This window comes from Monodelphis domestica, chromosome 1, assembly GCF_027887165.1.
Source record: "Monodelphis domestica isolate mMonDom1 chromosome 1, mMonDom1.pri, whole genome shotgun sequence".
Classification (NCBI taxonomy): Eukaryota; Metazoa; Chordata; class Mammalia; order Didelphimorphia; family Didelphidae; genus Monodelphis; species Monodelphis domestica.
Window position 1 is genome coordinate 723,091,952 of NC_077227.1, and position 72,089 is coordinate 723,164,040.

The following is a 72,089-nucleotide window of genomic DNA, read 5'->3' on the forward strand; positions in this document are numbered from 1 at the left end:
ACAAGACCTCTCAAAGCAGCTTGACACCCAGGATCTGAACACTGACTCTTCTGTGACAAGACCAGGGTTCAACAAACCTGAACCTCTCAGACACCAGGCTGTCAGGTCTGGGTCACTCAACTTTGGAGGGAGGGGAAGGAAAGATTTAGACTGACAGGGACCTCCTTCTCTTTCCTCCAGACCCTAACCCTTCAGATACCTTCTTGTTTTACCCCTGTCAATAATTCTTAGAATAAAGATTCTCATTTATCAAAAGACTTCATTGTGAGTGAAGGAAATAGTCAGAGTAGAAGAGGGAGACAGCTGATTTCTCTCTTTCCTCAAGGGAAGAAGTTCATCTACAAGACTAGTTAATAGAGGGCAGTAAAAGGCAGGTTTAGTGAAGAGACTCCATTCATTCTCCATTCCTCCATAACACCCAAACCAACCCTCTAATACAATCTGGCTTCAATAGTTCTCTCCTCCTCAGGCTCCTGTTCATATTTTTCTCGTTTGCTCCAGGATCAGATCTCTTATCCAACTGTCATGCTGGGAAGAAAATAGAGGATACCTTTACAAACATACCAGCCGATAAGAGTATCTCTATTATTTTCAAACCTTCCCTTGTCAATGAATTCTCACTGGAGATGGCTGGCTGATGGTGTAGATAGACCTAGAGCCTTGATGGCAAACCTATGACATCCATGGCAGCACTGACATGCATGGCCATTGTTGATGACACGTGGCTGCATGCAGCTGCATACAGAGAAGTCTGAGGCTGCATGCCTAGAAGGACTTTTCATCCTCGGCTCCTACACGGCCAGGTGCAGTAGCTAAAGATAAAACATTTGCTGTAGTGTAGTGTAGACACTGTGCTGGAGGTCTGTAGGCCAAAACAACAGAACTGGATGTTCTGGGCCTGCCAGTTGGGTGCTTAGGGGATCTTTGACCTCACTTCCAGACATTGGACAGGAGCAATGGAATGCCTCTCTGGGGGCTCTGTGATCACCATTACCAGCAACCACATAACCACAGCAAGCATGATCCAATCAACTCTTCTGAGGCATCGTGGATTACTAATTGACCATCATTTCTGAGATAAGTGAGGGGGTGGCTGGGAGAGGCGAGGACCTGTGTTCTGGGTGCTGTTTCCCACCATTAGAAATAGCAGCAGCCATCTTAATTTACATAAGGAACGCCATCTTGCAGCATAGTGCAGACTCCATTTCACAACCATTACTGTTGTGCATCCTCATTGACCCCTTTTTCTGCTCATTAACCCTGCCCTTTCCTAAAAGACAATTCCGTGTGCCATCTTGTGGCCAGTTAGGCTAGTAATCCACTAATTGCCACTGATCCATGACTGAGGTCAGAATAATTATGATGACAGCTTCCATGAGTGTAGTGCTCAATATGTCCCAGGCTGGCTGCTAACCACTTTATTCCTCAAATCTCCCCTTCATCCTCACAACTCCCCTAGGAGGAAGGTGTTGCTATTATGCAACTTTGTGAAAGGAGAGAACTGTTGTACAAGAATATTCATAGCTGCGTTCTTTGTGGTGGCCAAAACTTAGAGACCGAGGGGATGCCCATCAATTGGGGAATGGCTGGACAAACTGTGGTATATGTTGGTGATGGAATACTATTGTGCTAAAAGGAATAAAAGTAGAGGAATTCCATGGAGACTGGAACGACCTCCAGGAGGTGATGCAGAGCGAGAGGAGCAGAACCAGGAACACATTGTACACAGAGACTGATACATTGTGGTATCATCGAATGTAATGGAGTTCTCCATTAGGGTCAATGCAATGTCCCTGAACAATCTGCAGGGATCCAGGAAAAAAAACTACCCACAAGCAGAGGACAAACTGTGGGTGTAAAAACACCGAGGAAAAGCAACTGCTTGACTACAGTGGTTGAGGGGACACGTCTGAGGAGAGACTCTAAATGAAAACTATAATGCAAATACCAACAACATGGAAATGGGTTCAAATCAAGAACACATGCGATACCCAGTGGAATCACGCAGCACCATTGGGAGGGGGATGAGGAAAAGAAAATGATCTTTGTCTCCAATGAATAATGTTTGGAAATGACCAAATAAAATAATGTTTAAAAAAAAGAAAAAGAAAAAAGAAAGGAGAGAACTGAAATGAAGGCTAAGTGAATTGCCCAGCATTTCTGAGCCAGGAAGTGTCTGATGCTGGTTGGGAACTTATATCTACTTTTTTCCATGCCTGGCTCTAACCACTGCACCACCTATACGCCCAGATAGCTCTGCCCCCTGCCCGGCAGGTCTTCATGCAAAGGGTCTAGAACATTTGATGAGGATTTGGAAGAGGAGTCTAGGTCAGCTATGAGTGAGTCAAATCCACCTTTGGGGTGATGTCCAATGAGTGAGGAGACACCACTCCATGATTGTTGGTGGGGAAGAGAAGAAGCTCAGCACCCATCCCAGTCCCAGCAGCCTCCTGAGAGACTCAGAAACCTCCCTCTGAGGCAGTCCAGACAAGCTGCCCAGCTGTGGGAGAAGGAGGAGCCCCTGGGACAGTGGGGGCTCCCTCAGCAACTGCCTGGGCAGGTTTTTGTTCAGAGCTGAACCACTGTGAGAGGATAACTATAACTCTGCTGACAGTAATAGTCTGCGATGTCCTCTGGTTCCACAGCACTGATGGTAAGAGAGAAATCTGTCCCAGAGCCACTGCCACTGAACCGGGCAGGGACCCCAGGCTGCACGGTGGAAGCCAAGTAAATGAGGGGTCTGGGAGACTGGCCTGGGGGATGTTGGTACCAGTGTATGCTAGTACTAATGCTCTGACTGGCCCTGCAGGACAGGGTGACCGTCTCTCCTAGAGACACAGCCACAGAGGATGGAGACTGGGTCAGCCCAATGGCCCCTCTGGAACCTGCAAGCAGAAGGACAAAGAAAAAGTTACAAACATTCAAAATACCAGGATGAATCACTGATGTAATGTGGTGAGGTAGATCCTCATATGCCAACCCAGACTGCCTCCTGACCATGAGGGCACAGATGGCCCCTCCGTCCCTCACAATCACCCACAACCCAATTCTCCCCAGAGGGACAGGAGACAAGCAGGGCTCCACAGGACTCCTCTAACAACTTCCCAGGACAGTCTCTGATCTTCCTCCCTCACCTGGGATGCAGAGAAGCAGGAGGCAGAACAGCTGAGCCTGAGACCCCATCATCTCCTGTGCCTGAGCTCTGGCTCCCCAGCAGCTCCCTCCCAGCTGCCCCTTTATAGCTGCCCTCCTCAGCTGGCCTCATTTCCTCAGCAGGAGCCATGCAAAACAAGAGGGTGGGGAGGGGGGAGTTTGTAGCTGGGTGGCAGGAGTGGGACCAGAGGCAGGATTCTGCTCAATGAGCAGATTTCAGTTTCCTTACCCTCTTTGGAAATCTGATCGTTGATCTAAACTAGGGAAAGCAGCCTCTGTGGAACCCTGACATGGAATTTCCCAGGAGAGTCAGAACCTCCTGTTTTCTCCTGAAACTCACCTAATTCTACAATGGAACTAGTGAAAGGCATCAACCTGGTAGCCATTCATCCAATGGCTTCTTTGGCCCCTTCTAGAGAGTTCATCCAGCATTTGCCCCTGTGCAAATATACCATACAAGCTTGACTTTCCCCTCCATACTAAGTCCCATAGACAGTACTATGACAGTCCAATCACTGGAGAGGGATGCAGAGATATTAAATTCAGTGTAATAGAAAGGAAACTCAAGGGGGGAGATGTCTGTCTTTGAGTTTTGTCTCTGTTTCTCCTCTATCTCCTGTGAAAGTATAAGAAGCTGAGCTTTGGAGGCCTTTGGTGACTCCACTTACTCCTCTGAGTCTTGTGTACAAGACGTATTCCTGACTCTCCGAGGAGATCCTGATGCTCTGAAGAAATTTTCCCATTGATCCAGATTGTTTAATCTATCCAAGTGATGTAGGAATGCAGCATGTGAAGCCTCATTTCTGTTGATAATGAATCACAAGTTCCCCTTGCAAATATCCACGCTTACAAGAGTCACAAAAGACAGATCTGAGAAGTTACCAGAAACAGATTTCACACCTCAGACTCTGAAGGCAGCTGATGGGTCTGTGGAAACAGTTCTGGGTCTGGAATCAAAAGACCCTGAAATAAATTATGTGTGCATGGGGGAGGGGGAGTAGTCACTCATGCTCTATTTGCCTCAGTTTCTTAAAGTATAAAATGGGAAAAATAATAGCAGCCAATCTCAATTGTGAGGAACAAATGAAATGATATGTATTAAAAGCCCTTAAAGCACAGAGTAGGCACTGTGCAAGTGCTTATTGCTTTCCTTTCATCCTATACTCACCAAAGTTACTAATCCCAAAGCAGCTCTACTCTTGTTGGAGGGAGGGAAGAGAGGAGGGAGAGAAAATGAATAATGTAACCATGGGAAAACATTTTTAAAAATAAAATTTTATATATATATATATATGTATATATATATATATATATATATATATATAGTAATGGTAGTCTCTCATGATTGAGAATGACTATATATATATATATATATGTAGTCTTTCGGTAACCGAGGATGACGATTGTCTTTGTTCTCTTTCATCAATGGTTTATAGATGAGTGTGCACAAAGACACTTGTGCATGAAGGAGATTTAAGTGGAAAAGGCTATGCACAGAGACAGTCTCACTTTCTCGGTCTTGGAAGCCTGGGTCGAATGGCACAAAAAGTCGTTACACCTGGAGACTTCCTCAGCTACATTGGATGGCTGTGTTGTCCTTTGTGCTCCAACACGCCCTGAACACTCCACAGTGCCTTCCTGCGTCGCCCTCTCAGCTGCTGAACCTTCTTAGTGGTTTCTTCCGTCTGTTCCGCTGAAGCAGTCTTCACATGCTAGGTGAGCAAAGCCCTGGTTCACCAGGGGTCGATGACCCGATGGCTACCCTCACAAGGTTTAGCCAGCCTGTCGAAGCCGTTGCCCAGAGTGTGGCCAGTGCCGCATGCTAGCAGCTACTGGGAGCCACAAGTGAGTGCTGGGTGTCAGGTGGGGGTCAGAGGCTGGAGAGCTGCCCTAAGAGCGCACGACAAGCCCTCCGTACCAGAGATACTACCCCTCCCTGAGCACCCCATACACCCCATATATATATATATATATATATATGTATATGTATATATTAAAATCAGCTCTAACTCTTCTTCCAACCCCAGAAATACACAGTGTCAGAGACTTTGCCCCCCTGACTTGCCAGGCTTCAGCAGGATTTTTTGACCTAGAGGCAGTGTCATGCTCTGATGCCCCTCTATGGGGTCAGTGATGGATGGTTCTAGTTGTTCTCAGCAGTTGTCATCAATTACTGGGCCCCATCATGAATCCCTGACCCTGTCTTCCCTAGACCCAGCAGACTCACAGATCTCCTCTGCTCTCAGCAAAGGATGGTCATTTCTATCTACAAACACTTTATCCACCATCCCTGATCCCTGCCTTGCTGAAGTCCTCTGGTTGTTCTCAGCCTCCATCTGAAGATGCTTTTCTCCTTTCCCACACAGTCATGTATCTCACCACTGACCCATCAAGGAGGAAGACACACCAGCATCACCCCTCCTTTAGTGAGGCAAAATAGTGGCATGTCCCATTCCAGGGAAATTTTTCTCTCCTGGGCAGAACTGCCATGCAAGAGGCCTCTCAAGTGCTCTTGGAACCTTGCTCACTTGTCCTTTCAATCTTCTCTCAGTTCACTATGCTTCATCCAGGAATTCCCCCTTGTCTTCTTTCTCCCTGGAGTCTAGGAAGTGTCTTTGCTCCAATCAGTGTGAACTTTCAAAGAAAAGTAATACCTAAGTCCATCATATTGTGACTAATTTCAGCATTTTTATTGGTTTTACATCACAGTCACTTCCAAATATCTCTCATCTCCCTCCTCTTCCCAGTGAGATCGCCTTCATAACAAAGATTTAAAAAGAAAGTGGTGGGGGTGGAGGGAAGTCAACCAGCAAACCAACTGCTCCTGACAGCAAATGTCATGTGACAAAAAAAGGAGGACGAGGTCAGGTTTATTCAATTTCTCTCCTAGGTGAAGTTGGTCATGATGATTCTCTGGTGCACTTTTATTCTCATAGTTACTTTTGGGTTGACACGGTTATTGCACTGTATGGATTGTTTGGGGTATATGTGGTGCTCAGGGAGGGGTAGTATCTCTGGGATGGACGGCTTGTCGTGCCCTCCTAGGGCAGCTCTCCAGCCTCTGACCCTCACCTGACACCCAGCTCTCACTTGTGGCTACCAGTAGCTGCTAGCATGCGGTTTAAATCCTTAAACTACAATATATCAATAACACAACCCCTGCGAAACTGGCTCCTCACAGAGCTTCTTCTTTGTCTACCAAAGTAGACTCTACTCTTAACTATACTCTCTGACCAAAGATGAAATTCCATCTTTCTATCTTATCCTAAGCTAAGTTATAAAATCTGAAAATTGATATGAATTCTTTATCTTCAAACACTTCCTTAAAAATAATATATTAGATCATCTTTCAAATGTAACTGTCAGTTTCTCTGCATAGAGACTGACACAGCTCCTCTTTCTCTCTCCCCTCCAATGGTCCATCAGTTCACACAAAACAGCTCATTGGCTCCCCCTATGGCTCAGAGGGGAAAAGCTCTCAGTAAACACTCTGTTTAGTATATATCTCAACTCTCAAATAAAAAGTATTCAAAGTCACTAAAATCTTCTTTTCTGTCAGAGAATGACCTAGCCACCAACTGTCTCCAAAACAAGTCAGAGAGACTAGACCCAGAACACCCAATTGACTCTCTTTTATCCTGGGCTTTTTAAAGTGAGCACTCCAAATTCTGAGTGTATTCCCTCTTAAAGGGGACAACATACAAGTAGACAAACTCTTTCTCTTACCTGAAACCTGTTCTTAATTGTAAAGATTAAAATTAATATACCATGACTTCCAGTCAAGATGGTGGCTTAGAGAAAGCTAAAGTTCAGATCTCCTGAAACCCTTCCTTACCGATCTCAAACTGAATACTCCTATGGTACCAAAATTCAAAACAATCAACAGCATAGACCCCGTGAATCCTCCTCATGGACCTGGACATGGATCAAAAGGTATGCCCCCCACCCCAAAATCCAGAACCCTAGACCACTCGGATCTAAGGGGAAGGCAGAAGGAAGGTCCTAGGACCCATCCCCCCAACCCAGAGCACCGAGTCCGAGTCTTCTGAAGGTCGCTTCCTGAAAACAACCTGACCCAGTCGAGGGGGTACCCAGAGAGCAGGGAAACAGAGAGAGACAAGGGAACTTGTAACCCCCTAGGAGGAGCCCTCGGAGCTCCGGGAAGCCACGGCCCCTCCCCCTCAGAGAGCAGGGTCGTCTGAAACAACAGCAACCCTCAGGGCTGGCAAAAGGGCCTCGGGAGCCAGCTATTCTGAAGGCCACACACTGAAAACAACCTGACCCAGTCGAGGGGGCACCCAGACAGCAGGGAAACAGAGGGGGGGGACTTGTAACCCCCTGGCTGGATCCTTCCATCGGAGTCCCACGAAAAAAAGTCCCTGCCTCAAGGCATACCAAATTGAATCCAGGGAAAGCTAATCTCATTAGGAGCCCTCAGAGCTCCTGGAAGCCTCGGCCCCTCCCCCCGCAGAGTGCTAGCACTGGCTGGCTAAGGCACAGAAACAAGGCCCAAGCCAGGCTTAGAGCATGGAAGTTAGGCAACAGAGAAGCATCAGGAGGGTGCCGAGGAGAGGAGGGCAGTAACAGGGACACACCAGCAATTCCTGTCTTCCCAGGAAGACAGAACAACAATAGAACGGACAATCTGCCTAGGGCTAAAACCTCTGAACGCCAGACAGAGATAAGAAAAGCTAGTCCCCCTCCCACTCAAATACAGATGGCAAACTCCACAGAAGCACAAAAGTCCCAAAATTAAAAAAAAAAAAAAACAACAAGAAGGGGGTGACTTTGGACACATTTTATGGAGCAAAAATACAAAACACAGAGGAGATAGAAGAGGAAACACAAGCAAATGCCCCGAAACCTTCCAAAAAAAAAAAAAACTCTCCACAAACACAGGAAGAATTTGAATCTGAAATGATCAAAAAGATGGAAGCCTTCTGAGAGGAAAAGTGGGAAATAATGTAAAAAAAATTCATGCATCTACAAAACCAGTTTGACCAAACTGTAAAAGAAAACCAGGCTTTAAAACAAGAATTAATAAAGCAAAGCCAAAAGACCAAGAAATTAGAAGAGAACATAAAATATCTCACTGACAAAGTGACAGATTTGGAAAATAGAGGGAGAAGAGATAATTTAACAATACTTGGACTTCCAGAAAAGCCAGAAATAAACAGCAAACTCAACATCGTAACACAAGAGAAAATCAAAGAAAATTGTCCAGAGATTCTAGAACAAGGAGGCAATACAGCCACTGACAGAGCTCACAGAACACCCTCTACACTAAACCCCCAAAAGACAACTCCAAGGAATGTAATTGCCAAATTCCAAAACTCTCAAACAAAAGAAAAAATCCTACAAGAAGCCAGAAAAAGACAATTTAGATATAAAGGAATGCTAATCTGTGTCACACAAGACCTTGCAAGTTCTACTCTAAATGATCGTAAGGAATGGAACATGATCTTCAGAAAGGCAAGAGAGCTGGGTCTTCAACCAAGAATCAGCTACCCAGCAAAACTGACTATATACTTCCAAGGGAAAGTATGGGCATTCAACAAAATAGAAGACTTCCAACTTTTTGCAATAAGACCAGAGCTCTGTGGAAAAGTCGATATCGAAAAACAAAGAGCATGGAATACCTGAAAAGGTAAATATGAAGGAAAGGGAAAAGGAGAAAAATGTTATCTTCTTCTTTTACTCAAACTCTATTCTATAAGGACTACATTTATATCAATCTATGTATACTAACATGTGGGGAAAATGTAATGTGTAAAAAGGGGAAAAGAAAGACCAAATAGAATAATCTTTCTCATACAAAGATTCACATGGGAAGGGGAGGGGAAGAAAACTCCTATAAGAAGGAGAGGAAGAGAATTTTTACTTAAACCTTACTCTCAGGGAAATCAACTCTGAGAGGGAAAAACATCCAGATCCAATGGGATCTTGAATTCTATCTTACCCAACAAGGGTAGGGAGAAGAGAAAACCAAGGGAAGGAGGGGGAGAAGGAAAACAAAAGGGGAGGGAAAGAGAGGGGGAAAGGGGAGGGAACAAAAAGGGAGGGACTAAAAAGGAAACATATCAAGGGTGGGGACAAGAGGGACCAATTTAAAGTAAATCACTGGACTAAAAGTTAGAGCCGAAGAAGAAAAGGTTAGAACCAGGGAAGGATATCAAAATGCCAGGGAGTCCACAAATGACAGTCATAACTTTGAACGTGAATGGGATGAACTCACCCATAAAACGTAGATGAATAGAAGAATGGATTAGAATCCAAAACCCTACCATATGTTGTCTTCAAGAAACACACATGAGGCAGGTAGACACCCACAAGGTCAGAATTAAAGGATGGAGTAAGACCTTCTGGCCCTCAACTGACAGAAAGAAGGCAGGAGTGGTAATCATGATATCTGATAAAGCCAAAGCAAAAATAGACCTGATCAAAATGGATAAGGAAGGTAATATTTTGTTAAAAGGGACTTTAGATAATGAGGAAATATCACTAATCAACATATATGCACCAAATAATATAGCACCCAAATTTCTAGTGGAGAAACTAGGAGAATTGAAGGAAGACATAGACAGTAAAACCATATTAGTGGGAGACTTAAACCAACCATTATCTAATTTAGACAAATCAAACCAAAAAATAAATAAGAAAGAGGTAAAAGAAGTGAATGAAATCTTAGAAAAATTAGAGTTAATAGACATATGGAGAAAAATAAATAGGGATAAAAAGGAATACACCTTCTTCTCAGCACCACATGTCACATTCACAAAAATTGACCATACATTAGGTCACAGAAACATAGCACACAAATGCAGAAAAGCAGAAATAATAAATGCAGCCTTCTCAGATCACAAGGCAATAAAAATAATGATCAGTAAAGGTACATGTAAAACCAAATCAAAAACTAATTGGAAATTTAAAAATATGATACTCCAAAATTGTTTAGTTAGAGAAGAAAGCATAGAAACAATTAATAATTTTATAGAGGAAAATTACAATGGTGAGACATCCTTTCAAACCTTTTGGGATGCAGCCAAAGCAGTAATCAGAGGTAAATTCATATCCTTGAGTGCATATATCAACAAACTAGGGAGAGCAGAGACCAATTAATTGGAATTGCAAATAAAAAGCCTCGAAAGCGATCAAATTTAAAACCCCCAGCAGAAAACCAAACAAAAATCCTAAAAATTAAGGGAGAAATTAATAAAATCGAAAGTGATAGAACTATTGATTTAATAAATGAGACAAGAAGCTGGTACTTTGAATAAACAAATAAAATAGACAAAGTACTGGTCAATCTAATTTAAAAAAAGGAAGGAAGAAAAGCAAATTAACAGCATCAAAGATGAAAAGGGGAAGAGCACCTCCAATGAAGAGGAAATTAAGGCAATCAATAGAAATTACTTTCCCCAATTATATGGCAATAAATACACCAATTTAGGTGATATGGATGAATATATACAAAAATGCACACTGCCTAGACTAACAGAAGAGGAAATAGTATTCTTAAATAATCCCATATCAGAAAATGAAATCCAACAAGCCATCAAAGAACTTCCTAAGAAACAATCCCCAGGGCCTGATGGATTCACCTGTGAATTCTATCAAACATTCAGAGAACAGTTAATCCCAATACTATACAAATTATTTGACATAATAAGCAAAGAGGGAGTTCTACCAAACTCCTTTTATGACACAAACATGGTACTGATTCCAAAACCAGGCAGGTCAAAAACAGAGAAAGAAAACTATAGACCAATCTCCCTAATGAATATAGATGCAAAAATCATAAATAGGATACTAGCAAAAAGACTCCAGCAAGTGATCAGAAGGGTCATCCACCATGATCAAGTAGGATTTATACCAGGGATGCAGGGCTGGTTCAATATTAGGAAAACCATCTACATAATTGACCACATCAACAAACAAACCAACAAGAACCACATGATTATCTCAATAGATGCAGAAAAAGCCTTTGATAAAATACAACACCCATTCCTATTAAAAAACACTAGAAAGCATAGGAATAGAAGGGTCATTCCTAAAAATAATAAACAGTATATATCTAAAACCATCAGCTAATATCATCTGCAATGGGGATAAACTAGATGCATTCTCAATTAAGATCAGGAGTGAAACAAGGATGCCCATTATCACCTCTACTATTTGACATTGTACTAGAAACACTAGCAGTAGCAAGTAGAGAAGAAAAAGAAATTGAAGGCATCAAAATAGGCAAGGAGGAGACCAAGTTATCACTCTTTGCAGATGACATGATGGTCTACTTAAAGAATCCTAGAGATTCAACCAAAAAGCTAATTGAAATAATCAACAACTTTAGCAAAGTTGCAGGATACAAAATAAACCCACATAAGTCATCAGCTTTTCTATATATCTCCAACACAGCTCAGCAGCAAAAACTAGAAAGAGAAATCCCATTCAAAATCACCTTAGACAAAATAAAATACCTAGGAATCTATCTCCTGAGACAAACACAGGAACTATATGAACACAACTACAAAACACTCTCTACACAACTAAAACTACACTTGGGCAATTTGAAAAACATTAACTGCTCATGGATAGGACAAGCCAATATAATAGAAATGACCCTCCTACCCAAACTTATTTATTTATTTGGTGCCATACCCATTGAACTCCCCACATATGAAGGGGGGCTTGCAGTCTCAGACCTTAAACTATATTACAAAGCAGCAGTCATCAAAACAATTTGGTACTGGATAAGAAACAGAAAGGAAGATTAGTGGAATAGACTGGGGGAAAGCGACCTCAGCAAGACAGTATACGATAAACCCAAAGATCCCAGCTTTTGAGACAAAAGTCCACTATTCGATAAAAACTGTTGGGAAAATTGGAAGACAGTATGGGAGAGATTAGGAATAATTCAACACCTCACACCCTACACCAAGATAAATTCAAAATGGGTGAATGACTTAAACATAAAGAAGGAAACCATAAGTAAATTGGGTAAACACAGAATAGTATACATGTCAGACCATTGGGAGGGGAAAGACTTTAAAACCAAGCAACACATAGAAAGAATCACAAAATGTAAAATAAATAATTTTGACTACACCAAATTAAAAAGCTTTTGTACAAACAAAACCAACGTAACTAAAATCAGAAGGGAAACAACAAATTGGGAAAAAATCTTCATAGAAACCTCTGACAAAGGTTTAATTACTCAAATTTATAAAGAGCTAAATCAATTGTACAAAAAAACAAGCCATTCTCCAATTGATAAATGGGCAAGGGGCATGGATAGACAGTTCTCAGATAAAGAAATCAAAACTATTAACAAGCACATGAAGAGAGATGCAAATCAAAACAACTCTCAGGTATCACCTCACACCAAGCAGATTGGCTAGCATGATAGCAAAGGAAAGTAATGAATGCTGGAGGGGATGTGGCAAAGTGGGGACATTAATTCATTGCTGGTGGAGTTGTGAACTGATCCAACCATTCTGGAGGGCAATTTGGAAGTATGCCCAAAGGGCAACAAAAGAATGTCTACCCTTTGATCCAGCCATAGCACTGCTGGGTCTGTACCCCAAAGAGATAATGGACAAAAAGACTTATACAAAAATATTCATAGCTACGCTCAAGTTTTACAGGTATAGCAAATCTTTCAACCTTGGCAAAGATATTTTTAACAAAGTCTATTACTGTCATTATTTCAAAATTTGGCAGAAGATTCTCAAAAAGATACAAACCTCTGTACTGCTGATGAAAACTTATTTAGGGTCTAGAACATCACCAAGAAATCTAGATTATTCTGGTGGATGTAGATTAAACTAAAGAGTTAAAATATTATGCATGCAGAAGCTCTTTTTAGCTTCCTGCTTTATATAAAAAACTTTTGGCAGGAACTTCTATTTTGTTCTCTAAATTCTAATTCAACATTCTTTATAATATATATATATATATGTATACAAATATATATATATAAACCTATCATTCCAGAAGCTACTAGATATCTAAAATTATTTCCAAAGAACCATTAAAAATACAATTTAAATTCATAGCTCATTAAATTTCCAAAGTTGTATACAAGTTGTACCCAGTTTTGATGAAGTCCATTCATCATCATCTATGTGACAATTTAACAAAGGCAAAAAGGCAAAAAAGGCTATATATGACAACATATGACCTTGAGGGAGGGTTTGTGCAAGATGTTCATGGGTTTTTACAATGATATTCTTCAGTACAGTCATAGGGGAAAGGTACGGATACAAAAAATCAATATAACAGAATAGTATTGATTAGATTAATATATGAACTTAAAAAGAAAATTAAGTGTTAAACAGGAAATACATTAAGCAATGGCAGGGTACAGGCAGTGAATTCAAAAATTCTTTCCCCCAATTCCAATAGATTTCTTCACTATTAAGGAGGGGAAGCAAAACTCAAAAGGTTAACATCAATAAACTTCCAGATCTCTTTTAAAGTTCCTTCCCCTCCCCCAGTATTTATCATCCATTTGTAAGAGCTGTGATAGAGGTCTAATCCAGGGACTTGAATGACAGTCTGGAAAGCTACAGAGGCTGCTCATCCACAATGGGGAGGGGCTCAAGAGGATTAGAATCTGGAGAGAGGAGGAGATTCTGGGAGTGGAAACACTTCCTCTCTCTCTCACACACACTCTCTCTCTCCCTCCCTCTCTCTCTCTCTCTCTCTCTCTCTCCTTTCTCGACAGCAAAGGAGAAAGTCTTGTCTGAGACTGCATCCTGAGCACTATACTAAATCCCTTCTTTTTGTGGCAGAAACCTAAGAAGAAAAAGAAGCAACCCTAACAAGATCTCCCACAGCTCCTTGACACTCTGGGTCTAGACATTTTTCTGCTGTGACAAAGGCCAGGGTTCACCAAACCTGAACCTCTCAGAGGCCAGGCTGTTAAGACTGTGTTTCTAAACTTTGGAGGGAGGGAAAGGAAATATTTAGACAGACAGGGACTTCCTTTCCCCTCCTTCCTCCAGACCCTAACCCTTCAGACATCTTCCTGTTTTACACCTGACCATAATTGTTAGAATAGAGATTGTCATTTATCCTCAAATGACTTCATTGTGGGGGAAGGAAATAGTCATAGTGGAAGAGGGAGACAGCTGATTTCTCTCTTTTTCCCCAAGGGAAGAAGTTCATCTACAAGACCAGTTAATAGAGGCTAGTAAAAGGCAGGTTTAGTGAGGAGACATATTTGGAGAGGACTGAAGGGTATAACCTATCTCACCCTCCTTCTACCTTTGGGGGCATATATCATCAACTCCTTCTATCCCTTGTCCTAGATTTGAAGGTGGAGAAGACTCCATCCTTTCTCCCTTTCTCCATAACACCCAAACCAAACCCTCTAATACAGAGCTCTGAAGTTTCTGATAGAAACACTGGGCAGCATCTTCACTCTGCATGTTGAGAGTATTTAAGGCTTTCAAAACATTGTCAAAATATTTCAGTTTGGTTTCTAATTTAAGCAGCAAAGCTTTCTGCATAGTCTTGAGAAATAAACAAAATGTGCAATATGCAATGTATATACAAACTGCTAGTAAAAAATCAAGCAAAGCTAATATGTGCCTGTGAGCTCTATGAACTCCCAAATTTCAAGCATGCTGTGCAACAGCTTTTATCCTGACAAACAACTTAATGTAGTTTATTTACATAGTAAACAAAAAAGGAGGCAAAACCTTAAGGGAGAACAAAAGCATATTTGCATATGAGAGAGAGAATACTACTTGGTGTTTTGGGTAGGAGGGAAAAAAAATCTCAGATGCACTCATTTGGCCTAATGTGCCCTCAAAAAGTGGCTGATGGTTCCCCTTCCTGTGAAAAAATCCTGAGTTGCAAGCCAGGAGCCACAGTTCAGCTTAAGAAATTTGGCTTGAAAAACTAGAAGGCATGCTACTAAATAGGACAGTTTTACTTCTCTGTGCTGAAAATTGGTTAGGGCATGCTAGAAAACCCATGTGGGGTGGGGGAGGGTGGCCTAAGGGATTGAAGGTGGAAGGATTTTTGTTTTTATTTTTAATATGTCACTCTCTGTGGGAAAAGGTGGTTCAGAATGGCAGGTTCTTATGCTGGGTCTGGATGTTGCAGGTTGGGGGAGGCCCACCTACATAGTGTTTGGTCAAAACTGGAAGGCAGCAGGAAGAGTACTGCAACAGCAGTGGCAGTAGCAGCACAGGCAACAGTAGCAGCAGACAGTGGTGCTGGGAGAGTGCAGGGAGACCCAGTCACTGGGCCCTCATGATGAACAGAGACTGGGCAAACTTTCTATTGTTACTAAAAAAAGCTATCTGACTTAAAATTTGAGAATTCATTTTCCAAAGTTGTTGCCAAAATGTAGAGATTGAAATTAGTATATAATAACTATTATGTTTTTAAAAGTTTATTAATAATAACTAAAGTAAAAAAAAGCTAACTAGCCCAGCCCTAGTTGTGAGAGAAGAGAGTGATTGGAAGGAACTACAAAACTTATAAACAATTATGGGAAGATGTAAACATGCACAAAGAGAAAAGCATTCTAGGTAATATAGTTTTAGGGGTTCAAGATTTTCCCAACTATACATAATGAAAGCTAAATAAATTCTTATCACAACAGTATGTTATAGCTAATTGCTCGGACTGGCCCTGCACGACATAATAAATCTCTATCCTGGAGACATAGATGAGGTGGCTGGGGGTTGAATGATCCCTCTGACACCTGCAAATCATAAAAGCCAATCTTAATGTAACAAATTATTGGATGCATGGATAGACACATCACTGTTATAATATTGTGAATTAAATCCTCAGATAACAAGAAAGACTACATCAGGACAAATGGTGGAATAGATGGTCTTTCTGTCTCCCAGAATCACACTCATTCTCATTCCCCACAAAGGAAGAGAGACAACTGGTCATATAAAAACTTTTCAGAGGAAAAAACTCCCTTACCTAAACAGTGTCAAATTGATTGATTCATTTCTTCCTCAAATGGAACTACAGGGGAAAGCTAGATGACTCAGTGAATTGAGAGCCAAACCTAGAGATAGGAAGGGCTAGGTTCAAATATGATCATTTTTAGCTCTATGATCCTGGGCAAGTCATTTTGCCCCAATTGCCTAGTATTTACTGTTTTTTCTGGCTTGGAACCAATACTTAGTATTGATTCCAGGATGGAAGATAAGGGTTTAAAAAAAATAGGAAGGAGGAATTATAAGAAGCCAAGTTTCTCTATTCAGTAAGGAAAACTCAGTTTTCTTCCTTATTGACTCTACACAGATGATCTGGGAATTTCATGATCTGAATTTCCATCGAAACAGAGAAACCACACATTCCTTTCCAAAGCACCAACAATTCAGAAGGTGATATGTGTGAAAGAAAAGTTTCCCCACATTGGCCATAATGTTACCCTTCAGTCAACAGTGACCTCACTAGAGGCCCCTCCACAGGCTCAGTGGTTTGAGGTCCTGACCATGCCATAGCTCCACTTGCTCTATTAGAACTTCTCTTTATCAGTCATCCTTTCTCATGTCCAATGGGGCATGTCTGGCTATGGTGGAAGGGAATCTTTTATTCTCTTTGCCTAGTAGGAGTTAATACTTTGGTTAACAATAACTTAAGTACCCCTACTTAGTACCTCACTAGATTGTGAAGATAGGATTAAGTTTCCTTGTCTACCTTTTGATTGAATCAACAAAAGCTTGAACTAGATGAAGGAGCTTGCAAAGCACTTAGTGAATTCATACACTCAGAAACTCAATAAGCCAGGAAATGAGAATTCAACCTCAATCAGCCAGGAATCTGTGAACCTTTTTGATGAGTATTCAAGTCTCCAGAAGGTGAGGAGTGGTTCCCAAAAATATTGCCCCCTGGGCAGTGCTGGGCAATTTGGAAGCCATGATTGGCCCTTGTGAAAAAGGGAAGGAACAAGAAGTCACTATAAAAGGCCCTGAATTTATAGGGCTAGGGAAGTCAACTCCAAGAAGGAAGACAGCTTAAGAAAGAAGATAGGCTCAAGGAAGAAAGTTGGCCTCAGGAGCTACCTTTGGCTTCAGTCAACATCTTGACCTGCCTCTTGGATGGTGTTTTAAAAAAATTTTTTTAAAGAGAAGTTTGGTACCCCTTGGGAACTTGGATTTTTGGTATGAAGAGGGGGAAAGAGAGAAGACCCCCTCCCTCAAAGTGGGGTACAGAGGAGACAGTAGATGTAATGGGTTGGCTCACAGAGAGGAGAGGGGGTTTGAAGATTTTCCCCCTTCTGCCTTCCCTCCTTAGCTAAAACTGCTCAGTTTGTTCTTGTCCCTCTCCCTAAACTACTCAAGACCAAAGGTCTCCCCTAGATTCATTCACTCACACTCAGCTTGGGGAACAGATAACTTTTATGTTAACTCAATCAGGTAATACAAAAGGAATAGTGGGTAGGGAAGAATGGGGAAAAGTAAAGTGGGGAAAAGGGGTCCCTGTCTCTATCTAAACCCTTTTCTTCCCTCTTTGAGTTTGGGGGGAACTCAGGCCTTGGCAGCCTGAGCATCCCCTGAGAGAAAAGTCAGGTTGACTCACCCCTGGGCAACAGAAGCTGAGGGAAAGTCTTCTCAGGTTTCTCTTCAGAAAGTCCCTTCAATTTGGGAAGTGTTGTGGGGGAAGATTTCCAGTCACCAGCAGGAAAAATGTGTAACCCTCAGAAGAACATCTTTATCCACCTTCTCTCTTCAATGTCTCAAGACAGAGAGACCCTCACTGCTCTCCCAGCCAGAGTCTTCTCAGGAATTTCACTCCTGTGGCCCCTCCCCCGCTGAGGTGATCAATTTCATATACTCTTCAGTCTGGCACTTTTTCTCTAGTGCCAGCCTCTATGACAAGGAAACTTGTGTGAGTGAATACCTGGCTTTCCCTTCCTGTCTTCTGGAGAAAGTTTAATTCTGGTTGAAAGTCAACAAGTCCTGGATGAGTCAAACACCAGGGCAATATTTAGTTAGATAGGCTAATGTCTTCTCTATCCTTTCACTCTTTCCACCTCTTTTGTAAATAAAAGCTGTTAAAGGTCACTTCAACTTTGAGCAATAATACTTCAAATCATCAACCACCATCATTATCATTTTCATATATTTCAGTCAAACCATTAATTTCTAACCCTTACCCTGTGCTTAATAGCACTTCAGTAGTTGTCAGCCACTGCTATTCCCCGTAATTTCCTGTCTCTCTCCTCATCACACATCTCCAATAGCTGATCTCTGTGCCCAGCAAATAAGAATCAATTTTTCCCAGACAAACCCTGGCCCCTGTGTGATAGAGGTCTAATCCAAGTACTTGAATGATAGTCTGGAAAACTACAGAGGCTTCTCACCCACAATGGGGGGAGGGGCTCAAGAGGATTAAAATCTGGAGGGAGGAGGAGATTCAAAGAGTGGAAACCATTGAGCTCTCTCTCTCTCCTCTCTTTCTCCTTTCCATTTACTTCTTTTCCCCCTATCATTTAGGCAGTGTGTGTGTGTGTGTGTGTGTGTGTGTGTGTGTGTGTGTGTGTGTGTGTGTGTGGTATTAGAAGGGATCATTCTTTAAAAAGTAATGTATGACCACTTACAATTCCTATGAGATAATTTTTTTTGTTTTTTCTTTGCTTTTTTAATCTTTTAAATGTATTGTTTTCTGTTTCCATTAATTAACAAATATTTCTGAGTCTGAACTTCTCTTCAGTAAGAACACTCCTAAAGCAAAACTAAAACAAGAAAAGGGGGTTGGTGTGTTGATTTTTTCTTTTTTTTTTTTGACTAAAGGTAGAACAATCCGTGTATTCCATATTATGACTACTTGATGTTGATTTTAAAATTTAATATCTTTTATTTTCATATTAATTTCAAAATATTTTCCAGCCTGTTCTTCAACTTACAGAAGTATAACAAATAACTATAAAAAAAAGTGGGGGCATTGAGAATTCAATTAAACCTACGAATAAATCAGCACAATAGAATATAAGTCGTTAGAGGGGGGCAGAGGAAGAGTCCCATTTCTCAGTTCCTCTCCCAGGCCAAGTCTGAGTTTCACAGTGATGAAACACTCAGCTTTGTTTACAACATTTGTATCTTCATTTACAGCATAGAGATGTGATTTGCCTTGTTTTCCTGGTGGAGTTTAGAGAAGTCACTGGAGAGACACATGGCAGGGAAGAAGAAATGGAAGCAAAGAATTAGGAAGAAGCAATCCACTAAAGTGTATCATCCAGAGTGTCAGCTCCAAATATGTGGCAGATGGAAGAGAATGGGAGAGCTATTGGGTGGTCCATGTGCTCCACTGTGTCCTGGTGCTGTGCAGAAGAGTGGGGAAGGGCTCCATCACTCTGGGCGGAGCCTTTGCAGTGAGCTTAGATGAGGGCCTGACAAAAGGAGTATCCTGGGATGGGAAGGCAGGACTGAGTTATCATCTATAGCTCTGGAAGGACCAGACTCCAGTAAGGGTTTAACAAGGACTCAGAGCCTTACTTGCTCTTCTGCATTAGTAAAACCACAAATAAACCATCACATAGAATGAATCCTCAGAGGAGCCGTACCCCAAGATGCAGATCTCTGTACTTGGCTCAGTCACTTCTCTCTCAAGAGGTGGGAACACAGTTCATGATGGGTCCAAACGTGTTCTACACTTGCCCGGCTTACAGCACATCTGGAATACTTTTTCTAGATTCTTGGTTGTTAAATGGGCTTAACCAGAATGGAGTCCAGATGGAACAAGGCCGCCATGATAGAGAAAGGACCAGAGGCCAAGACAAAGGAAGGCTGAAGGAAACAAGGATGCTTAACTGGAAGAAGGACCAAGAGAGGAAAGTGGGATTAAGAACCCTCACACATTTAAAGGACTGTCACAAGGAACAGGGGCAGGACTTGTTCTTCCTGCTACCAAACTACAGGATGTGGCCAAGGAAAGGGAGGAACAGAGAGGCAAAGTTCACATTTAAAGCGAGAAGAGCTTCCTGACCATGAGAAGGGAATAAAGTGTAACCACTGATCCATGACTGGAGGTCAGAATCATTATGAGGACAGCTTCCATGTCTCTGGTGCTCAATAAGTGCTAAGCACTTTATAACTCGGATCTCCCTCTATTCTCCCAACTACCCTAGGAGGAAGGTGCTGCTATGATGCAACTTTGTGAGATGAGAGAACTGAAATAAAGTCTAGGTGGTTGCCCAGCATATCTGAGCCAGGAAGTCTCTGAGGCTGGTTGGAAACTCATGTCTACTTGTCTCCAGGCCTGCCTCTAACCACTGCACCACCTAACAGCATAGGTAGTTCTGACCCCTGCACTGCAAGTTTTCATGCAAAAGCTCTAATAACCCAGAGAAGTCTATTTCTGTCCTTTGTGTCTATCAATTCTCTCTGCCGGTAGGTGGGGAACACATAGCATGATGGGCCCAAAGTTGTTCTAGGCTTGTCCAGCTTAGAACATTTCTGGAATAATCCTCTCCTTTCTGGGTGCCCCATTTTAGAGTGATTTTAGAGGATCTGGTGTCCGGCCACATGGAGGGAGCCAGGATAGGGAAGGACCAGAAGTCAAGAGAAAGGAAGCCTGTTTGAAGTTAGTAGAGATGCTTGGCCTGGAGAAGGACTAATATAGGAAAACGTGAGGATGACCTTCAAGCACTCAAATGGCTGCCAAAAGGAGAAAGTGCGACTTAGCCATCCACAGAAATGTGGCCAATGAGGGGAACCCAGAGGGGGGCAAAGTTTATACTCGAACCAGGAACAGATTCCCTGCCAATGGGAATGGGGTGAAGAGCAACTGATAGCCTGTGGCTGGAGGTTAATGTTAAGAGCACTCATGAGGACAGCTGGCTTTTCTGTAGGGCTTCCCAGGGGCCAGGCTGGCTGCTAAGCCCTTTATAACTTTTATCTCTCTTTATCCTCCCAATAACCCCAGGGAGTGGGTGCTCTCATGACACCCACTTTTCAGATGAGAAAATTGTGAAGAGGGTTCTGTGATTGGCCCCCATGATCTAGGTATGAAGTGCCTCAAGCTGGATTTGAAGTCAGGTCTATTTGACTCCTTGTCTGGCTCTAACCACTGCACCTCCCAGATCGCTAAGTAGCTCTGCCCCCACCCAGCCCCCAATGCCCACTGCAGGTCTTCATGCTAAGGCTTTAAGAGTCCTTGTTGAGGATTTGGAAAGGGGAGTCTTGGTTAGCTGTGAGTAAGACAAACCCGCTTTGCGGTGACATCCAATGATTGAGGAGGCGCCACTCTATGAGTGTTGGTGGGGAATATAATAGAGAGGTTTTATGTGCGGGGAGAGAGGAGAGGGAGAGAATGGAGTCTTTCCTCCCTCAAGGTCCAAGGACCAAGGGAGGAGGAGTTGATGTTTGTCTTGAACCAAGAGGTAGAAGGAGGGTGAGTCTGCTCTTTTCACCCTTCTGATCCCCTTTAGTTATGGCTCCCCACTAAACCTGCCTGTTCCCTCCTTCTCAGGAGCAGCCTTCTTCATCTGGGGAGAGAGATCACTTCTCTCTCCCCCCCTTCAGTTGTAACTGCCCTTCCCTCAGTCTTGAGTCAGTTAAGTTTGTTAATAAGTTTACTCTAACAAGGGGGATGAAGGATAAGGTTGACTATCTGGCAAATTGGGGTCAGGAGGGAAGAGGGAACAGGGGCTTCCAGCTGCCCAAACTCTTCCCCCTACAGTTAGATAACCCAGGCTTGGTGGCCTGAGATCCTGAGAGGTTCACAGTGTTGAACCCTGGCTGTTGGCCCTGCCCATCAGGAGTCCCCAAGATATGGTTTGTAAAGGGAGATTTGGAGAAACCTTCTGGTGGACTCCTTTCCTCTCCAGCTCTCTGTCCTTCTCACTAGTATGGCAGGATGGTGATCAGGTTCAGGGAAAGAAGATTTCTGAGATCAGGATCCAGTCAGAGATTGACCTTCTCCTCAGGAGGACTCCAGTCAAGAGAGCACAGACCAACTGCCTCTTCCTCAGCTGTTGCTTTCCCAAGATTCCAGATGCTTCCTGCTGCTCATGGAATCTTTATATTTTCTCCAGGCTTTTCCATGTTCAAAAGTCTCTGGATTTGTCTCTCTCACAGGAAGAGACCAGGCTCAGCACCCATCCCAGTCCCAGCAGCCTCCTATGAGACCTACAAACTGCCCTCACAGGCAGCCCAGACAAGCTGCCCCAGCTGTAGGGGAAGGAGGATCCCCTGGGACAGTGGGGGCTCCCTCAGCAGCTGCCTGGGCAGGTTTTTGTTCAGAGCTGAATCACTGTGAGAGGTGAGCTACCCCACTGTAGACAGTAATAGTCTGCGAAGTCCTCTGGTTCCACAGCACTGATGGTAAGAGAGAAATCTGTCCCAGAGCCACTGCCACTGAACCGGGCAGGGACCCCAGGCTGCAGGCTGGAAGCATAGTAAATGAGGGGCCTGGGAACCTGGCCTGGGCGCTGTTGGTACCAGCTCATGTAATTACTAACACTCTGACTGGCCCTGCAGTACAGAGTGACCGTCTCTCCTGGAGACACAGCCAGGGAGGCTGGAGACTGGGTCACCCCAATGGCCCCTCTGGAACCTGCAAGCAGAAGGACAAAGAAAAAGTTACAAACACTCATGTCTCCAAAGTACCAGGATGAATCATTGATATCATATGATGAGCGAGATCCTCATATGCCAACCCAGACTGCCTCCTGACCCAGGAGGGCACAGATGGCCCCTCCCTCCCTCACAATCACCCACATCCTATTTCTCCCCAGAGGGACAGGAGACAAGCAGGGCTTCATAGGACTCCTCTAACAACTTCCCAGGGCAGTCTCTGATCTTCCTCACTCACCTGGGATGCAGAGAAGCAGGAGGCAGAACAGCTGAGCCTGAGACCCCATCATCTCCCTGTGCCTGAGCTCTGGCTCCTCAGCAGCTCCCTCCCAGCTGCCCCTTTATAGCTGCCCTCCTCAGCTGGCCTCATTTCCTCAGCAGGAGCCATGCAAAACAAGAGGGTGGGGAGGGGGGAGTTTGTAGCTGGGTGGCAGGAGTGGAAGCAGAGAGAGGTTCTTAGAGTGCAGGTTTCACTGATGCTGCCCTCTTTGGAGTCCAGAACTTTGATCTAAGTCAGGGACAGCAGCCTCGTTCTGGAACCCTGAGATGGAATTTCCCAGGACAGTCAGAACCTTCTCTTTTCTCCTGAACCTCACATCGTTCTACAATGGAACCAGTGAAAGACATCAACCTGGCAGCCAATCGCTTCACTGACTTTTCCAGCCCCTTCAGCATTTGCCCCTCTGCTGGCAGCTGCCTCCAGCCCTCTCTTTCCCCTCCACACTCAGTCACAGAGACATTGCTATGGCTGTTCAGTCATTGCACAGATGTACATGGACAACTGAACTAAGTGGCACAGAAAGGAACGTGTTGAGGGCGAGACGCCTTCAGTTTTCTCTCTGTCCTCTTTTCTCCTTTGAAATGAAAAGTATGTGAATTCCAGTTACTCCTCTAACTCAGGTGTAAGAGCTACAATGATGCCCCTAATAGTGCCTAAATCACAGGAAAATTTGTCATTGATCCAAGTGCAGTGAGGACCCAGCATGGGAAACATCATTTCTGTGGATAATCACAAGTTCCCCTTAGAAGCCTCAAGGCTAACCAGACTCTAAAGACACAGAATCAGAGAAATTAATGGAGACAGAATTTACCTGAGTTTCTGGAGGCAGCTGGTGGGACATTGGAAAAATGTTCTGTCTTTTGCAAAAAGCTGCACATTCAATTCTGGTCTCCAAAACTAGCTGTGTGACCCTGGGCAAGTCATTTAACCTCTATTTGCTTTCTTCATTTCATGTAAAATGAGGATAATAATAGCTCCCTACCACATTATGAAAACCAAATGAGAGGGCATGTGTTTAAAGTACTTAGAAAGTAATTCAAACTCCTCCTTCAATCCCAGAAATGTATGGTGTCCAAAATGTAGGCTCCAGCAGGAGTATTAGCCCTGGTGGCAGTGCCTTGCTCTGATGTTCCCCTATGAGGTCAGTGGTGGATGGTTCTAGCTCTTCTCAGCAGTTGTCACCAATTACTGAGCCCATCCTGGGTCCCTGTTTCTATCTTTCCCAGTCCCAGCACCCATATCTCCCAGCAAAGGAAGGTCATTTGTGTCTACAAACTTTTTATCTACCATACATGACCTCTGCCTTGCTTTAGTCCTCTGATGATGCTTTTCTCCTATTCCACACAGCCACATCTCTCACCACTGACCCATCTGGGATGAAGACACACCAGCATCTCTCCTCTTTAACTTGAACCAAATAATGGGGTGTCTCCATTCCTATGAAGCTTTCCTTTTCTGCACAGACCTGCCATATAACGATCCTCTAACATAGTCTTGGAATCTTTCTTACTTGTGCTTTCAATCTCCTCTCTGTTCCATAAACCTTCTCCCAACATTTCCACTTGTGTTCTTCCCCAGTGTCTGGGGTCTATTTGCTACACTTAGTGTGTGTGATTTCAAAAAAACATCATGCCAAATGGTCAAAGGATATGAACAAACACTTTTCAGATGAAGAAATCAAATCTTTCAATAATCATAGGAAAATTTGTTCTAAATCCTTCTTGATTCAAGAAATGCAAATTAAAAGAATGCTGAGGCACCGCCTCATACCTATCAAATTGTAGAGTATGACAGTAAAGTGATAAATTTTGGAGGATATGTGGCAAATTTGGGTCACTAATACATCATTGGTAGAGTTGTGAATTTAGCTAACCATTCTTTAAAAGGAAGGGATAAGAGGAATTCAAGGGACTTATTGAATTTGAGTTGAATTGAGTTGGAATTCGTAGTTGGAGTTGGAGTTTGGAGTTGAAGTGAGGACTGGAGCTTGCTTGGAGACAATCTTGTAGTGAGTGATAAAGACTGACTCGCTCTCCCTTAGGCTCATGCCTAGGCCATTTTGGCCAAGCCCTTTTCAACTACTTGGCTATTCACTCTCTCTCTCTCTCTCCTTCCCTTAATTCCTTCATTATATAAATTAAAATCTCCATAAATCCCAGCTGACTTACATATTTTCATATTTGGGAATTTCCCATCATGACCACTTATTTAGATTTAAAGTCAAAACACTAAAAATTATCCTTTACAGTTTGGTCAAATCCTTTACATTTTGGCATTTACATGTTTTTACCATTCACAGTTTTGGCTGACCATGTAGATTGTAAAAAAAAAACAACCCTCAAATTTCTGTGAAATCTCTTTCCTTTCTCACTTTATTACTTGCTTCTGTTAGTCAGTCTTTGTAAACATGCTAACTCGGCTTCAAAACAGAGCTGCAAGAGTGGGTGAGTAAAAAGCATTTCTATTTCTCCTTAAATTAAATAGTACATAGCTGTTTTAAATGTTAGCAACAAGGCACTAAGGTCCTGGCTAGGAGAGCTGTTTCTAAATCTACTTTCCTTTAGGGAACAACTGCCTAGATTAGAATGAAAGGAAACCTGGAGAAAGTTTTGGCCTTGTGCTGCTCCCCACGTGTTTACTTTAGAAATATGTGGTTACAGCCAGTTGACAACTTAGTCAACAATTGATTTTTCAGACTTTTCAGTAAATACATTGTTCTTTTTACAGTACAAACATTGTTATTTGTCTATTTCATAATCACAGACTATGTAGGGCAATGGATATACTCCACACTGCTCTTGGTTGGGATTTTAATTGTTGTAGCTGTACTATTGTATTTCCTTAAAAAACTTATTTCTCAGTCAAACCAACTGTTTGCTCCTTCTAATATTCAACAAAATGCAGAACCAAATACTTGGCTTGAGTTTTTAGAGAAAAGTATTGGGGAGCTCATAGCTTTTATGAAAAACACTAACCCTCCTAACCAACCCACTACTCCCCCTTCCCCTTGGCCCCAGAACCCCCTACTCCTAACCAACCAACCCCTCCCCCTGCTGATGCCCCCTGCCCAACTTGCTCAGCCCCAGTTCCCCCCACCCATGCCTCCCAATCTAACCCCTCTACCCTAAGTTCATACCTGTTACAAGGGAATCACTTTAAAAGACTGATATATATTAATTTAAGGTCGCCAAGGAATTCAACTATGTAATTCCTAAATGAAAACTCAAGTCAGCAGTAAATCTTTTATGGAGTTTAATTACAATAGGAGTAAGAAAGGAATTAGAGATAGAGAGAGAGAAAAAGGGAGAGAAGGGAATAGGGCTTAAATACCCCTTCTGTTTAGGCTGGGCCAAAAGGCCCAAGCCCTTAGATAGCTGGGGCAAAGAAAAGAGATCAGTCCCTATTACTCACGTGACCAAAATGGAGAAACAGTCTCAGAGGCCCCCACCTTCAGCTTCCTTCAGAGCAAGCTTCTCAGAGCACACGCCACCACTCCGACAAACTCCTCAACCCCCCGAGTCCTTCAGACCCCCCTGATCTTTAAGGAAACCATCCAAGTTGCCTCCCCTCAGTTCTCACATCTACCAATCACTATCCATCAATTTCCCTGTGCCAATGGAGGCTCTAGCTTAACCCAGGACCGCCCAGAGGCTTTGCACATGTCTGTTGAAGGTCATATTTTCAAATAATTAAATCTTTGCTCCTTTGCTACAGCCCTTTCTAAATCCTGTTAACCTGAGTAGGGTAGAGATTGGAATAATTAAATTTTTATCTAGGCTGCAGCCCTTACTCAATCCTGTTAGGACTGAATAGGGTGGAGATTGATTCCAAGTATCTCCATTGTATCAATTCTAAAATCAATCATGACTCAAAGAAATTCCTGTTCTATGCTTAAGCATAGGTCAAAGTCCTTTCCATTGTTCAGCAAAAGGTTTCTGTCCTAAAGTAATCTTAAGAAGGAAGGAGAAGGAACCTCCCATGCCAATGGGGTTCACATTCCAATAGTCAAGACCCACTATCAATAGGAAATTTTTCAAGTATGAAATTTCCCAATGGTGAAATTTCCAACATTTATAAGAATAAGAAATTTTGAGGTTTACATACCCTGCCCATGCTTCCTTCCCCACTCCCTCCACTCTAAGTTCACAACCTACTCATTCCTCCAACCATAACTCCTCTGCATCTTTCCCCCCCCAGCTACTAACCCTTCTTCCTTTGCCCCTCCTTCCCACCCTGCCCAATTCAATTTCCATAACCTTCCTACCTCTGATCCTTCTGACACTATGGGACAACAACAAACTCTCCCTCTCAGTGTTCCCAATCCTTCCCTTTCTCAAACCTACCTCATTGAGAATGAAGCAAGAAGCCTAGAAACAGAAACATGAGTAAAAAATAATTTAGATAGGTTATTTCCTTTAAGGGAAGTACCACTTTTAATAAAAATGGAAACTTGGTATCTGTAAGACACCATACACCTTTTAACCCTGAAGATTTAAATAAATTTAAGGAAGATCTTCCATCACTTGAGGAAGAACCAATATTAATTATAAAAAGATTGGAGAACATATTCAGAACTTATGACCCTACTTGGATGGATGTTGAAAATTTCTAAGAATAATTTTTAACAAAAAGAGAAAAAACAATATCCACCTCTCTGGCTAATCAGAAATGAGGTAGGAAAGGAAATTATTGGCCAACTGAAGATCCACATTGGAACCCCAATGTTGAACCAGATTACACAAAACTAAACCAGGCTAGAGAAGCATTATTGACAGCCATGAGAGCGTGCTCAGATAGACTTGAAAAATGGTCAAAATTTGAAAGAACCTGACAAGAAATTGATGAGACCCCCTCCCAGTTTATGGACAGACTTATTGATGTAGGAAATACTTATATGGACCTTGATTTATTGAGAGAAAGAGACATTAGGCAAATACGTAGGCAATTCAATGAGAATTGTTGTTCAGTGGTAAAAGACTACTTTAAAACTAGCTGTCCTGATTGAGACTCTATGGACCTTGAAGAATTGAGGAGAGTAGCAACCTATGTTTATAAGGGTCATGTCAAAAGACCTGAGGAACAAAATACATTAGTGGAAGACTTAAAGAAAGAAATTGAAATGTTAAAGAGACAATTGAAAAATAAGAGAGGTCATAGCCCCTTTGCAGAAATCCACAAATAAATCAGTAACCTGCCACTTCTGTCAGAAGAAGGGCCACAAAATGACAGAGTGCAGAACTTTTCTCAAGATCATCGGAAGGAATACACAGTTTAATAACAACTACAGAAGTTATAATTATAGAAATAATGATAATAATGACAATGGAACCCACAGCTTTAGAAATAATAACTATAGAAATGACTATAATGATCATAGAAACCACAATTTTAGAAATTATAGAAATAACTATAATGAGTATAGAAATAAAAACTTTAGAAATCAAAATTATAGAAATAGGAATTAGGAAAATGATGATAGTGCTCCAAATGAAGAAAATTATAATACCCAACACAATGCCCAACAACAATATATAAAAAATGGTGCTCATCCAAAAATACTCAAGGTGCTAATGCCCCTCAGGGGGTGTAAACCTTAAAATTTCTTAGACTTATAAATGTTGGAAATTTCACCATTGGGAAATTTCATACTTGAAAAATTTCCTATTGAGAGTGGGAACTCTATTGGAATGTGAACCCCATTGGCATGGGAGGTTCCTCCTCATCCCTTCTTAAGATTACTTTAGGACAGAAACCTTTTGCTGAACAATGGAAAGGGCTTTGACCTATGCTTAAGCATAGAACAGGAATTTCTTTGAGTCATGATTGATTTTAGAATTGATACAATAGAGATACTTGGAATGACAGAACCAGGTCTTGGAAATTGCAATCTCCACCCTACTCAGTCCTAACAGGATTTAGGAAGGGCTGCAGCATAGATCAAAATTTAATTATTCCAATCTCTACCCTACTCAGGGTAACAGGATTTAGGAAGGGCTGTAGCAAAAGATCAAGATTTAATTATTTGAGAATATGACCTTCAACAGACATGTGCAAAGCCACAGACCTCTGGGCGGTCCTGGGTTAAGCTAGAGCCACCATTGGCACAGGGGAAATGATGGACAGTGATTGGTAGATGTGAGAACTGAGGGGAGGGAACTTGGATGGTTTCCTTAAAGATAGAGGGGTCTGAGGACTGAGGGGGGTGGTTGGAGAGTTTTGGCTCTGAGTGGTTGGAGAGGTGCTCTGAGAAGCTTGCTCTGAAGGAAGCTGGAGGTGGGGGCCTCTGAGACTGTTTCTCCATTTTGGTCACGTGAGTAATAGGGACTGATCTCCTTTCTTTAGATAGCCCCAGCTATCTAAGGGCTTGGGCCTTTTGGCCCAGCCTAAACAGAAGGGGTATTTAAGCCCTATTCCCTTCTCTCCCCTTTCTCTCTCTCTCTCTCTCTCTCTCTCTCTCTCTCTCTCTCTCTCTCTCTCTCTCTCTCTCTAATTCCTTTCTTCCTCCTGTTTGTAATTAAACTCTATAAAAGGTTGACGGCTGACTTGAGTTTTCATTTAGGAATGACATAGCTGAAGTCCTTGGCGACTTTAAATTAATATATATCAATCTTTTAAAGTGAGTTCCTTGTCACAGGGGGTGCCCAAGGAATTTCCCAAACACAATGAAGATGTCTGGGGGGAGGGGGATGGGGCACAGGAATCAAAGGATACAAGCTTTGATTTTCTGGTCCCTGATGTTCTATTACCCGTTGTCCCTATCCACTGCCCTCCCCATACTAATGAACCCCTTGTTACCTTAAAGGTGGTTAACACCTATGATGATTGTCTTTTAGACACTGGAGCTACCAGGTCTGTATTAAAGAGTATACCTGATTTAAATTGTTATTCCATTGACTCACAAAGTGTAGTGGGAGTATCAGGTATACCCCAAAGAGTTAAAAAACTTCCCCCTAGAATGGTGTCTGTAGGACACCTAGAGGTAGAACATTCCTTCCTTTTGATGCCTGACTCCCCTTTAAATTTACTGGGGAGAGACCTTCAATTGCAAACTCAGAGCCACAATAACTTGCTCCCCAGATAGTTCCTTATCACTGGAAGTACCAGAGGAATCTCTAAAATTACTCCCTGTACTTCTCTCAGAGAGCAAGGAGGCAAAAGAGCCTCCCACTTTTGAAATACCTGCAGATATACCAGCGTCAATTTGGGTTGCATCTTCTTCTGATGTAGGCTTACTTAAATCTGCTGTTCCTGTGCAGATAAAAACAAAATCTAGCCCACCTCCTTCAATTCCTCACTATCCCCTCTCAAAAAAGGCAATTGAGGGAATTACTCTAGTTATTAACTCAGTAATTGCACAGGAATTATAATCCCTTGCAAATCTGAATACATCCTGCCTGTTAAATAAACAAAAAGGGGGCCCGATGGCAATCACATCTATAGATTCGTACAGGATCTGAGGGCTGTGACCAATCATGTTATAAAGAGACACTCTGTAGTTTCCAACATAAATACTATTATTTCCTCTATTCCTGGAACAGCTACATACTTTACAGTAGAAAACCTGTGCTCAGCTTTCTTTTCCATACCTAATCATGAGAACTGCTTTCACCTAGAAGGGCTCATACTATATACATGGAGTCATCAGCCCCAGGGTTACATGGAAAGTCAGAGTTTATTTGCGCAAATTTTGAGCCAAGACACAGATAATATAACAATTAGGAATAGCAAATTAATCAAATATGTAGATGACCTTGGCTTCTACTACTTCTATTACTTCTTTTTCTACTTCTACTTCTACTACAATTCTTGGCTTCAACGGACACAGAAACATGTCAGGAAGATAGCAAACACCTTCTGTTGGAATTGCACAAAAGAGGACATAAAATTTTGAAGGATAAAGTTCAGTGGTGTCTCCCTAAAGTATAATATTTGGGGTTCATCCTGACTTCAGGTGCTCACTATATTTCTCCAAAACGAATTGAAAATATTCAAAATTTAACCACTTCTACCACTATGAAACAGTTGAGAGCAATTTTAGGAGCAACAGGGTTTTGCAGACAATGGATCCCTTGCTATGGGGAAATTACTAAACCCCTTATAGCACTAACAAAGGATTCCATTCCTGAACCACTCAAATTAGAGCCAGAACATTTGTCAGCTCTATCAGATCTAAAACAGGCGATCCTGTCTGCCCCTCCTCTAGGCATCCAAGATTTCAACAATGTAAAGATTAAAATTTTGGGGGAAACTGAGGCAGTTAGAAATTAGTTTCTCTCTGCAAGGAGTATTATATTTTTAGATTTTTATTAAAGGTTGAGAATTTGAGAATATTCAAGTAAGAGAAACACATGCTAGATGGTCCCAGAGGCCCATTTTAACCTCACCTACATCATGAAAGAGCCCTCTGCTTGCAAGCAGAAACAGGAAAGCCCTTCAGTAGGCAGGGAACTCCTTTAAATAATAATTTGTGATCTCACCCAGGTGAGAATTCACTGTGATTACAAAGCATTCTGGGAAGTGAGCAAGGACTTCTGGGGGCTGGAGGCCTGGGTTCAAGTCTCCATTTTTTACATTTTTCCGTGTGATAATTTTGGGAAAGATTTTCCCCCAAAAGGATCATGAAAACATAATCAACTTAAAGATTACAATAATTTGAGGATAAGAGAGAAAAAAAAACAATAATTGATGGACACATTGACAAAAACCCAGTTAGGGGGCAGGCCCCTTTGGCATAAGAGTGTACATTCAAAATAAATGTTCAATCAACTACACCCAAAGTTCATTCTTGATCTTCTTGTGCAGCTTGTGGTCTGGAGGATTCTTCATGGTGTCTTCTCCAACAGTTCAGTTTCTGGATTCAGAGAGGTTTCATCTTTCTTTATGTAAAATTCTTCTTAAAAGGAATTTAAACTTTGCAATTTAAATAACAATATTTTTTACATTTCCCCGTGTTGTGGGTGATTGAAAAATACAGGATTACTTAGGGATGCATGGCTGACTTATGAGGTACATGAATAAATTGACAAGAGATATAAAAAAGACATCAGAAAAATCCAAATATAAAAGATAAATTTCTTACAGCAAGCCATTTGCTTTGTATGTACATGAGAGAAGAGAAGTAGCTTCAGATGTTTTAACTCAGACTTTGGGGCCTTCTCAATGCCCAATTACTTATTATTCTGCCCAAATGGACCCAGTAGAATCAGGAGCACCACCATGTCTTAGAGGAGTAGCTGCTACAGCCTTACTAGGGACAAAAACTGTTGATCTAGTATTGGGATGCCCATTAACAATTATGTTCCCACATGAAGCATTGTAGCTAAGGCATAGAACACAGGCATTTTCTGATCAGAGAATTACAAGATATGAAAAAACCTTGTTAAATAGCGAAAACATTACCTTGAAATTCTGTACAACCCTTACCCCTGCCACCTGGTTGCCAGATTTACCAACTTCAGGAGAACCATTACATAGTTCTGGAACACTAGTGTTCATGGCAGAAAAGCCTCGAGATAATCTTTTGGACACTTCCTTAGACAATCCAGATCTGATCTTATTTATTGATGGTTCCTCTTTTATAAGAGATGATATACGTTACACTGGAGCTTCTGTAGTCCCAGAATTTGCCACTGAGTGGTCAGCTTCACTACCCTCTAACATTAGCACTGAAGGAACAGAACTCATAGCTCTGAAGCACGCTTGTATAATTGCCAAGAATAAAAAGGCAACAATTTATACGGATTCTAGATATGCTTTTGGCATTTGTCACTCAGTGAGAATGCTATGGCTCCAGAGAGGACTGTAATGTCAGCTGGAAAATCTATAGCTAATGCAGAAATTATTAATGAAGTTCTTTCTGCTCTCCAGCTACCTGAAGCCCTAGCTGTAGTTCCTTGCTCCCCATCCAGGTGGCACTAACCCTGTCTCTAGAGGAAATGATCGAGCAGATACTGCTGCAAAACTAGCATCATAGAAGGGCCTGAATTAATTTTAACATTAACAACCACTGATGATTTAAATTTATCACTTTCCTATATTGAAAAGGAAGTGGAAAATGGAAATAAAAATTCAAAGCAAAACACATTAGTGGAGTATGGGTGTCATCTGAAGGAAAACCCCTGCTCCCTAGAAGTTTCTATCACCAAATTTGCCAATCTATTCATAAAAATGCTCACTTTGTCACCAAGGGCATTGTGGACTTTCTTAAGAGAGTATGGCTAGCCCCTGGTATAACCACTATAGCCTCTAATGTGTGTTCAGCCTGCTCAACCTGCCAAGCATATAACCAATATGCATTTTATGGCAAAGCCTTTGGTGGGCGTCCTCTGGCTTACACACCTTTTGAGCATCTACAGAGAGATCTCATAACAATGCCAAAGGCTGGACATTATAAATTTTGTTTAGTCATAGTAGATCAAATGACCAGATGGCTGAAAGCATTTCCTGCTACTGGATCCACAGTAGCTTTTGTTGCTAAGGTACTTTTAAAAGAAATTATTCCTTGCTTTGGCCTGCCAGCATGTATTGATTCAAATAGAGGAAGTCATTTTACTGATTCTGTCTTAAATAAGATATATTCTTGCTTAGAGATAACTCCCAAATTCCATGTTCCATATCATCCCCAAAGCTCAGGCCAAGTGGAAAGAATGAACAGAGAACTTAAAAGTATGATTGGGAAATTATGCACTGAGACACATTTTAAATGTCCTGAAATTCTCCCTCTGGCCCTATTTTATCTTAGAAGCAGGCCTAGAGGAAGCCTACACATCTCACCATTTGAGATGCTTTTTGGTCATCCACCTATACAGGCTAAACCTTTATCCCCTGCATATACATCAGTATTAGGGAGAGATACTACTATTACTTCCTATATACAGTAATTACAGCACAAACTGTATGAACTTCATGAATCCAGAGCTGCAGTACAAGCCAGACTACTAGACTATTCTCTTCATGACCTGAACCCAGGAGACAAAGTATGTACTAAGAATTTCAAGCATACTGGAGCAACTCAGCCTTCTTGGGAAGGACCATTCCAAATATTGTTAACTGCTCCAAAATCTATAAAGGTTGGAGAGAAGGACTCGGATTCATTGCTCACATGTGAAGAAAGCATCTTCTGTTGAGACTGATTGACTGTGACCTATAACATGAATTGGAAATAATAATCCATTGACAAGTGGATACTGTTTTTTGAGAACATGATGAATTCCTGATTCCCCCCCCCATTATTTTTTATTGCTTTTCTTTATTTTGATTAGAATATTTGATTTTTTCTTTATTTTTTATTTCTTGTACTAAAGGTACATAAAATTAATATTATTTTTCTGCAGTAATAGAAGTTATATATATATACACACACACATATATATATATATATATATATATATACACTTGCTATAATATTCATGCATACCCAAAAGCTTTCAACTATAGGAACCTGCCATTTATTGATAAAATGTTATGAGACTATAATTAATGTTTGTGTCTGATTCCAGAAATGGGATAAAAACAAGGAGCACAGACTTAACCTGAATTAGTGCCAAAAGAGCACACAGGAAATACTAATGTGGACTCAAAGTTGCGACATTTGACATATGTTAAGTCATAGGACTTCCTTGTATCTACACTCTTTGTGAAGTATTCATACAAGTACAAAATTGGACTATCATCCTGACTCCCTATATCCCTGAGAATGACAAAAAAATCAGATGAGGGAAAGACACTTCCCTATCAAAATAGAATTCTAGTTCCTTTCCTTCTTATAGTATGGCAACTTCCTGTAGTCTTGGATGAAAATGGGTAAGTGAAATATTACTGTATTCTGTCCTATAGACTTGTGGGATAGACACTACTTTAAATTGGACCTTTACAAGGGCCTGTTAGGAATTTATTAAACCCAAATAAGGGACTATTTTGATTGTTTCCCTTCCTTATGTTTTTGGTTGTGTTTTTCTTTTTTTTGATAATTGACTAAAAAAAACCCATAACTCAACATCTCATCCTGAGCTCAACTGGATTTTTTAACACCCACTTCAGAGGGGGGTTATAGTTTAATAAATATCCAAGATTTTGGATTTTGTTTGAGAAAGATCTTCAAGGAAGAAGCTTGATAACTCCTAAATCCAGAGAATGAACTGTTGCAGAAAGATGTCAGAAAACCTACACTACATCAAGAAGATCAATAATGAACTTTGAGTGTGGTTGATTGAACTGAAGATTGATTGAACATTTATTTGTAAATGTACACTTTTATGCCAAGGGGACTGCCCCTAATTTGGCTTTCTGTCAATGCGCCTAGCAAAACATTGGTTTTCCTTTCATTCTTTTCTATTCCTCCCTCACTACTCTAATTTCCTCTTAGAAATGGAATATTGTATAAATCTGTAGTTTGAAGTGAGTTTAGGACTACAAGATGATTCTGTTAAATGATCAATGGGGACACTAGTCTCCCAATGATCATCAGGGGGGATTGTGAATCTTAACACTACTCAGACTCTACTTCAGAAGATCTAATTAAGATAATCCCTATTTTAACAATGGAGGTACTTGATCAGGAATATATTGAGAACTTTTAAAATTACTCCACCCTACTCAGAAACTGCCTTAGGGGAAAATAAAGTTGCAAACTCCTGATTGAACAATGAAAAATCCCTAACTCATGCTTATTGTAAAGCTAGAACCTTAACCTAGGTCTATTTTTAGATCTAATACAAAAAGGGTGCTAAGTACCTATAAAGGTTAAATTAATCACGAAAAGGTCAAGCAACTTACAAAAGGCAAGTTTAACAAAAGAGGTATGAAGTACTCAGAGGATATAATCTAACCAGAGCAGGCGAGAACAAAAGAAGATGAGAACTAAGAATGGGCAGTCCTGGGGAAAAGCATCTACTGTGATTGGTAGATGTAAAAATGTAGGGGAGGTGACATAAGAGAACATTTCTTTAAAAGGAAGGGATAAGAGGAATTCAAGGGAGTTATTGAATTTGAGTTGAATTGAGTTGGAGTTTGTACTTGGAGTTGGAGTTCAGAGTTGAAGTGAGGACTGGAGCTTACTTGGAGATGATCTTGTGGTGAGTGATAAAGACTGACTCACTCTCCCTTAGGCTCAGGCCTAGGCCATTTTAGCCTAGACCCTTTTCTACTGCTTGGCTATTCTCTCTCTCTCTCTCTCTCTCTCTCTCTCTCTCTCTCTCTCTCTCTCTCTCTCTCTCTCTCTCTCTCTCTCTCTCTCTCTCCTTCCCTTAATTCCTTCATTATATTAATTAAAATCTCCATAAATCCCAGCTGACTTGGGTATTTTCATATTTGGGAATTTCCCATGGCAAAAACTTATTTAGATTTTAAGTCAAAACAGTAAAAATTAACCTTCACAGTATGGCCATATCCTTTACAGATTGGCATTTACATGTTTTTAACATTCACAATGTATAACTGTAATAGAGGGTTAGTCTGATGTTAAAAAGACAGGGAGAAAGAGTGCAGACCTTACTTCTCAAAGCAGGACTCAGGGGAGACAGATGCTGTTTAACTTGGCCAAGGGAGAGGAGAAGGGGAGTGAGTAGTTCCCCCTTCAGCCTCCCCTCAGCTATGGTTGCTCAATGCCAAACTGCCTCTTGACCTAGCTACCCTTACCTCCCTTCCCAAGTTGGGAAATCCAGGCCTTGGCAGCCTTGGGCCCTGAGAGATTCAGGCTTGGATGGCCCTGGTTCTGGCCCCGCTGGGCACTGTCCAGACCCTGGGCACCAGGAGCTGCCAGGTGGCCTTGGAGCTGCTCGGTGTCTTCTCAAACTGGTCTCTTGAGTTGGGAATTGGTAGGAGGAATGGTGTCCAATCACCAGGAGAAAGATGTAAGTCTTTCTTCATGAGCAAAATCTTGACCAGACCTTTCCTTAGGCTATCTCAGGATTGAGATAGCTAACTGCCTCTCTCTGACAGACTCTCTTGCTCTCCCAAGATTCCAGACCATCTCCTGGGGACCCTCCACTTCTGTGGCTGATGCTCTAGCCATTATCCAGACTGTAACTCCAGTTCTAGGGTTTTAAACTATCACATAACCCAGATCAAATTGCTTACCATCTTGGAGATAGGGTGATGGTCGAGGGAAGGAGGTAGATAATATGGATCCTATAACTTCAGAAAACTTATGTGGAAAATTGTTATTACATGCAATTGAGAACAAAGTAATGATGCCTCTGTCCCATCAGTGAGCAAAGGAGAAGTAGATGAGATGATAATGGCTCTTGAAGCAGTGCCTAGGCAGGTTTTTGTTCAGAGCTGGATCACTATGAGAGGACACCTATCTACCTGAAGGCAATAATAGTGTGTGATGTCCTCAGGTTCCACACTGGCAATGGTAAGAGAGAAATCTGTCCCAGAGTCACTGCTACTGAACTGGTCAGAAACCCCAGTGAGCAGAATGGAAGCATAACTAATGATGAGCCTCGGAATCTGAACTGGGAGCTGGTGGAAGCAAAATATGTTGTTGCCAGTGATTTGAACAGCCCTGAAAACATGGTAGCCTCTCTCTCTTGGAGTCAGACAGGAAGGATAGAGACTGAGTGAGAGCCCAATGGCCCCTTTGGCACCTGCAACCATAAATACAAAAATTAAAATTACAGATGATTAGACCCATGATTATAGCAGGACCAATCACTGTTACCGTTGTGAGTTAAATCCTTGAATGCTGAGATAAACTGCATCATAACCAATGTGGGGAGAACTGGTCAATAAGTTCCTAAGATCCAAACACCTTCTAATAATTCATTTGAAATGGACAAGAGGTGATGAGGATTTCCCAATAGTCAAATTATTTCTCAGGGCAGTCTCTGATCTTCCTCCCTCACCTGGGATGCAGAGAATTAGCAGGCAGAGCAGCTGAGTCTGAGACCCCATCTCCCTGAGGTGTCTGAGCTTTGGCTCCCCAGCAGCTCCTTCCCAGCTGCCTCTTTATAGCTGCACTCCTCAGCTGACCATCTCTCTTGGACATGAGCCATGCAAAACAAGAAAGGAGGGGGGGTGATTTGGAGCTCAGAGGCAAGAGGAGAAGGAGGAGCCTTCGGTTTCTGTTCATATTTAAAGTACTGGAGTTCAGAACTTTGATCTATTATTAGGGAAATCAGCCCTATCATTAAATCATTAGAACCTTGTCTTTTATCTTTAACATCACATATTTCTACACTGGAACATCTGAACCAAGAAGAAACTAACCCAACAATAATAGTGAGGAACTTAAATCTTCCCATCTGAAAACTAGATAAATTTGTCCCAAAAAAGACTTAAGGAAGAAATTAAGAAGCTGGATAGAATTTTAGATAATTTAAATAGGACCAATATCTAGTGATCCCCAATATATGTGCTTGAGATTAGCAGTAGATCTATGTCCAAACATACACACAATCCAAATATTGTTTCTGGTAGACCAACAATGGTTTAGAGAGCATAAATATTCTGAAAAAGTTTTATTTTAACATTCATATTGTTGAAGTAATCCTGCACACTCGTCAGGAGTTGTGGCATTGGAACAAAGGTTCCACTGAGTATGACCCAGCTGGAAAGACTTGGTTTTGGAAAGAATGTGGCAACAGATTGTGCCTGCTGCCTAAGGATCAATCTAGCTAAATGTGGTTTTGGTAATGTATGTTAAATGAATTAATTAATTAAAGACCAGACTGGTTAAGTGGATGAAATTAAATGTGATTGGAACATGGAGAAACAGGCCTAATACATTTCTAGAAAAGCTATGAATTGTATTTTAGCAACAAAATGGAAATATACATGAAGAGTGGTAAAGTTGTTCATGTTCATTAACCTAGGGATGCCATTACTAGGAGCCTTAAGGACATTATGGAAAGAGTTTATGGATGCTTTGTGTATAATGACAAAATATTTGGAAATAACACAAATGTAATGACTGGGGAATGGCTGACTAGATTGTACCATTTGAATGTAATGGGTTATATTAAGTTATTAGAAATGAAAGACATTGGAAAAATAAAGAAAATAAGTTAAATACATGAAGAGATAGAGAAGAGAATAAAAATAATACAAAGCACACATACAAAATTTGCCTGTTTTAAACCAATTCTAAACAATGAGAAGATTGTGATTTTTGACTAATTTTTTCCATTTGTTTATTAAAATTTTTCTGATGGTGGTGGTAGTTGCTAACTATATATTAGAAAAAACTGAAAAAACCAAACCAACCTGGCTGTCCCTCATTCATTTATCTAATGGCTTTTATGCCCCCTTCCAGAGAGTTCGCTAAACATTTGCCTCTGTGGAAGAGGCATGAAGAGAGAAAGGTTTTGAAGGACATGACAAGATGCAGGACCTCCCACTCAATGAATGAAATGGATATTCATACGATTTTGTGGTTAGTTCACACTGTTTTATAGTTAGTTCACACCTTCTTCTGGTTAAAATGGGTAGATATACTCCAAAATACTGGGTTAACACATTTCGTGGAATAAAATCTAAAAATAGACAGGAAATTATAATTTAATCTTCACAATAAAGGAAGAGCGAAGTATCTTCATTGTTACAATCAGGAGATAGCCAAATCCAATCTTCACATTACCAAGAGTAAGTAGTATTAGCATTAAAATTCAAATTTCTTTGTAATGGTTTTGTTCAAACATTTATTGTACTGAGTTTATTGTAAAACCCTAAAACAACCCTTACCCAAGCATTTTTGCATAAAATTCCTTAGAGTAGATAATGTTAGCATAGAATAAGGATAGAGTAATTGAGGGAAGTTTATTATTTTGGGGGGGAGTAGTTAGTAATTAGATTTAATAGACTGGTAAGTATAATAAAAATAAATGACTTTGGGAAGGTCACAACAGAAAAAGGGGACAATTGTGGAAAGGAAAACTGAAGTAAGTTTTGGACTTTCTGTAATTCAGGTGGAATAAATAGTAGTTGGAATGTTAGAGAGAAGATGTTGACAAGAGTGACAGTTGGAGAGAGAAGCGAGTTGAAGAGTGACAGTTGTTCTGGGGCTCTCTTTCCTGGCCCTCAGAGTGGAAGGAGCACTCTGTCTTGGGATAGAAGTACCTCTATTCCTGATGTTCCCAACTATGTGCTCTACCTGGATTCCTGTGATCATGTCATCGGACAAAAGGATTTAAGGGGAGTGGTTTGAACTGTAAGGCCAGTCTTTAGGGGCATCAGCCTGAAGAGGCAGGCCCAAGCATCTCGGAAGCTCAGAACCTATTTTTCCTCTTGCTGTCTACTGTTAAGACTTTGAATTTGAGAAAGCTGGCACAGATTAGCATAGACAGGAATAAAAGAAACCCTCCACCAGCCTGGGAGGCCTGGCCTCAGCTCAAAAGCTAAGACAGACTCAAGCCCAATCTAGGGAAATCCCAATTCCCTCTTCCCTGATATCTCCCCAATCCAACTTGTTATTAAAATTAATCTTTATTTAAGTAACCCCAGTCAGATAAGAGGATTATCATTTCAAAGGAACATAGAGGGAGCTGAAACAAAGAGGAGCAATTCAACCCTAAATGGTCCTTATTGGACCCCTCCTGGGTGACCTTAGTCTGGGTGGAGGCATGTTCCTCAGGAGGGTCCATGCTTACCTGCTCTGGAGCATCTTCAACATAAATCATTAGAGAAGACGTCCCCTCAGGCTATCATAGTTAGCCCATTTCTAGGGAGCCCAAATTTTCAAAGATAGCCTCTCAGTAGGGGGTATCTCCCTCCTTTTACTTCACTAGCTGCCATATTCCCTCCCTCTCTTCAACTCCTCCATTCCCTGTCACAAAACCTTCCTAATCCCCAGGACCCCCTTCAATCCTCTACAATTCCTTTAACTATTACACTAGAAGGGGTATTGGGCTGCCTACCAGACTAAAAGTATAGAGTCATTGTGCTGACCCCATGGTTGTATGCCTGTGTTAGGGCCATACACGAAAAATGAAATTTACAGATATTTCCATCCCAAATATTCACACAAACAGCTATACAGGTTATTTGTGTCCAAGCTGTGGTAGAGACAGCCTAGCTGATCATATGAGAGCAAAATGCTTTCAGAATTAGCATACATGTTCCACTTCAATCCCCCCCCCCCAGAATATCACCAAAAGATCATCTTTACAGAATTAAACCTAAAGATTTTTAGGCACCCACTTAGGTGAAATACCCCCTCCTTTTTCTCCCTTAGGCTTAACCTCTAGAAGAATCATATTCAGATTTCCCACACCCACTACAAGCCAGGGATGACAGGCACGTTAATCATTTCTCAGGCACAAGCTGGTGGGACACACTTAGCCAAGATTGCAGTGTTTCGTGGATTCTGCATTAGTAAAACCACAAATAAGCTGTTAAAATGTATGTGAAGGGGTAAAAGGGGAAGCCTGGAGTTAGTGTATAAAGTTGTTATTCCAGTGAGTCAATGAACAAAACCCCTCCAGGGAACTTCCCTCCCTGACTGGGCAGATGGCTGAGAGTTGTTCTCTCTCCCAGATCAGTTCCCAATAGAGAGTGGAAATAGTGAATGATTTGACAGGGGGTGGGAGGGTTCCCCTAGATGATGTTATTTGCCCCTAGTCTTGGTGGATTAACTGGTTGACTTGGAGAGAAACTTCCTTCCTTCTGTTAGAGAGACAATGTCTGCCCTGACAGTGTTGAGTGTAATGGCTGTGAAGAGCCAAGCACAAGTGTGACCAAGAAAGAGACACTGAAGGAAAATAGGGAAATGGCGTTTTGTCAGGGCTTGGCTTATGCCTGACTTTTCCTCAATGGCCCCCTTGGTCAACTCCAGCTAGGGCGAGAACCAATGGCTGCCACGCCAAGGTCTGACAGAACTTGGGCTTAAAGATGGATTCTCAGGCCAAAGTAAACCCTTCATCCTAAAAGCCTTTTTCTCTCCTTCAAGAGATCTGACTGCATTTGTCTCAAAGGGGTTTAATGAACAGGGTAGAGGCTGGGGATGGAGAGTGGGAGCAGGTAGCCTCAAACTCACGTAAGAGTGTGGAGTCTCTTTAGCCTAGCCAAAGGCTAAGGCTCCAGCCACAGCTTCTTGATTCCTCTCTTCTTCTTTCTGTCTGCTGTCTTAATCTAAATGAATGGATTCAAGTCTTTCTTCAGGTGCTCCTTAGAGACTCAATTGGGTTTCAGGCTGCTTCAGGGGGATTTCAGGGCTCAGCCCTTCCAGCTGTGGTAAATGTTCAGCTAGCCCTGTTAGTTTGCTCCATGAGACAGCTACACTCCTGGGTCTTCAAAGTTCAAAGAAAAGGTTGGGAAAATCCTCCGGTAATCAGGGATTCAAGCCCTGAGGCAGGAAATCAGCTTCTTCCTGCTCAGAATTCAGGAAACCAACTCTCCCTCTTCAGTTCTTTTCTGTTCCTTCTAACTGCTATTCTGGTCCATCAAAGTCTCTCCATAACATTCCAAAGCTTCTCTCTGTGCAAGGCTCCCTTACAAATCACGGAGTCCTCAGAGCAGCCCTACCCTCAGATTCATGGCTCTGTCCCTTGTGTCTATCACTTCTCTGGGAAGAGGTGGGGACACACGTCATCATGGTTCCCAAAATATTCTAGTCCTGCCCTAGTTCTAGAACCCTGTGATGGAATATCACAGGATTATCAGAGTTTTCTCTAAGAATAATAATTAATATTAAATAAATATTTCTCTAATAAAAAAGCGATGCTCTTATGGCTGGATACCCCATTTTCAATGGACACAGATAGGCTGATGTCCAGACAGACAAGGCAGCCTGGAGAGAGAAAGGATGAGTGGCCAAGAGAAAGGAAAGCTGTCCGAAGGCAACAAGAATATTTAGCTTGGAGAAGAACCCACAAAGGAAAACAGGATAATTGCCTTCAGGCCTTCCAATAGTGATCACAAGGAAGAGAATCATGATTTGATCTGCTTGGCACCACACCACACAAAAGTAGCCAATAAGTTGAAGGTACAGAATAGCAAACTTTGCATTGATCTAAGAGTGATTAAGCACCTTCAAGCATTCAAAGGGCTGTCACAAGGAAGAGGGGCACGACGTGTTCTTCTTGGTACCAAACTACAGGATGTGGCCAAGGAGTGGGAGGGACAGAGAGACAAACTTCACACTTAAAGCAAGAAGAGCCTCCTGGCCATGAGAAGGGAATAAAGTGTAACCACTGATCCATGACTGGAGGTCAGAATCATTATAATGACAGCTCATGTGTCTGCAGTGCTCAGTAAGTCCCAGACTGACTGCTAAGCACTTTATACCTCAGATCTCTCCTTATCCTCACAACTACCCTAGGAGGAAGGTGCTGCTCTGATGCAACTTTGTGAAACAAGAGAACTGAAATGAAGGCTAAGTGAGTTTTCCAGCATATATGAGCCAGGAAGGCTCTGAGGCTGGATTTGAATCAGGTCTATTTGTCTCCATGCCTGACTCTAACCACTGCACCACCTATACGCCCAGATAGCTCTGCCCCCTGCACTGCAAGTCTTCATGCAAAGGGTCTAGAATGCTTGATGAAGATTTGGAAAGGGAAGCCTTGGTCAGGTGTGAGTGAGACAAACCCACCTTTGGGGTGACATCCAATGACTGAGGAGGCGCCACTCCATGATTGTTGGATGGGAAGAGACCAGGCTCAGCACCCATCCCAGGCCCAGCAGTCTCCTGTGAGACTCAGAAACCTCCCTCTGAGGCAGCCCAGACAAGTTGCCCAGCTGTGGGGGGAGGAGGAGCCCCTGGGACAGTGGGGGCTCCCTCAGCAGCTGCCTGGGCAGGTTTTTGTTCAGAGCAGAACCACTGTGAGAGGATAACTATTACTCTGCAGGCAGTAATATTCCCCGATGTCCTCTGGTTCCACACCACTGATGGTAAGAGAGAAATCTGTCCCAGAGCCACTGCCACTGAACCGGGCAGGGACCCCAGAGTGTAGGTTGGAGGCCCAGTAAATGAGGGACCTGGGAGACTGGCCTGGGGGCTTCTGGTACCAGTTTATGTCATTACTAACACTCTGACTGGCCCTGCAGGACAGGGTGACCCTCTCTCCCAGAGACACAGCCACAGAGGATGGAGACTGGGTCAGCCCAATGGCCCCTCTGGAACCTGCAAGCAGAAGGACAAAGAAAAAATTACAAACATTCATTCTCCAAAGTACCAGGATGAATCACTGATGTAATGTGGTGAGGGAGATCCTCAGGTGCCAACCCAGACTGCCTCCTGACAATGAGGGCACAGATGGCCCCTCCATCCCTCACAATCACCCACAACCCAATTCTCCCCAGATTGACAGGAGACAAGCAGGGCTTCATAGGACTCCTTAAACAATTTCCCAGGACAATCTCTGATCTTCCTCCCTCACCTGGGATGCAGAGAAGCAGGAGGCAGAACAGCTGAGCCTGAGACCCCATCATCTCCCTGTGCCTGAGCTCTGGCTCCCCAGCAGCTCCCTCCCAGCTGCCCCTTTATAGCTGCCCTCCCCAGCTGGCCTCATTTCCTCAGCAGGAGCCATGCAAAACAAGAGGGTGGGGAGGGGGGAGTTTGAGGCTGGGTGGCAGGAGTGGGAGCAGAGGCAGGTTTCTGCTCAATGGGCAGGTTTCAGTGACCTTACCCTCTTTGAAGATCTGATCTTTGATCTAAGTTAGGGACAGCAGCCTCTGTGGAACCCTGACATGGAATTTCCCAGGAGAGTCAGAACCTTCTCTTTTCTCCTGAACCTCACATACTTCTACAATGGAACCAGTGAAAGGCATCAACCTGGTAGCCATTCATCCAATGGCTTCTTTGGCTCCTTCTAGAGAGTTCATCCAGCATTTGCCCCTGTGCAAATATACCATACAAGCTTGTCTTTCCCCTCCATACTAAGTCCAATAGACAGTACTATGACAGTCCAATCACTGGAGAGGGATGCAGAGATATTAAATTCAGTGAAATAGAAAGGAAACTCAAGGGGGGAGATGTCTGTCTTTGAGTTTTGTCTCTGTTCCTCCTCTATCTCCTGTGAAAGTATAAGAAGCTGAGCTTTGGATTCCTTTGGTGACTCCACTTACTCCTCTGAGTCTTGTGTACAAGAGGCATTCCTGACTCTCCAAGGAGATCCTGATGCACTCAAGAAATTTTCCCATTGATCCCGATTGTTTAATCTATCCAAGTGATGTAGGAATGCAGCATGTGAAGCCTCATTTCAGTTGATAATGAATCACGAGCTACCCTTGCAAATATCCACGCTCACAAGACCCACAAAAGACAGATCTGAGAAGTTACCAGAAACAGATTCCACACCTCAGACTCTGAAGGCAGCTGATGGGGCTGTGGAAACAATTCTGGGTCTGGAATCAAGAAGCCCTGAAATAAATTCTGTGTATGTGGGGAGGGGGAGTAGTCACTCATGCTCTATTTGCCTCAGTTTCTTATAAGTATAAAATGGGAAAAATAATAGCAGCCAATCTCAATTGTGAGGAACAAATGAAATTATATGTATTAAAAGCCCTTAAAGCACATAGTAGGCACTGTGCAAGTGCTTACTGCTTTCCTTTCATCCTATAGCCACCAAAGTTACTAATCCCAAAGCAGCTCTACTCTGGTTGGAGGGAGGAAAGAGAGGAGAGAGAGAAAATGAACCATGTAACCATGGAAAAACATTAAAAAAAATAAAATTATATATATGTATGTATGTATATGTATATATTAAAAGCTGCTCTAACTCTTCTTCCATCCCCAGAAATGTACAGTGTCAGAGACTTTGCCCCCCTGACTTGCCAGGCTTCAGCAGGATTTTTTGACCTAGAGGCAGTGTCATGCTCTGATGCCCCTCTATGGGGTCAGTGATGGATGGTTCTAGTTGTTCTCAGCAGTTGTCATCAATTACTGTGCCCCATCAGGATCCCTGTCCCTGTCTTCCCCAACCCCAGCAGGCTCGCAGATCTCCTCTGCTCTCAGCAAAGGAAGGTCATTTCTGTCTACAAACACTTTATCCACCATCCCTGATCCCTGCCTTGCTGAAGTCCTCTGGTTGTTCTCAGCCTCCATCTGATGATGCTTTTCTCCTTTCCCACACAACCACATATATCACCACTGACCCATCTAGGATGAAGACACACCAGCATCACCCCTCCTTTAGTGAGGCAAAATAGTGGCATGTCCCATTCCAGAGAAATTTTTCTCTCCTGGGCAGAACTGCCATGCAAGAGGCCTCTCAAGTGCTCTTGGAACCTTGCTCACTTGTCCTTTCAATCTTCTCTCAGCTCACTATGCTTCATCCAGGTATTCCCACTTGTCTTCTTTCTCCCTGGGGTCTAGGAAGTGTCTTTGCTCCAATCAGTTTGTGCTTTTGCGGAAAAGTAATGCCTAAGTCCATGGTATTATGACTAATTTCATCATTTTTATTGTGAAATCTTATTGATATCATTTGGTTTTACATCACAGTCACTTCCAAATATCTCTCAGCTCCCTCCTCTTCCCAGTGAGATCTCCTTCATAACAAAGATTTAAAAAGAAAGCGGTGGGGGTGGAGGGAAGTCAACCAGCAAACCAACTGCTCCTGACAGCAAATGTCATATGACAAAAAAAGGAGGACTAGGTCAGGTTTATTCACTTCCCCTCCTGGGTGAAGCTTGGTCATGATGATTCTCTGGTACACTTTTATTTTCATAGTTACTTTTGGGTTGACATTGTTATTGCACTGTATGGATTGTTTGGGGTATATGTGGTGCTCAGGGAGGGGTAGTATCTCTGGGATGGAGGGCTTGTCGTGCCCTTCTAGGGCAGCCCTCCAGCCTCTGACCCTCACCTGACACACAGCTCTCACTTGTGGCTCCCAGTAGCTGCTAGCATGCGGCACTGGCCACACCCCGGGCAAAGGCTTCGACAGACCAGTTAAACCTTGTGAGGGCAGCCATCGGGTCGTCGTGGACCCCTGGTGAACCAGGGCTTTGCTCACCCAGCATGTGAAGACTGCTTCGGCAGAACAGGTGGAAGAAACCAACAAGAAAGTTCAACGGCTGAGAGGGCGACGCAGCAAAGCACTGTGGAGTGCTCAGGGCGTGTTGGAGCACAAAGGACAACATGGCCATCCAATGCCGCTGAGGAAGTCTCCAGGTGTAACGACTTTTCGTGCCACTGGACCCAGGCTTCCAACACCAAGAGAGTGGGACTGTCTCTGTGCATCGACTTTTCCATTTAAATCTCCTTCACACACAAGTGTCTTTGTGCACACTCATCTATACACCACAGATGAAAACACACAAAGACAATCATCATCCTCGGTTACCGAGAGGTTACTACTACTATATGGATTGTTTTCCTCATTTCCCAAGTCATGAAAATGATAGAGTTGTGATATATGTAAAACTGTCTCCAATGAAATCAAAGGGAGTGTCAAGTAGAATTATTTGAAGAGACAGATGATGGAGAGGAGCCTGCTGCCTTCGCTAATCACAATTCAGAAGTTATGAAGAAGTTTTGGAATGAAGTGTACCATTAAAGGAGTGAACGATCAAAAAAAATGATTTAGCATATTCTGACCAGAGCAGAAGATAACTGTTAGGTGACTCCTGCTCCACTGTGTTCTTTTCCTGTGAAGATAAAATAGGGAAGGGTCCCATTCCTTCTGGAAGGACCATTGTGAAATTAGAGAAGGGCAGGACAAAGGGGCATCAGAAGATTCTGGCTGAGTTATCTGCTTTCTTGGAGGGAACAGATTTCACTGAGTGTTTGGCAAAGTGTGCTTGACAAAGACAAAGCTTTTGTGGAATTCTACCATACTGAGACCACTCAGGGAGTTTCCTACCCAGTTTGGTGACCCTTGGAGAGTATTTTCAATTCAAGGCACTCCATGCTCAAATGGACTAAGACAGACTGATGTCCAGACAGAGGGAAGAAGCCAGAACAGTGAAATGACTAAAAGGTCAAGATCTTTGAGAACTGATTTATGAAACCATTGATGCTAAGTGGAGACAATGGCCAACACTAAGAAACCTAATAAGTCTCTTGAAGCATTCAAAGGGTCATCATAAGAAGATAGAATTGATCTTATTTTCCTTGTCCACATATGATAGAAATACAAACAATGGATAGAAATCTTAAAGATTAATGACCAGATCACTCAAAATGAGAATTCTTTAAAAGTTGAAACGGTTCCCTATAATTGGAGGTCATTGCTTATACTGAAGTTCTTCAGATATATAAGTCACTTGGTCTCTGCCTCAGTACCTTGATAGGGATAATAATAGCATCTTCCTTTAGGGTTGTTGTAAAGATCAAATGAGGCAATCTTTGTAAAGAACTTAGGACAATGCCTAGAAAATGGTCTGTACTATAAAAATGATGATTATTATAATGACTATTATGATGTTATCTTTATTCTGAGGACATCCAAAGTTCACTTAGTGCAGAGGTGGAAGAAGATATTTGGGGACCATTAGGTTTAAGTCAGCTTGCCACCTCTGGGACTTCTTTAAAAGATTAGATTTTCTCATTGCCTAGTTCTTGGGTGAGGTGGGAAAATCAAAACATGGAAATATCCCAGATCCTCATCTTTCTCATAGACCTACAAAGTCTTTGAGGCAGGCAGTATATGCTGTCTCTGTCCCAGAAGTAAGGAAAAGAGAAGCAGCCAAGATAACCATATCTCCTGGAGCAGCTGCCCTGGGCAGGTTTTTGTTGTGACAGGATAACTATTGACTTGCAGGCACTGATAGACTGAAGTGTCTTCAGGTTCAATATTGCTGATGCAGAGAGAAAAATCTGTCCCAGATCTACTGCCACTGAACTGGGAGGAAGCCAGAGTTCAGGGTAGAAGTAGATTTAATGATGAGTCTAGGAATCTGGCCTGGGAGGTGTTGGAAACAGTGTATTGTAATAGGTAAATAATAACTGGTGTAATGATAACCAAACTATTATTAATAAACTATTATAACTATTAGTGATAATAATAATACTATGTAATGGTCAGTTATTGTAATCAGCTAAAGCTGTCAGGGCGAAGCTGGTTTCAGGTGGTGGATGGATGGCAACTGATCAAACTGAAGCTGCTTTTGAAACAGCTAATGCTGATATATTATACTGTTATACAGACAGTATATGGATGAAAGGCCTGGGGCAGTCTAATACAACCTATTTATTATGGGGGAGAGGAATGGATAGGAAATAGGAGGAGAGAAATTAGGAGCTGTGAAATCCTTAAACTACAGTATCTAAATAACACAACCCCCGCGAAACTGGCTCCTCATAGAGCTTCTTCTTTGTCTACCAAAGTAGACACTACTCTTAACTATACTCTCTGACCAAAGATGAAATTCCATCTTACTATCTTATCCTAAGCTAAATTATAAAATCTTTAAATTGATATGAATTCTTTCTCTTCAAACACCTCCTTAAAATAATATATTAAATCAACTTTCAAATGTAACTGTCAGTTTCTCTGCATAGAGACTGACACAGCTCCTCTTTCTCTCTCCCCTCCAATGGTCCATCAGTTCACACAAAACAGCTCATTGGCTCCCCCTGTGGCTCAGAGGGGGAAAGCTTTCAGTAAACACTCTGTTTAGTATATATCTCAACTCTCAAATAAAAAGTATCTAAAGTTACTAAAATCTTCTTTTCTGTCAGAGAATGACCTAGCCACCAACTGTCTCCAAAACAAGTCAGAGAGACTAGACCCAGAACACCCAATTGACTCTCTTTTATCCTGGGCTTTTTAAAGTGAGCACTACAAATTCTGTGTGTCTTCCCTCTTAAAGGGGACAGCATACAAGTAGACAAATCCTTTCTCTTACCTGAAACCTGTTCTTAATTGTAAAGATGAAAATTAATATACAATAACTATTATATTTTTAAAGTTTATTAATAATAACTAATGTTTTAAATAAGCTAACTAAACCAGTCCTTGGTGACAAGAGAAGAGAGGCATAGGGAGGAGCTACAGAACATAGAAACAATTACATGAAGATGTAAATGTGTGCAAAGGGAAAAGCATTCTGGGTAATGTCATTTTAGGTGTTCAACATTTTCCCAACTGTACATTTTCCCCTGTGATCCTATTGGGAGACCAGTCTCCCCAAAAAGATCATGGGAACATGACTAATTTTAAAATGGCAATAATTTGTGAATAAAAGAAAAATAAAAGAGAAAAAAATAAGACCAATGATTGCTATAGTGACAAAAAGCCAATTAGAGGGCAGTCCCCTTTGGCATAAGAGTATACATTCAAAACAAATGCTTTCAATCTCCCAAAGTTCAAATTCTCCACATCTCAAAGTTCACTATGGATCTTCTAGTGCAGCGTATGGTCTCTGCAGGCATCTTTATGCTGCCTTCTCAAAACAGGTTTGTCTTCTGAATTCTTGGATGTAGTCTCTTGTTTCTTATCTTAAAATTACTCTCAAAGGAATTTAAATTTTGCATTATAGGATAATAATACAGTCTTTCCTCAGGAGGGTAGTGACAAACACATGGATCATTCAGGGATGCATGACTGAGTTATGACTGATATGAATCAATTGGCAAAAGAAATCAAAAACATCAAAAAATCCAAACAAAAGAAAAATAATAATTTGTGGATAAAATATGAAATATAAAAGTCTTATGTCTAAAACAACCTAAATAAAAGAAAAACAAATTCATAGCAGGTCCTTGAATCAGAGCCCAATTAAAATGATTTAAGCATGCACTTGCCTAATCAGTGACCATGACTATAGAAAGTTTGTCACACTATGAAAGACAGAAAAGGGACTAGATTATGGGGGCCAGGTAGGAGCCAAAGTGAGATGATTGATAGAATTCAGGGTAGTCCTGCTTCTGACATATGACACACAACCTTGAACCCCAAACAAGTTCAAATCCTCTTGTCTTGGCTAAAATTTCATCAATCCTTCTGTGGTTGGTCTCTTTGACCTTGTGCTCGACTAGCACTACGTAAAGATTAAAATTTAGGGGAGACAGGGAGACTGAGACATCTGAGGCAGGTAGAAATTAGTTTCTCTCTGCAAGAAGTATTATATTTTTAGAGGTTTATTAAAGGTTAAAGATTAAAGAATATACAAGTAAGAAACATGTGCCTAGGCCAGAGTCCTAGACAAAATAACCTCACATCATGCAAGAGATTCTGCCTGCTCCAAAACGGAAGTCCAAAAAGAGCCGAGAGAGAGAGCGCCCCTCAAAAGCCTTTTAATCAGCTTAAATACCTTCTTGATCTCGGTCCAGGTGAGATTACAAGGCATTCTGGGGAAGTGGAGCAAAGGCTCGTGGGGATTGTAGTCCTGTATTCGAGTCTGTTTTTTACACTAAGCAGGTAGCTTTGTGCTGCTTTGACACTGTGCATTGGCTCTTTTTGTATTCCCTTCTCCAGGAATCAGACAAAATCCTTAAACAAACTCCCATAATTTTTAAACAATCAACGGCATCATTTTTATAATCTAAAGCATTTTGAGTATGCATTGACATTAGGTCAAATGTATTTGAAACTTATATACTGCAAAATAAAAAAGTTAAAGAAAAATCTCAATACTGTTGATGTGCTTCAAATACAAAAAGGAGTGGAAAAATAAAACTCAAATACTATAGTGTACATGCAAGGAGAAGCAATAATAAAAACGGTGTTAAAAATAAAAAATATAAAACTTATATCAGTTTACAATGTAGCTGACACAATGGGTCAGCCAAGGAAAGGTAGAATACAAAGGTTCCTCACCAAAAATGAGATCCATTTCCTTTTTTAACTTGGCCATGAACCACTGTGTGAGTTCAAATGATTTTCATATAGTAACAGTTTTTTTTATAAAACAGTACTACAGTCGATGATACACATTTAAAGAAAGTACCAAAACTCCCCAAAATTCACAATAGCCTAGTTAATGACAATAGCAAACAAACACACTATCATATAGGAAGCACATGAGTTCCTATATATAGCCACTTGCTGTAAGGCATTTTTAAAAATCTTAGAAGCTAATGGGTGCTTTGTTACAAGTTTTACAGGTATAGCAAATCTTTCAACCTTGGCAAAGATATTTTTAACAAAGTCTATTACTGCCATTATTTCAAAATTTAGCAGAAGATTCTCAAAAAAAATACAAACCTCTGTACTGCTGATGAAAACTTATTTGGGATCTAGAACATCACCAAGAAATCTAGATTGTTCTGGTGGATGTAGATTAAACTAAAGAATTACAATATTGTGCATGCAGAAGCTCTGTTTAGCTTCCTGCTTTATATAAAAAACTTTTGGCAGGAACTTCTATTTTGTTCTGTACCATTTAATTCAACATTTTATATATATATATATATATATATATATATATATATATATATATATATATATATATATACCTGTCATTCCAGAAACTACTAGATATCTAAAATTATTTCTGAAGAATTATTAAAAATACAATTTAAATTCTTAGCTCATTAAATTTCCAAAGTTGTGTACAAGTTGTACCCAGTTTTGATGAAGTCCATCCATCATCATCTATGTGACAATTTAACAAAGGCAAAAAGGCAAAAAAGGCTATATATGACAACATATGACTTTGAGGGAGGGTTTGTGCAAGATGTTCATGGGCTTCAGTACAGTAATAGGGGGAAAGTACGGATAAAAAAATCAATATAACAGAATAGTATTGATTAGATTAATATATGAACTTAAAAAGAAAATTAAATCTTAAACAGGAAATACAATAAGTAATGGCAGGGTACAGGCAGTGAATTCAAAAATTCTTTCCCCGAATTCCAATAGACTTCTTCACTATTAAGGAGGGGAAGCAAAACTCAAAAGGTTAACATCAATAAACTTCTAGATCTCTTTTAAAGTTCCTTCCCCTCCCCCAGTATGTATCATCCTTTTAGGTTCTTTTGTAAGAGCTGTGATAGAGGTCTTATCCAGGGACTTGAATGACAGTCTGGAAAGCTACAGAGGCTGCTCATCTAAAATGGGAGAGGGGCTCAAGAGGATTAGAATCTGGAGAGAGGAGGAGATTCTGGGAGTGGAAACACTTGCTCTCTCTCTCTCTCTCTCTCTCTCTCTCTCTATCTATCTATCTATCTATCTCCTTTATCTCCAGCAAAGGAGAAAGTCTTGTCTGAGACTGGATCCTGAGCACTATACTAAATCCCTCCTTTTTGTGGCAGAAACCTAAGAAGAATAAGAAGCAACCCTAACAAGATCTCTCACAGTTCCTTGACACTCTGGGTCTAGACATTGTTCTGCTGTGACAAAGACCAGGGTTCACCAAACCTGAACCTCTCAGAGGCCAGGCTGTTAAGACTTGGTCTCTCAACTTTGGGGGGAGGGAAAGGAAAAATTTAGACAGACAGGGACTTCCTTTCCCCTCTTTCCTCTGTGATATGGAAATCACTTTAAAAGACTGATATATATTAATTTAAGGTCGCCAAGGAATTCAGCTATGTAATTCCTAAATGAAAACTCAAGTCAGCAGTTAACCTTTTATGGAGTTCTTAATTACAAACAGGAGGAATAAAGGTATTAGAGAGAGAGAGAGAGAGAGAGAGAGAGAGAGAGAGAGAGAGAGAGAGAGAGAGAAAGGGGAGAGAAGGGAATAGGGCTTAAATACCCCCTCTGCTTAGGCTGGGCCAAAGGCCCAAGCCCTTAGATAGCTGAGGCAAAGAAAGAGATCAGTCCTTATCACTCACGTGACCAAAATGGAGAAACAGTCTCAGGGCCTCCATCTCCAGCCTCCTTCAGAGCAAAGCCATCTCCAAGAGAATCTTCAGAGAGCAAGAATTCCTGAGTCCTCAGCCTCTGCTACCTTTCAGGAAAAATCTAAGACCCCTCCCCTTAGTTCTCACATCTACCAATCACTGTCGATCTCTCCTCTGTGCCAATGGTGGCTCTAGCTTAACCCAGGACTGCCCAGAGGTCTGTCCCCTTTGCACATGTCTGTTGAAGGTCATATTCTCAAATAATTAAATCTTGAGCTTTGCCTCAGCCCTTCCTAAATCCTGTTACTCTAAGTAGGGTGGAGATTGAGGATTCAAAGACCTAATTCTATCATTCCAAGTATCTCTATTGTATCAATTCTAAAATCAATCATGACTCAAAGAACTTCCTGTTCTATCCATAGGTCAAAGCCCTTTCCATTGTTTAGCAAAAGGTTTCTGTCCTAAAGTAGTCTTAAGTAGGGAGAAGGATCCTCCCATACCAAGGAGTTTCACATTTCAACAGAGTTCCCACTATCAATAGATAATTTTCAAGTATGAAATTTCCCAATGGGGGAAATTTCCAACATGCATAAGTCTAACAAATTTTAAGGTTGACAATCCCCCCTGATGATCATGGGAGACCAGTCTCCCCATTGATCAACCAACATAAACAATTTTGTAATTCTGGATTCAATTCTAAATATACATATACACAATATTCAATTTTCTAAGAGAATTAGAATAGTGAGAGAGGAAATAGAAAAGAAAAGAAAGCAAAACCAATGTTTTGCTAGGCACATTGACAGAAAGCCAAATTAGGGGCAGTCCCTTTTGGCATAAATGTGTACATTTACAATAAATGTTCAATCAAAAGTTCAGTTCAATCAATCATATACAAAGTTCATTCTTGATCTTCTTGATGAAGTGTAGGTTTTCTGGCATCTTTCTGCAACAGTTCATTCTCTGGATATAAAAGTTTCAAGTTTCTTTCTTGAAGATCTTTTCTCGAACAGAATCAAAATCTTGAATTTTTATAAAAGTAAAATCTTAAACAAAAATCAAAATTCTTGGATTTTTATAAAAATACCATCTCAAACAAAAATTCAAAAATTCTTAGATTTTAAATTAAAATACAATCCCCCCTGAAGTAAGTATTAAAAAACATCAAGTTTAGCTCAGAATGCAATGTTCAGTTATGGGGGTGTATGTGTCAATTATCAAAAGAATAGAAAAGCAATAAAAAATATAAGAACAATTCAAAATAGGCCTTGTATAGGTCTAATTTAAAGTAATTTCTATCCCACAAGTATGTAGGACAGAATGTAGTAATATTTCACTTAGCCATTTGTAGCCAAGACTACAGGAAGTTGCCATAATATAAGAAGAAAAGAATTAGAATTCTATTTTGATGGGGAAATGTCATTGCCTCGTCTGATTTTTTTGTCATTCTCAGGGATATAGGGAGCCAGCATGATAGTCAAGCTTTGTACTTGTTTGAGTACTTCGAAAAAAGTGTAGATACAAGGAAGTCCTATGACTTAAACATAGGTTAAGCATCTCAACCTTGAGTCTCACTTTAATATTTCTTGTGTGCTCTATTGGCACTATCCAGGTTTAGTCTGTGCTCCTTGTTTTTATCCCTTTTCCTGGAATCAGGCACAAATATTAATCACAGTCCTATAATATTTTATCAATAAATGGCAGGTTCCCATAGTTTAAAGCTTTTAGGCATATATTGATATTATAGCAAGAGTATATATATTAACTTGTATTACTGCAAGAAAAAATGATATTAATATTAATTATATGTACCTTCAGTACAAAAAATGAGAAAATTTCAAATATTCTGATCAAAAAATAAAAAGAAAAGAAATAAGAAAAATAAGAAAAAATCAGTAATTCAATGTGTTCTAAAAAACAGCATCCATTTGTCTATGGATTATTATCTCCAATTCATATGATAAGATAGAGTCACAATTCATATGATAGGATACAGTCAATCAATCTTAGCAGAAGATGCTTTCTTCACATATGAGCACTGAATCCAAGAGTCCTTTTCTCCAATCTTTATAGATGTTGGAGTAGTTAATAATATTTGGAATGGTCCTTCCCATGAAGGTTGAGTTGCTCCAGTTCGCTTGAAATTCTTGATATAAACTTTATCTCCTGGGTTCAGGTCATGTAGAGAAAAGTCTAGTGGTCCAGCTTGTACTGCAGCTCCGGATTCATGAAGTTCACGTAGTTTGTGCTGTAACTCCTGTATATAGGAAGCAATAGTAATATCTCCCCCCTAATAGCGATGTATAAGCCGGGGAGAAAGGCTTAGCCTGTATAGGCGGATGTCCAAAAAGCATCTCAAATGGTGAAATATGTGTCTCCTCTAGGCCTGCTTCTAAGATAAAATAGGGCCAGAGGGAGAATTTCAGGCCATTTTAAATGGGTCTCAGTGCATAATTTGCCAATCATAGTCTTAAGTTCTTTATTCATCCTCTCCACTTGGCCTGAGCTCTGGGGGTGATATGGAACATAGAATTTGGGAGTTATCCCCAAGCAAGAATATATCTGATTTAAGACAGAATCAGTAAAATGAATCCTTCTATCAGAGTCAATACATGCTGGCAGGCCAAAACGAGGAATAATTTCCTTTAAAAGTATCTTTGCAATAAAATCTGCTGTGGCTTGGGTCATAGGAAATGCTTCCGCCCATCTGGTTAGTTGATCTACTATGACCAGACAAAATTTATAACGTCCAGCCTTTGGCATTGTTATGAAATCTATCTGTAGATGTTCAAAAGGTGTGTAAGCCAGAGGACATCCCCCAAAGGCTTTTCCACAATATGCATGTTGGTTATATGCCTGGCAGATAGGGCAGGCTGAACACACTTTAGAGGCTATAGTAGTTAAACCAGGGGCTATCCATACTCTCTTGACAGAGTCCACGATGCCCTGAGTGCCAAAATGACCATTTTTATGAATAGATTGGCAAATTTGGTTATAGAAACTTCTAGGGATCAGGGGTTTTCCTTCAGATGACACCCATACTCCATTAATCTGTTTTGATTTAAATTTTTGTTTCCATTTCTCCACTTCCTTTTCATTATAGGAAAGTGATAAATTTAAATTATCAGTGGTTGTTAATGTTAAAATTAATCCAGGTCCTTCTATGGCTGCTAGTTTTGCGGCGGCATCTGCTCGGTCATTTCCTCTAGAGACAGGGTCAGAGCCACCTGTATGGGCAGAGCAGTGAACTACAGCTAGGGCTTCAGGCAGTTTGAGAGCAGAAAGAACTTCATTAATAATTTCTGCATTAGCTATGGATTTTCCAGCTGAGGTTAAAAATCCTCTTTGGAGCCATAGCATCCCGACTGAGTGACAAATGCCAAAAGCATATCTAGAATCTGTATAAATTGTTGCCTTTTTATCCTTGGCAATAATTGTTAGAATAAAGATTGTATTTATCCTCAAATGACTTCATTGTGGGTGAAGGAAATAGTCATAGTGGAAGAGGGAGACAGCTGATTTCTCTCTCTTTCCCCAAGGGAAGAAGTACATCTACAAGACCAGTTAATAGAGGCTAGTAAAAGGCAGGTTTAGTGAGGAGACATATTTGGAGAGGACTGAAGGGTATAACCTATCTCACCCTACTTCTACCTTTGGGGGCATATATCATCAACTCCTTCTATCCCTTGTCCTAGACTTGAAGGTGGAGAAGACTCCATCGTTTCTCCCTTTCTCCATAACACCCAAACCAAACCCTCTAATACAGAGCTCTGAAGTTTCTGATAGAAACACTGGGCAGGATCGTCACTCTGCATGTTGAGATTATTTAAGGCTTTCAAAATATTGTCAAAATATTTCAGTTTGGTTTCTAATTTAAGCAGCAAAGCTTTCTGCATAGTCTTGAGAAGTAAACAAAATGGGAAATGTGCAATGTATATACAAACTGCTAGTAAAATATTGAGCAAAGCCAATATGTGCCTGTGAGCTCTATGAACTCCAGAATTTCAAGCATGCTGTGCAACAGCATTTATCCTGACAAACAACTGAATGGAGTTTATTTACATAGTAAACAAAAAAGGAGGCACAACTATGAGGGAGAACAATAGCTTATTTGCATATGAGAGAAAGAATACTACTTGGTGTTTTGGGTAGGAGGGAAAAAAATCTCAGATGCACTCATTTGGCCTAATGTGCCCTCAAAAAGTGGCAGATGGTTCCCCTTCCTGTGAAAAAATCCTGAGTTGCAAGCCAGGAGCCAAAGGTCAGATTAAAAAATTTGGCTTGGAAAACTAGAAGGGGTGCTACTAAATAGGACAGTTTTACTTCTCTGTGCTGAAAATTGGTTAGGGCATGCTAGAAAACCCATGTGGGGTGGGGGAGGGTGGCCTAAGGGATTGAAGGTGGAAGGTTTTTTGTTTTTATTTTTAACATGTCACTCTCTGTGGGAAAAGGTGGTTCAGAATGGCAGGTTCTTATGCTGGGTCTGGATGTTGCAGGTTGGGGGAGGCCCACCTACATAGTGTTTGGTCAAAACTGGAAGGCAGCAGGAAGAGTACTGCAACAGCAGTGGCAGTAGCAGCACAGGCAACAGTAGCAGCAGACAGTGGTGCTGGGAGAGTGCAGGGAGACCCGGTCACTGGGCCCTCATGATGAACAGAGACTGGGCAAACTTTCTATTGTTACTAAAAAAAGCTATCTGACTTAAAATTTGAGAATTCATTTTCCAAAGTTGTTGCCAAAATGTAAAGATTAAAATTAGTATATAATAACTATTATGTTTTTTAAAGTTTATTAATAATAACTAAAGTAAAAAAAAGCTAACTAGCCCAGCCCTAGCTGTGAGAGAAGAGAGAGAATGGGAGGAGCTACAAAACTTATAAACAATTACTTGAAGATACAAACATGCACAAAGGGAAAAGCATTCTGGGTAATGTAGTTTTAGGGGTTCATGATTTTCCCAACTATACATAATGAAAGCTAAATAAATTCTTAACACAACAGTATGTTATAGCTAATTGCTCAGACTGACCCTACAGGACATAATAAATCTCTCTCCTGGAGACATAGATGAGGTGGCTGGGGGTTGAATGATCCCTCTGACACCTGCAAATCATAAAAGCCAATCGTAAAGTAACAAATTATTGGATGCATGGATAGACACATCACTGTTATAATATTGTGAATTAAATCCTCAGATACCAAGAAAGACTACATCAGGACAAATGGTGGAATAGATGGTCTTTCTGTCTCCCAGAATCACACTCATTCTCATTCCCCACAAAGGAAGAGAGACAACTGGTCATATAAAAACTTTTCAGAGGAAAAAACTCCCTTACCTAAACAGTGTCAAATTAATTGATTCATTTCTTCCTCAAATGGAACTACAGGGGAAAGCTAGATGACTCAGTGAATTGAGAGCCAAACCTAGAGATAGGAGGAGTGAGGTTCAAATCTGATCATTTTTTAGCTCTATGATCCCAGGCAAGTCATTTTGCCCCATTTGCCTAGTAATTTACTGTTTTTCTGGCTTGGAACCAATACTTAGTATTGATTCCAGGATGGAAGATAGGGGTTTAAAAAAAAGAGGAAGGAGGAATTATAAGAAGCCAAGCTTCTCTATACACTAAGGAAAACTCAGTTTTCTTCCTTATTGATTCTACAGATGATCTGGGAATTTCAAGATCTGAATTTCCATCCAAACAGAGAAACCAAAAAATTCCTTTCCAAAGCACCTACAATTCAGAAGGTTATATGTGTGAAAGAAAAGTTTCCCCACATGGGCCATAATGTTACCCTTCGGTCAACAGTGATCTCACTAGAGGCCCCTCCACAGGCTCAGCGGTTTGGGGTCCTGACCATGCCATGGCTCCATTTGGGCTATTAGAACTTCTCTTTATCATTCGTCCTTTCTCATGTCCAATGGGGCATGTCTGGCTATGGTGGAAGGGAATCCTTTATTCTCTTTGCCTAGTAGGAGTTAATACTTTGGTTAACAATAACTTAAGTACCCCTACTTAGTACCTCACTAGATTGTAAAGCTAGGATTAATTTTCCTTTGTCTACCTTTTCATTGAATCAACAAAAGCTTGAACTAGATGAAGGAGCTTGCAAAGCACTTAGTGAATTCACACACTCAGAAACTCAATAAGCCAGGAAATGAGAATTCATACTTCAATCAGCCAGGAATCTGTGAACCTTTTTTGATGAGTATTCAAGTCTCCAGAAGGTGAGAAGTAGTTCCCACAAACATTGCCCCCTGGGCAGTGCTGGGCAATTTGGAAGCCATGATTGGCCCTTGTGAAAAAGGGAAGGAACAAGAAATCACTATAAAAGGCCCTGAATTTATAGGGCTAGGGAAGTCAACTCCAAGAAGGAAGTCAGCTTAAGGAAGAAGATAGGCTCAAGGAAGAAAGTTGGCCTCAGGAGCTACCTTCGACTTCAGTCGTCACCTTGATCTCCCTCTTGGAGGGTGTTTTTAAAAAAAATTTTTTCAAGTGAAGTTTTGTATCCCTTGGGAACTTGGTATGAAGAGGAGGAAAGAGAGAAGACCCCCTCCCTCAAAGTGGGGTACAGAGGAGACAGTAGATGTAATGGGTTGGCTCAGAGACAAGAGAGGGGTTTGAAGACTTCCCCCCTTCTGCCTTCCCTCCTTAGTTAAAACTGCTCAGTTTGTTCTTGTCCCTCTCCCTAAACTACTCGAGACCCAAAGGTCTCCCCTAGATTCATTCACTCACACTCAGCTTGGGGAACAGATAACTTTTATGTTAACTCAATCAGGTAATACAAAAGGAATAGAGGGTAGGGAAGAATGGGGAAAAGTAAAGTGGGGAAAAGGGGTCCCTGTCTCTATCTAAACCCTTTTCCTCCCTCTTTGAGTTTGGGGGGAACTCAGGCCTTGGCAGCCTGAGCATCCCCTGAGAGAAAAGTCAGGTTGACTCACCCATGGGCAACAGAAGCTGAGGGAAAGTCTGCTCAGGTTTCTCTTCAGAAAGTCCCTTCAATTTAGGGAGTATTGGAGGGAAAGATTTCCAGTCACCAGCAGGAAAAATGTGTAACCCTCAGGACAGCATCATTATCCACCTTCTCTCTTCAATGTCTCAAGACAGAGAGACCCTCACTGCTCTCCCAGCCAGAGTCTTCTCAGGAATTTCACTCCTGTGGCCCCTCCCCCGCTGAGGTGATCAATTTCATACACTCTTCAGTCTGGCACTTTTTCTCTAGTGCCAGCCTCTCTCACAAGGGAACTTGCGTGAGTGAATAGCTGGCTTTCCCTTCCTGTCTTCTGGAGAAAGTTTAATTCTGGTTGAAGGTCAACAAGTCCTGGATGAGTCAAACACCAGGGCAATATTTAGTTAGATAGGCTAATGTCTTCTCTATCCTTTGGTATTTCTCTACTTTCACTCTTTCCACCTCTTTTGTAAATAAAAGCTGTTAAAGGTCACTTCAACTTTGAGCAATAATACTTCAAATCATCAACCACCATCATTATCACTTTCACATATTTCAGGCAAACCATTAATTTCTAACCCTTACACTGTGCTTAATAGCTCTTCAGTAGTTGTCAGCCACTACTAATCCCCGTAATTTCCTGTCTCTCTCCTCATCACACACCTCCAATAGCTGATCTCTGTGCCCAGCAAATAAGAGTCAATTTTTCCCAGACAAACCCTGGCCCCTGTGTGATAGAGGTCTAATCCAAGTACTTGAATGACAGTCTGGAAAACTACAGAGGCTTCTCACCCACAATGGGGGGAGGGGCTGAAGATGATTAGAATCTGGAAGGAGGAGGAGATTCTAAGAGTGGAAACCATTGCCTTTGCTCTCTCTCTCTCTCTCTCTCTCGCTCTCTCTCCCTCTCTAACAAAGGGAAAAGCCTTATTTAACACTGGATCCTGAGCATTAGACTAAATACTTCCTTGAAGTACCCCCCCTCAAAGATCCCAAGAAGTGTAGCATAAACCTGAGAAGAATAAGAAGCAGCCCTAACAAGATCTCTCACAGTTCCTTGACACTCTGGGTCTAGACATTCCTCTGCCGTGTGTAAATCTTAAAATTTCTTACACTTATGAATGTTGGAAATTTCACCATTGGGAAATTTCATACTGGAAAAAATTTCCTACTGATAGTAAAAACTCCACTGGAATGTGAAACCCCTTGGCATGGGAGGATCCTTCTTCTCCCTACTTAAGACTACTTTAGGACAGAAACCTTTTGCTAAACAATGGAAAGGGTTTTTACCTATGCTTAAGCATAGAACAGGAAGTTTTTTGAGTCATGATTGATTTTAGAATTGATACAATAGAGATACTTGGAATGACAGAACCAGGTCTTGGAAAATACAATCTCCACCCTACTTACAGTAACAGGATTTAGGAAGGGCTGCAGCAAAGATCAAGATTTAATTATTTGAGAATATGACCTTCAATAGACATGTGCAAAGGGGGGCAGACCTCTGGGAGGTCCTGGGTTAAACTAGAGCCACCATTGGCACAGGGGAGACATGGACAGTGATTGGTAGATGTGAGAACTGAGGGGAGGGAACTTAGATGGTTTCCTTAAAGATAGTGGGGCCTGAGGACAGGGAGAAGAGAGTTTTTTTTTGCTCTGGGAGGTTTTGCTAGGAGGAGGTTTTGCTCTGAGCGAGGTGGCTCTGAAGGAGGACTGAGGAGGTTGATCTGTTGGAGGACCAGGAGAGAAGGCTGGCTCTGAAGGAGGAGAATTCTCTGGAAACATTTCTTGAAAGGAGGCTCTCTTGAAGGTGGAGCCTGAGGTTGGCATGAGAAGCCTTACCTAGAGAGATCTTGGGTGAGTGATAAAACCAACTGACTGTTTATTCATTCTTATTCCTTTCTTACTTTCTCTCTTTTTCTATTGATTAATCAGTGTATTATAAATTAAATTTCTCTATAAAACCCAGTTGGCTTGGGATATTCATAAATTGGGAATATATTCCGTGGCAACCATCTTATATTTATATAAAACCAAGACACAGTAGAAAACATATTTCAGTGGTCATAATTGATTTATATATATTTCCCTTTCTCCCAAACATTTTAATTATCACATGTGACATAGACCAGGATTCACCAAACTTGAACCTCTCAGAGGCCAAGATGTCAGGTCTGGGTCTCTCAACTTTGGAGAGAGGGGAAGGAAAGATTTAGACAGACAGGGGCCTCCTTTCTCCTCTTTCCTTAAGACCCTAACTCTTCAGATATCTTCTTGTTTTACCCTGTCAATAATTCTTAGAATAAAGATTCTCATTTATCCTCAGAAAACTTCATGGTGAGTGAAGGAAATAGTCACAGTGGACGAGGGAGACAGCTGATTTCTTTCTTTCCTCAAAAGAAGTTCATCTACAAGACAGTTAATAGAGGGTAGTAAAAGGCAGGTTTAATGAAGAGAATCCATTCTTTTTCCATTCCCCTGTAACACCCAAACCAACTATCTAATACAACCTGGCTTCAATAGTTCTTTTTTTTTCAGGATATTATTTATTCTTTTGTGTTTTGTTTTGTTTTGTTTTTAAAACATTTTATTTGGTCATTTTCATACATTATTCATTGGAAACAGAGATCATTTTCTTTTCCTTCCCCCTCCCCCTGCCACGCTTCCCTAGCCAACGCGCGATTCCGCTGGGTATCACATGTGTCCTTGCTCTGAACCCATTTCCTTGTTGTTGGTATTTGCATTAGGGTGCTCATTTAGCGTCTCTCCTCGATCATCTCCCCTCATCCTCTGTAGTCAACCAGTTGCTTTTTCTTGGTGTTTTTACTCCCTCAGTTTGTCCTCTGCTTGAGGATAGTTTTTTTTTTCCTTGTACATCACTGCAGATTGTTCAGGGACATTGCATTGACACTAATGGAGAAGTCCATTAGGTTTGATCGTACCACAGTGTATCAGTCTCTTGATTCTGCTCCTTTCGCTCTGCATCACTTCCTGGAGGTTGTCTGGCTTCAATAGTTCTCTCCTCCTCAGGCTCCTGTTCATATTTTTCTCGTTTGCTCCAGGATCAGATCTCTTATCCAACTGTCATGCTGGAAAGAAAATAGAGGATACCTTTACAAACGTACCAGCCGATAAGAGTATCTCTATTATTTTCAAACCTTCCCTTGTCAATGAATTCTCACTGGAGATGGCTGGCTGATGGTGTAGATAGACCTAGAGCCTTGATGGTAAACCTATGACATCCATGTCAGCACTGACACGCATGGCCATTGTTGATGACACGTGGCTGCATGCAGCTGCATACAGAGAAGTCTGAGGCTGCATGCCTAGAAGGACTTTTCATCCTTGGCTCCTGCACGGCCAGGTGCAGTAGCTAAAGACAAAACATTTGCTGTAGTGTAGTGTAGACACTGTGCTGGAGGTCTGTAGGCCAAAACAACAGAACTGGATGTTCGGGGCCTTCCAGTTGGACGCTCAGGGGATCTTTGACCTCACTTCCAGACATTGGGCAGGAGCAATGGAATGCCTCTCTGGGGCTCTGTGATCACCATTACCAGCAACCACATAACCACAGCAACCATGATCCAATCGACTCTTCTGAGGCATCGTGGATTACTAATTGACCATCATTTCTGAGATAAGTGAGGGGGAGGCCTGGGATTGGCAAGGACTTGTGTTCTGGGTGCTGTTTCCCACCATTAGAAATAGCAGCAGCCAAGGTCAGCTGGGTAGCTCAGTGGATTGAGAGCTAGCCCTAGAGACGGGAGGTCCTAGGTTCAAATCTAGCCTCAGACACTTCCCAGCTGTGTGACCCTGGGCAAGTCACTTGACCCTCATTGCCTAGCCCTTACCACTCTTCTGCCTTGGAGCCAATACACAGTATTGACTCCAAGATGGAAGGTAAGGGTTTAAAAAAAGAAAAGAAATAGCAGCAGCCATCTTAATTTACATAAGGAATGCCATCTTGCAGCATAGAGCAGACTCCATTTCACCACTATTACTGTTGTGCATCCTCATTAACCCCTTTTTCTGCTCATTGACCCCTTTTTCTGCTCATTAACCCTGCCCTTTCCTAAAAGACAATTACGTGTGCCATCTTGTGGCCTGTTAGGCTAGTAATCCACTAATTGCCACTGATCCATAACCGAGGTCAGAATGATTATGAGGATAACTTCCATGTCTGTACTGCTCAATAAGTGCTAAGCAGTTTATAACTCAAATCTCCCTCTATTCTCCCAACTACCCCAGGAGGAAGGTGCTGCTATGATGCAACTTTGTGAGATGAGAGAACTGAAATAAGGCTAGGTGATTGCCCAGCATATCTGAGCCATGTAAATCTTGAAATTTCTCAGACTTGTGAATGTTAAAAATTTCCACATTCCTCCTAGAAACATTCCTTATTTTGATGTGAGAACTCACCAGGATCAGAAATGGGAGGACCTCTACTCCACCTGCACTTAAGACAGCTTTAGGGGAGAAAACTCCTTGCTAAACAATGAAAGTACTTGGACCCATGCTTATGATGAGGCAAGGAGTTCTTTGAGCCATGCCTGTTTTTAGAATTGATACAATGGGATGCTAGGTACCTAAAAGGGTCAGGCAAGTTTTCTCTTAATGAGATTAGTCGACTCAGCTGTGTTTTCTCTGGTTCAGACTTACTGAGGAGATTAGTCGACCTAGCAGGAATTCAGATGGGCTGTCTTTTAGAAAACATCTATGGTGATTGGTAGATGGAAGAACTTAGGGGAGGTGACATAGGAAAAATCCTCCTCTATAAGAAAAGGAATCTCTTGAGCAAGGGATCCTTGGAGGCTTGGAGGCTTGGAGATCCTTAGATACTTAGGTCCTTGGAGATAGATCCTTTTGGAGGAGGCCCTTTGAAGATCTCTTGAGAAGAAGTCCCTTGGGAGGCTGACTCTGGTTGGAACTCCCTCTGGAGAGACACTGTTCCCCAGACATCCTTGCCTAAGACAAATCTTGTGGTGAGTGATAAAAGACTGACTGATTCTCTCTCTCTTAAGACTCAGGTCTAGGCCATGTTGGCTTAAGGCCCTTCGTACTTACTTCCTTATTTCTCTCTTTCTCTCTTTTCTTTAATTCCTCATTGTATTATAAATTAAATTCTCTATAAAACCCAGTTGACTTCGGTATTTGAATAATTGGGAATATTTCCCTGGCGACCACCTTATATTTTGATTTAAAACAAAACACTGTTGTGAAACATATTTCAGTGGTCAAATTTACTCACTCTCTCATATATCTATCATAATTTATATCTTCCACCATTTTAATTATTATAGCCAAGAAGTCTCTGAAGCTGGTTGGGAACTCATGTCTACTTGTCTCCATGCCTAGCTCTAACCACTGCACCACCTAACAGCATAGGTAGCTCTGCCCCCTGCACTACAGGTCTTCATGAAAAAGCTCTAATAACCCTGAGAAGTTTATTTCTGTCCTTTGTGTTTCTCAATTCTCTCTGCCAGTAGGTGGGGAACACACAGCATGATGGGCCCAAAGTTGTTCTAGGCTTGTCCTGCTTTCAACATTTCTGGAATAATCCTCTCCTTTCTGGGTGCCCCATTTTAGAACGAATTTAGAGGATCTGGTGTCCAGCCACACGGAGGGAGCCAGGATAGGGAAGGACCAGACTGGGTCAAGAGTAAGGGAGCCTGTTTGAAGTTAGCAGAGATGCTTGGCCTGAAGAAGGACCAATATGGGAAAATGTGATGATGACCTTCAAGTGCTCAAAGGGCTGTCAAAAAGAGAAAGTGCGACTTAGCCACCCACTGAAATGTGGCCAATGAGGGGAACCCAGAGGGGGGCAAAGTTTATACTCAAAGCAAGCGCAGATTCCCTGCCAATGGGAATGGGGTGAAGAGCAACTGAGAGCCTGTGGCTGGAGGGAAATGTTAACAGCACTCATGATGACAGCTGGCTTTTCTGTAGGTCTTCCCAGGGGCCAAGCTGGCTGCTCAGGATGTTATAACTTGGATCTCTCTTTATCCTCCCAACAACCCCAGGAAGTGGGTGCTCTCATGACACCCACTTTTCAGATGAGAAAATTGTAAAGAGGGTTCTGTGATTTGCCCCCATGATCTAGGTATGAAGTGTCTGAGGCTGGATTTGAAGTCAGGTCTATTTGACTCCTTGTCTGGCTCTAACCACTGCACCTCCCAGATCGCTAAGTAGCTCTGCCCCCACCCAGCCCCCAATGCCCACTGCAGGTCTTCATGCTAAGGCTTTAAGAGTCCTTGTTGAGGATTTGGAAAGGAGAGTCTTGGTCAGCTGTGAGTGAGACAAACCCACCTTTGGGGTGACGTCCAATGATTGAGGAGGTACCTCTCCATGTTTGTTGGTGGGGAATGTAATAGAGGGGTTTTATTGTGGGGAGAGAAGAGAGGGAGAGAATGGAGTCTTCCCTCCCTCAAGTTCCAAGGACCAAGGGAGGAGGAGTTGATGTTGGTCTTGAACCAAGAGGTAGAAGGAGGGCGAGTCTGCTGTTTTTCCCCTTCTGATCCTCTTTAGTTATGGCTCCCCACTAAACCTGCCTGTTCCCTCCTCCTCAGGAGCAGCCTTCTTCATCTGGGGAGAAAGATCACTTCTCTCTCCCCCCCTTCAGTTGTAACTGCCCGTCCCTCAGACTTGAGTCAGTTAAGTTTGTTAATAAGTTTACTCTAACAAGGGGGATGAAGGATAAGGTTGACTATCTGGCAAATTGGGGTCAGGAGGGAAGAGGGAACAGGGGCTTCCAGCTGCCCAAACTCTTCCCCCTACAGTTAGATAACCCAGGCTTGGTGGCCTGAGATCCTGCGAGGTTCACAGTGGTGAACCCTGGCTGTTGGCCCTGCCCAGCAGGCGTCCCCAAGACAGCAGTAAAGGGAGGTTTGGAGAAACCTCTGGTGGACTCCTTTCCTCTCCAGCTCTCTGTCCTTCTCACTAGTATGGCAGGATGGTGATCAGGTTCAGGGAAAGAAGATTTCTGAGATCAGGATCCAGTCAGAGATTGACCTTCTCCTCAGGAGGACTCCAGTCAAGAGAGCACAGACCAACTGCCTCTTCCTCAGCTGTTGCTTTCCCAAGATTCCAAATGCTTCCTGCTGCTCATGGAATCTTTATAATTTCTCCAGGCTTTTCCATGTTCAAAAGTCTCTGGATTTGTCCCTCTCACAGGAAGAGACCAGAGTCAGCACCCATCCCAGTCCCAGCAGCCTCCTGTGAGACCTACAAACTGCCCTCAGAGGCAGCCCAGACAAGTTGCCCATGTCGCAGCTGTGGGGGAAGGAGAAGCCCCTGGGACAGTGGGGGCTCCCTCAGCAGCTGCCTGGGCAGGTTTTTGTTCAGAGCTGGAGCACTGTGAGAGGATAACTACTGAGTTGTAGGCAGTAATAGTCTGTGACGTCCTCTGGTTCCACAGCACTGATGGTAAGAGAGAAATCTGTCCCAGAGCCACTGCCACTGAACCGGGCAGGGACCCCAGGCTGCAGGCTGGAAGCCCCATAAATGAGGAGCCTGGGAGACTGGCCTGGGGGCTTTTGGTACCAGTTCAGGCTGCTACCAATGCTCTGACTGGCCCTGCAGGACAAGGAGACACTCTCTCCTGGAGACACAGCCAGGGAGGCTGGAGACTGGGTCAGCCCAATGGCCCCTCTGGAACCTGCAAGCAGAAGGACAAAGAAAAAGTTACAAATATTCATGTCTCCAATGTACCAGGATGAATCATCGATATCATATGAGGTAGATCCTCAGGTGCCAACCCAGACTGACTCCTGACAATGAGGGCACAGATGGCCCCTCCCTCCCTCACAATCACCCAGAACCCAATTCTTCCCAGAGGGACAGGAGACAAGCAGGACTTCATAGGACTCCTCTAACAACTTCCCAGGGCAGTCTCTGATCTTCCTCCCTCACCTGGGATGCAGAGAAGCAGGAGGCAGAACAGCTGAGCCTGAGACCCCATCATCTCCCTGTGCCTGAGCTCTGGCTCCCCAGCAGCTCCCTCCCAGCTGCCCCTTTATAGCTGCCCTCCTCAGCTGGCCTCATTTCCTCAGCAGGAGCCATGCAAAACAAGAGGGTGGGGAGGGGGGCGTTTGTAGTTGGGTGGCGGGAGTGGAAGCAGAGAGAGGTTCTTAGAGTGCAGGTTTCACTGATGCTGCTCTCTTTGGAGTCCAGAACTTTGATCTAAGTCAGGGACAGCAGCCTCGTTCTGGAACCCTGAGAAGGAAGTTCCCAGGACAGTCAGAACCTTCTCTTTTCTCCTGAACCTCACATCGTTCTACAATGGAACCAGTGAAAGACATCAACCTGGCAGCCAATCGCTTCACTGACTTTTCCAGCCCCTTCAGCATTTGCCCCTCTGCTGGCAGCTGCCTCCAGCCCTCTCTTTCTCCTCCACACTCAGTCACAGAGACATTGCTATGGCTGTTCAGTCATTGCACAGACGTACATGGACAACTGAACTAAGTGGCACAGAAAGGAACGTGTCGAGGGCGAGACGTCTTCAGTTTTCTCTCTGTTTGTCCTCTTTTCTCCTTTGAAATGAAAAGTATGTGAATTCCAGTTACTCCTCTAACTCATGCGTAAGAGCTACAATGATGCCCCTAATAGTGCCTAAAACACAGGAAAATTTGTCATTGATCCAAGTGCTGTGAGGACCCAGCATGGGAAACATCATTTCTGTGTGATAATCACAAGTTCCCCTTAGAAGCCTCAAGGCTAACCAGACTCTAAAGACACAGAATCAGAGAAGTTCATGGAGACAGAATTTACCTGAGTTTCTGGAGGCAGCTGGTGGGACATTGGAAAAAGTGTTATATCTTTTGCAAAAAGCTGCACATTCAATTCTGGTCTCCAACACTAGCTGTGTGACCCTGTGCAAGTCATTTAACCTCTATTTGCTTTCTTCATTTCATGTAAAATGAGAATAATAATAGCTCCCTACCACATTATGAAAATCAAATGAGAGGGCATGTGTTTAAAGTACTTAGAAAGTAATTTGAACTCCTCCTTCAATCCCAGAAATGTACAGAAATGTATGCTCCTGACTTGCCAGGCTCCAGCACGAGTATTAGACCTGGTGGCAGTGCCTTGTTCTGATGTTCCCCTATGAGGTCAGTGGTGGATGGTTCTAGCTCTTCTCAGCAGTTGTCACCAATTACTGAGCCCATCCTGGGTCCCTGTTTCTATCTTTCCCAGTCCCAGCACCCATATCTCCCAGCAAAGGAAGGTCATTTATGTCTACCATACATGATCTCTGCCTTGCTTTAGTCCTCTGATGATGCTTTTCTCCTATTCCACACAGCCACATCTCTCACCACTGACCCATCTGGGATGAAGACACACCAGCATCTCTCCTCTTTAACTAGAGCAAAATAGTGGGGTGTCTCCATTCCTATGAAGCTTTCTTTTTCTGCACAGACCTGCCAGATAAGGAGCCTCTCACATACTCTTGAAATCTTTCTCACTCGTGATTTCAATCTCTTCTCTGTTCCATAAGCCGTCTCCCAACATTCCCACTTGTGTTCTCCCCTCTGGGGTCTCTTTGCTACTCTTACTGTGTGTGCTTTCAAAAAACATCATGCCAGATGCTCAAAGGATATGAACAAACACTTTTCAGATGAAGAAATCAAATCTATCAATAATCATAGGAGAATTTGTGATAAATCCTTCTTGATTCAAGAAATGTAAATTAAAAGAATGCTGAGACACCACCTCATACCTATCAAATTGAAGAGTATGACAGTAAAGTGATAAATTTTGGAGGATATGTGGCAAACTTGGGGCACTAATACATCGTTGGTAGACTTGTGAATTTAGCCAACCATTCTGGAGGTCCAACTGAAACTATGCCCAAAGGGCAATAAAATAACACATACCCTTTGATCCAGTAATATAATTTCTTGGTCTGTTTCCCAAAGAGATCATAAAAAGGGGGAAATACTAGTACAAAATATTGTGCAAAAATATTTATAGCAACCTTATTTTGGTGGCAAAGAATTGGAAATTAAGGGGAGGTTTATGCATTGGAGAATGGCTGAACAAAATGTGGTATGTGGTGGTGATGAAATACTATTGTGCTATAAGAAGTGATTTCCGAAAGAGTTGGAAAGTCCTACATGAACTGATACAGAGTGAAATAAGCAGAACCAGGAGAAGATTGTACAAAGAAAGGGCAATATCGTACAATGGTCATCTGTGAAAGCCTGAGCTACTCTCAGCAATACAATGATCCTGGATAATCCTAAAGGACTTATGCCAAAGCATGCTTTCCACCTCCAGAGAAAGAACTGTTGGAATTGGATGCAGATCAAAGATTGCTATTTTTCACTTTAGTTTATTTGGGGTTTTATTTTCGGGTTTCGGTTTTATATAATTATCCTCTTATGAAAAGGAAATGTATTTTGCATGATAATATACTGTAATAGAGGGATAGTCTGATGGTAAAAAGAGAGGGAGAAAGAGTGAAGACCTTCCTTCTTAAAGCAGCTGCTGTTTAACTTGGCCAAGGGAGAGAAGGGGAGTGAGTAGTTCCCCCCTCAGTCTCCCCTCTGCTATGGCTGCTCAACCCCAAACTGCTTCTTGAATTCCCTCTACTACTAATGCCCCTTTCCTCAGAGAGAGAGGATTACCTTCTCCCCTCAATCTGGAACTGGTTTCCATTCACACTAGAGTCAGTTGAGGAAAACGACAAACTTTATTCTAACTGACCAGTTTGGGAATAACACAAGGAAATGGCCGAGGGAAGGGTTTTTGTGATGAAAGAGGGAAAGGTGTCCAATTTCTAGCTACTCTTACCTCCCTTCTCAAGTTGGGAAACCCAGGCCTTTGCAGCCTTGGGTCCTCAGAGATTCAGGCTGGGATGGCCCTGGTTCTAGCCCCACCTGTGTGACATGGAAATCACTTTAAAAGACTGATATATATTAATTTAAGGTTGCCAAGGAATTCAGCTATGTAATTCCTTAATGAAAACTCAAGTCAGCAGTCAACCTTTTATGGAGTTTAATTACAAACAGGAGGAATAAAGGTATTAGAGAGAGAGAGAGAGAAAGAGAGAGAGAGAGAGAGAGAAAGAGAGAGAGAAAGAGAGAGAGAGAGAGAGAGAGAGAGAGAGAAGGGAATAGGACTTAAATACCCCCTCTGTTTAGGCTGGGCCAAAAGGCCCAAGCCCTTAGATAGCTGAGGCAAAGAAAAGAGATCAGTCCCTATCACTCACGTGACCAAAATGGAGAAAAGTCTCAGGGGCCTCCACCTCCAGCTTCCTTCAGAGCAAGCTCCTCAAAGCACAACCTCTCAGAGCAAAACCTCTCCAACCACCTCCCTAGTCCTCAGACCCCACTATCTTTAAGGAAACCATCCAAGTTCCCTCCCCTCAGTTCTCACATCTACCAATCACTGTCCATGTCTTCCCTGTGCCAATGGTGGCTCTAGCTTAACCCAGGACCACCCAGAGGTCTGTGGCTTTGCATATGTCTGTTAAAGGTCATATTCTCAAATAATTAAATCTTGATCCTTTGCTGCAGCCCTTCCTAAATCCTGTTACCCTGAG

General features: G+C 41.9%; 4 gene segments (V, D, J or C); all 4 read right to left on the reverse strand.

The window, feature by feature from the left end:
* Positions 1-2,568: 2,568 nt before the first annotated feature.
* On the reverse strand, positions 2,569-3,183 carry LOC130453540 (immunoglobulin kappa variable 1-8-like). The segment is given in 2 exon segments: positions 2,569-2,885; positions 3,135-3,183. Coding segments are annotated over 2 exon segments (366 nt in total).
* An 18,930-nt stretch (positions 3,184-22,113) lies between these two features.
* Positions 22,114-23,045, reverse strand: LOC100618687 (immunoglobulin kappa variable 1-16-like). The segment is given in 2 exon segments: positions 22,114-22,692; positions 22,951-23,045. Coding segments are annotated over 2 exon segments (369 nt in total).
* Positions 23,046-41,036: 17,991 nt separating this feature from the next.
* Positions 41,037-44,355, reverse strand: LOC107650657 (immunoglobulin kappa variable 1-6-like). The segment is given in 3 exon segments: positions 41,037-41,092; positions 43,769-44,050; positions 44,307-44,355. Coding segments are annotated over 3 exon segments (387 nt in total).
* A 13,700-nt stretch (positions 44,356-58,055) lies between these two features.
* Positions 58,056-68,636, reverse strand: LOC107650656 (immunoglobulin kappa variable 3-11-like). The segment is given in 4 exon segments: positions 58,056-58,208; positions 60,721-60,771; positions 67,900-68,201; positions 68,456-68,636. Coding segments are annotated over 4 exon segments (558 nt in total).
* Positions 68,637-72,089: the final 3,453 nt, after the last annotated feature.